The sequence below is a fragment of the Sander lucioperca genome, chromosome 5 (genome assembly GCF_008315115.2).
Source record: "Sander lucioperca isolate FBNREF2018 chromosome 5, SLUC_FBN_1.2, whole genome shotgun sequence".
NCBI lineage: Eukaryota > Metazoa > Chordata > Actinopteri > Perciformes > Percidae > Sander > Sander lucioperca.
The window spans coordinates 35429966-35502054 of NC_050177.1; the positions used below are offsets into that span (position 1 = coordinate 35429966).

The 72089-nt window shown below is 38.9% G+C and overlaps 4 protein-coding genes and 1 long non-coding RNA gene across 5 annotated transcripts; 2 read left to right on the forward strand and 3 right to left on the reverse strand.

The window, feature by feature from the left end:
• The first annotated feature begins 12401 nt into the window (after positions 1–12401).
• Positions 12402–26442, forward strand: si:ch211-213d14.1 (uncharacterized protein C11orf53 homolog). The gene is made up of 5 exons (XM_031283645.2): positions 12402–12626; positions 13704–13804; positions 20930–20969; positions 21241–21545; positions 24452–26442. Exons 1-5 carry the CDS (start codon positions 12617–12619, stop codon positions 24887–24889), a joined length of 894 nt encoding a protein of 297 aa, XP_031139505.1. The 5' UTR covers positions 12402–12616; the 3' UTR covers positions 24890–26442.
• Positions 26443–27333: 891 nt separating this feature from the next.
• Positions 27334–30281, reverse strand: LOC116038931. Its single transcript, XR_004102203.2, has 2 exons — positions 29678–30281; positions 27334–28482 (listed from the first exon to the last, which is right to left on the reverse strand). It is a non-coding gene; the product is annotated as an uncharacterized LOC116038931 (long non-coding RNA).
• Positions 28242–33248, forward strand: colca2 (colorectal cancer associated 2). Its single transcript, XM_031283647.1, has 5 exons — positions 28242–28431; positions 30268–30365; positions 30781–30841; positions 31711–32024; positions 32673–33248. Exons 1-5 carry the CDS (start codon positions 28425–28427, stop codon positions 33021–33023), a joined length of 831 nt encoding a protein of 276 aa, XP_031139507.1. The 5' UTR covers positions 28242–28424; the 3' UTR covers positions 33024–33248.
• Positions 33249–37292: 4044 nt separating this feature from the next.
• On the reverse strand, positions 37293–39153 carry LOC116038898. The gene is made up of 2 exons (XM_031283596.2): positions 38402–39153; positions 37293–38316 (listed from the first exon to the last, which is right to left on the reverse strand). Exons 1-2 carry the CDS (start codon positions 38752–38754, stop codon positions 37293–37295), a joined length of 1377 nt encoding a protein of 458 aa, XP_031139456.2. The 5' UTR covers positions 38755–39153.
• A 5366-nt stretch (positions 39154–44519) lies between these two features.
• Positions 44520–59948, reverse strand: LOC116038928 (POU domain class 2-associating factor 1). Its single transcript, XM_031283644.2, has 5 exons — positions 59678–59948; positions 53248–53375; positions 47265–47304; positions 46861–47150; positions 44520–46109 (listed from the first exon to the last, which is right to left on the reverse strand). The coding sequence occupies exons 1-5, from the start codon at positions 59691–59693 to the stop codon at positions 45678–45680; spliced, it is 906 nt and encodes a 301-aa protein (XP_031139504.1). The 5' UTR covers positions 59694–59948; the 3' UTR covers positions 44520–45677.
• Positions 59949–72089: the final 12141 nt, after the last annotated feature.

Genomic DNA, 72089 nt, shown 5'->3' on the forward strand with positions numbered 1-72089 from the left:
CATCTTTCACTTTATACATAGTCAATTGTTCCATTGTTACTGTAATATAAAATATGGATCAGTGTAGCTTTAAAGCCACTATGTAGAATTCAAAAACTTCAGATTTTGGAACCGGTCGATTGCTAGACTGCATCAACTTGGTGGATTTCACCAGGGCTTTTTTTCTACAAATGAAGCCTAAAGCCATCAGATTAATTTGAAAGACCCTGTAAAAAATTGCACAGGGCTTTAAATAGTCATAAATACACAGAGCTATTTTGCTTCTGAGTATTCCAGTCTGACAAAAACCTTGTGATCAGCTCATTAGTACTGTAAGGCTTCTTCAGTAATGCTTCAGTTTGTTTCTGAGTCTGAGTAGAAATTAGCCCCGGTTAACAGATCAGGGTTGGCTTTGTTTTCAGGATCTACTAAAACAGTGATTCCCAACCAGGGTACGTGTACCCCAGGGGGTACTTCTGTAGTCACCAGGGGGTAAATGGAAAGATTCTATCCAACTACTGCAATTTGAAAATTTTGAAATTATGATTTAAAAAAACAAACAATATATCCACATATTAACATTAAATCAACTGTAACACCTCAACACCACATGTTGCAGTTATGTAAGAGAAAACTAGTTAGCAAGCGAGCACAGAAGTTTTAACAGGTAGCTAAAAGTAATGGCTAAACAGTTCAAATGATTAATTATAAGTACTGGATAAATGGTTGTAATTGTTGTTTACAGTAAAAGTAACATTAGTGGATAAAATTGTCAAATATTCAGCTTTATTCTAAGTAGTAGCAACCTATTAGGCTAGTAGTACGATTGCTGACCAAACCAACCGTAATACAGATAGTTGTATGAGAAACAATATCCACTTTTATATGAATAGTGTCATACATTTGAAAAATAGATTGGGAATCGATGAAAGGGTACGTGAGTTCATCTGACAGGGCTGTGGGGGTACCGCAGACCTAAAAGGTTGGGAACCACTGGACACTGGGTGGCCTGACGGATTAATGCACCCACTATTCATGCTACTGTCCGACCTCACAGCACTGTGTGTATGTGTGTGCGTGTGTATGTGTGTGTGTGTGTGTGTGTGTGTGTGTGTGTGTGTGTGTGTGTGTGTGTGTGTGTGTGTGTGTGTGTGTGTGAATCAGAACTGCAAAGGCCTTTGCCAAGGTTGTGTAGTTCCATTCAAGGAAACTGAAGCTTGCCACAGAAACTGGGTGAAAGAGGCACATATTCACACATCAAGTGAAAAGGCAATATTTATGGTGTGTCAGACCACACCTTATTGCCCTTTCTCTTATTGCACTTTCTCCCTCTCTGTGCTTCCCTCCCGCCCTTGTCCTCTTTCTTACGCACACAAGCACACACACCCATCACAATACACACAACCTCTCGCCCTTAAACACATTCCTACAGTTGTTACAATAATTCTGCGTGTGTTTTTTCTGCTGAACCTGCAGCATCTGCTGACGTCTAGCCACACCACCTGACGACCTCTGGGGCCAGCAGCAAATTGGCCTGTCTGTGAACTGAGGGTAGCTTCTGTCTTTGAGCTGGGCCCGGCTGGTACTGTCATGGGGTGAATGTAAACATTTGCTTCAGCTCTTAATCCCCTAATCACACCAAATTGAGTGTATGACAATCTGCCTGGCCACAGGAATTTTCATAAGTTGAGCAAAGTGTTGAAACTCACAAGTGAGAAATGGATTGTGGGTGGACAAAATAACATAAATACGAGAAGTCATTTTTCTTTATAGGCTATAAATTAAACCCAGAGTAGTTTTTAATCCTGGTTTAAAGAGAGATCTGGAAAATGCACTATTTTTTTGTCACTAGCGGGCAAAAAAAAGCAGACAGACACACAGCCCTGACATACTTTAACCTTATCATGTTGTTATGGCTAACGTGTTTGCACAAAATAGCCTTGTCATACATCCAGTTCACCAGCTAGTTGGTTACTGTGTATCTCTTGGTGTTGGGCAGTTAGTGTACAGCTTGTCCGGCTTGTCTGAGCTTGTGCATAAATGGCTGCCTATGTTTATTTATAGAGGATTGATGACAGCAGTAAGGTCTTAGCAACCCAGTATATAAAACCGCTGGTGGGATTGCTCAGACTCACCCATACAGTATATGTGCAGACCAGAACCAAAAGAATTAACTAAAAGAGGCTAAACGTTGCATAGAGCTGTGGATATGGGAAAAAGCCAATTGGTTCAACAGTAGGTGTGACTCCTTTCACATTGCCTGATTTCATTAAATAGTATTGTCAAAAACACTGCTGCTGAGTGAAGCAATATAAGTTTATAACAACAGTTGAGCACTTCACATGCCTGAGGATGCCTATAGAAGCTGGAGAAGAAAACAAAAATCCCATATATTGGTGAAATTAGACCTTAACGTCACTCACCATGATTCGTAATTATTTTATCCAGCTGTTAATTATTTAAACCATCTGCTCGCAGTCCGCCATTGGACAGTCTAAGGAGCCGCAATGCATTTTGGGGTGATTAAGTAGGTCTGGTAAGGTGACGTTGCATACTCAGAAATTTTTGTTACATCTGGACATATTTAGGGTACACAAAATTCACATACTATGCAGTTGGAACACACTACATACTCAATTTTACGTCATACTGGGATCATTATGTTAGTATGCAATTTCGAACAGATTCCAAGTTTTGTTTTTACAAGAAAGAAAGCTTCAATGATAAAGACTAAGTGGTTTAACTGGTTGGTTTGGCAAATGCACGACTGGTTAACGTTCCCACTTCCGCTAAAGAGCAGTAGCCTACACAGCTGCTTCCCTAAGTTTTTTAATGGGAAGCAAATAGGACGAGGCTTTACCCATGTCTGGGAAAACACCAGAGGATTTTAACTTTGTGGAACATATTAGATTGAATGACATGCAGTTTGTCTATGGTGTGCTCTAGACTCTTCCTCTTGACGTATGAAAGTATCCAATGCAAGTATGCAATTTCTTATTCTTTTTTTGTTTGGCCAATGCACCTGCACTTGGAGCACTGAAGATTTGGGCTCATTGGACTTCTGTTCACTGCCTCAACCAGCTGCTTTGCTGTTAAAATGCTTTGGAGCTTTGGAAACACAATATTAAATATCTTTTCATCACTTGTCTCCATCATAATCTTACTAAGTGTAATGGTAGTGTGCAGGATTATCTGTATTGTCAGTATTACAATGGGATGATACCATGTTGATAAGGACAGTGTTTATCTTCAGCAGTATGGTTTACCTCATATTTCCATCTCTTGCCTCATCCACAAAGGTCTCTGCCCAAATAATGTGCCCTGCTCACTCTCACTCCTGCACATTCAAAAAGAGAAATTGTTTATAAAGTGCTGAAGAAAAGGATTAGATTCCCTTCAACTTAATATGTTTCCATGTGCTTATCCAAGAACTGGGTACTGTAATATATCACTACTTTTATGTAAGAGTACGCCAGCTGTCTTTTGTTGCTCAAATTCATTGGTTTTGTGACGAGCACATTTCCGTTTTACTGTAATGTGATAAAATGTGTTATTGATTGAGAAGTGTGACTTCAGCTAATTACGGCTCGCTGAGTCGTGTCTGTGGAGGTCAGTGGCTCAACATGTCTACACTTTTTATGCATTTTGGTGGATTCTTTCTCTTATCCATATTTAGCGAAACTGGCCCTTTTGGCAGCCATGAGTTTAAATAAATAATGCAGAGATGGAATATGATGTAGATCTTCATGGTCTCCCCCAGTGATTGAGCGTGGAAATACTAACGTGCACTAAGATTGAGTATTTCTGCGAGGGACAGATTCATGTGAGTTGTCCTCCTTGTGCCAAAGTGATGCGAATATCTGTGCAGGCAGGGCTTAAATAAACATTTATATTACCCCACTCAGCAAAACACATCTTCCAGACTCTCTGAAGAATTTAAAGTATTTCTCTCGAGTGTGACGAGGCACTATCATTTCCAAGAAAGAGCAAGTGGCCGGGGCTCAGAGACATACCAAATCTTTACAAGCTGGAATTTAGCTTTATGAGAATAATCCCTATATGTGCATGCTACGCACAGGATCCCACGAAGAATCCTCTCCAATACAGCTTCCTCCTCTGTCCGTGACAAAATACTCTGTCCTCTGGAAAATTCCACTCAGCGGTCCAAGACCATGTCCTGTGATAAGAAACATGTTATTCCTGATGGTGACAGAGAAAATAACAATTTGGGATCTTTTTAAGAGGCTGAAAATCCAAAATGAGTTATAAAGTTTAACAAGGTTCTGTTGGCTTTGTTATAAAATGTGACGGTCCAGCTGTAAATGACAGATATTTCTTAGTCACAGACTCCAAACAGACACACGTTAAACTGACAGAAACCATCAGGTCAGGTTTCATCTCGTTTGTTGCCTTAATAAGTGGTCAAAGAAACAAAAGAACGTACACATATTCAAACTGGTAGATTGCATAATAGCAAAAATATTATTTTTCAGAAAGGAAGAGTCATACTTTTGGAGACAGAAGGCAGGACTGCTGTTTCTCAACATCAACTAATTCTTATGTAACAAGTAGCAGTGGAGAAGGGAGGACACTCTTGGAGCATCTCTTTCTAACAAGCGACTTAAGAATATACTGTAGACGGTCAAGGATTGGAATGATATGAATTTGTGAAGGTGATATGGATATTTTATATCAATGGTTATGTTCCAGGGGAGGAAGAAGTACTCAGAACGTTAATTTAAGTAAAAGTAGCGATTCCACAATGTGTAAATACTCTGTTACAAGTACAAGTTCTGCATTAAAATTTTCAGTTGAAGCAGCAATAACCAATATTTTTCTATTAACAATTGATCATGTGTATAGTATGTGAAAAGTATCAGTCATTGTGACAAACCCACAGAGAATTACTTTGCATTTGCCCTCAGCCCTACAGAGCATTTGAGCTCCTTTCAGCTCATTGTTTTGGTTTTCCTGCTTGCAACTTAACTGTTTTAGTTTACACTCACCGGCCTCATAATGTTTTTTTCCAGCCGCAGCAGGCACTGTACACTACCTGCTCAGCACCAAACAGCAGACTAACTAACTGGTAAACATAGTGGAGCATTAAGCAGCTAAAGAGCCAAATATTTCCCTCAGGAGGTGGTGGAAAACAAAAACAGAGCTAAAAGAGAGTGAATATTAGACTATTCATCATCATATTCATCAGGCGGCCGCAAACACGACTCCAAATGAATGCTAATGTTGTTCCTTGTCTGCTGGATGTATACTGTAGCCCACCATATCAACACAAAAGGTGATAATGTCAATGTTGTGTTCACAACTTGTTTCTGCTGCCCCTGAGTGGCCATACAATTAACTATTGCAGTTTTATAGTACAGTACAAATACCTGAAGTATACTTAAGCACAGTACTTGTGCAAATGTTCTTTGTTACTTTCCACCACTGTTGTATTCAAGTATTGTTGCTGATTTATTACCTTCAAAAATCCTCATGTGCGGACCATCATTAGACATTATCATGATCATTATTGGTATGATTATTAGTAGCAGAGGCATTTGGAATATCATGATGGTGACAGTAGCAGTAGAAGCAGGTGTTGTATAAGTAGATAGTGGCTGGCTGAGATCTAGTTTCCAATAAAAAGCTTGGCCTGATATGTCAGCCTGACCTGAGCACAGTCTGTACTTTTTTGACAGTGGAGACTAAAAGCAGCAGAGGAGATGTGTGATCAGACCCAGCCTGTGGTAAATCATGACTCAGCAGTGTAGCATGATAAGCAAAATCTGTTTGAACAAGCCCAGATGACATAGAGATGAGAGAAACTCCTCCTATCTGTCTGACTCTTTCTATTGTTTGTCTGATCTAATGTGTGTGTTTACTTCATGTATCCATGGACGTCTATCATTCCATGTATCTGACCATTTTGTTATTGATTTGATCTTTCCTGTGTTTTTTTTATTTTTTATTTCCAGTCCATCCATTCACCTGACTGTCACTGCTGTCGCCGTTAGACTCTCTTCTATATTGAGTTGTCTCTTACTGCCCTCTAGTGGATAAACTGCATAGTGTGTCAGCTGTTATGACGAAAGGATTCCACTAGAGGTCAGCTTAGAAACACACAAGTCATTATTTTAGTGAACACTCATACATGCCAATGACTGTAAAATAACATAACGTACTGTAGATCCAGTTCTAACTTTACACTTAAATTAGTCGTCTGTGATATTTCAATTTCTAAAACTTCAATAATATAGTTCTATTCTCTTTTTACAGCTAAACAGTACAATAAATATGCTTATGAAAACATTTGAGGCGAGGATATAGGGACACTTATTTTTTATAAAAGTGACCAACTGCGGCATTACCAATATAAAATATACGTTTGCATATGTATTTACGTCCTTTAATAGGACACACCTAATCATCACGGGTGGTTTTAGAAGTCACATAATTAGTTAAACGTAGACCACCTGTATGCAGTCAAGCAGAAGATTCAAAGTCTGCACTTGTGTTAAATCTTGGCAAACCATGTTTTCTATGTAAAAGCAGAGTAAAATTAAAACTGTGTTAAAAGAGTTCAGGCAATGCATTCAAAGTTGTTATCACCGCATCCCTGCATGTACAGTCCTAGAACACAGTTGGCAGAACTGCATCAAATCCAGTGTTGGGAGTAACGCGTTACAAAAGTAACGCAATTACAGTAATGTATTCCTTTTTGCTGTAACGCAGTAATATAACGCATTACTAATTCAATTTCGGTAATATTATACTCGTTACAGTCTCAGTAACGCGAGTTACAACGCATTTTAACGCAACATTTAGTGGTGCGTTTTTTTTAAGAATTCACCAACACCGCGACACATTTCTTCACAGGAAAAAAAAAAGCCGTATTATTTTCCTGTCGCTGTATTCGATGGTTGAGATGACTGCAGAGACAAATACATTTGCGAGATGGATATTATTTTCAGGAGTTATTACACTGCGTTGAAGTGAGCTGTCCTGTTTCTGTTCCCGTGGTCAGAACCAGAACCAGAGACGGTACGGACAGCATGTATGTCCCAACAGGTAACGGTACGTCAGCGGCTGACAGATATAAACATGTCGGGAATTAATGCTGAGGCTTGCTACACGTAAATATCATTGCATTTTATCAGCCGTGGAGAGTAACTCTGCCTGTAGTGGAATGGCTTCTAATGACGACCAAAAGCGCTTGTCTTTTACTGTGACCATTTACTGTTCAATATGTTGCAGTTTTACAAACAAGAAAGTGAACAACTTGAGTCTGACGGACATGTTGCATCTCAGTAAGCTAGCAAGAGTAGGCTACACAACAGACAACTTCCGTGTAGCCTACTTCAAAATAAAAAGCACTTCCTGTGAAAGTTCGCAGTAAAACTAAATTACTGTTAAATAAGGTTGTGTAGGCTACTTTTTCACAAATCAGCTGTAAATCAAGTACTGTAAATAATGTAAATAGTGAGTTTTAATCACACTATAATTGAACATTTCCTTTAGAGTGTTTTAAACTAAACAACATGAATTTCTTATTCAAGTGCTATAAACAAACATTTTACAACAATGCTGTACTTTTAATTGAGTATTTTCATTTTCTCCTAATTGCCTATTATACGTTTTACTTATCTATTTTTTATAGCTTTAGTTACTTTGCATATTTATATTAATTATACAAAATATGAATAATCTATGATGTATTAAAGTGGATTCACAAGCTAGCTGCCAAATCAAACTCCCCCTGTTATTTTGGTAAAAGTAACTCAAAAGTAATGCAAAAGTAGTGTAACGCATTACAATTCAGAGACAGTAATATTGTAATATAACTAATTACTCTCAAATGACAGTAACTAGTAATCTATAATGTATTACATTTTGGAAGTAACTTGCCCAACACTGATCAAATCAATAGAGAAAAACTGTAATTAATATAAAATATTATGATGAAAAAGATCAAAATGTCATGGAAGTGCATGCCACATATTACTTCTGATCTTTGGTTTTAGTAGGTAAGTTGAAAACTTCCAAGTGTAAACCACATTGGTGCTTTTAACGCATGTGAATCCACATTGGGTATTCATGTCTTTTATTTCATTGAGTAAAACCTACTATAGTAGTGAGCCTCTTTGATGCACATTACTTTTGCCATATTTTCCATATAATGCCTACAACACAGTCTGTTGCCTTTGCATTAGACTGTAAACAGAAGAAAAATCACTTACTGTTCACCAAAGACATTTCCCAGGAAAAAGCTAGCTAAGAAAATTGAACATTGTTTACAAGATCAAATGGAAATGTTTTATTGAAAAAACCAACTGTTGTGTTTTATGGAATATTTGACACTGTAGAGTGTAGGCACTGGGCAGTCATAATTTGGCAGACTGAGACACTGTACAGTGCGGAACAGTTGGATCTTTTTCTGCCTCTTCTGTCCGTTGCAGAGGAGAGCTGTGCATTCCTCTTATCTCTGAGTCATTAACTGATAAAAACACCACACAGCAGTCAGCACACATTACAAAAGTACAGTACTGCTATTGACGAGGAAGTCAGCTCTTGAATTCCACAGCAAACACCAGGCCTGACTAAAAAGCTGTGAAAATCCCCTAAATGTTCCCCATTGTAAAATGTAACTGAAATTCAGAATTATTTACAGCATAAAATGCTGAAAATAATATGCCAATTCTTCTAATCTAATCTGTAATGTTTGTGTTTATTGCCTATAAAATGATACAGCTGTACAATGCATAGGTGTGTTATAGTAAGCCATTCATTAAAATGAATACCACAATTTTATGTTTGACACCTGAGTAGTTTTTTATTGTGTATAGGAAGTGTGTGGAAGGGGTTTAGACAGCTTGTTTTCATCTCCAGTGAGGATTAAACAACAAAGTTCCGGTTCAGTTTTGTGTGCTTTTATATGTCTAGGGCTGCAGAAATTTTCATTAATAATTTTTTTTTAGATTCATTGTTTAGTCAATAATATGTCAAAGAAAAAAAATCAGCTTCCCATTATGAAATTCAAGAGACCAAATTTTCCTGACCAACATTCCAAACCCCAAACATAAGACATGTACAATATCAAACACAAAAACACAGCAAATCCTTACATCTGGGAAGCTGAAACTAGAGAATGTGTGGCATCATTTCTGCTTGATAAATTCTTTAAATTATAATTTTTAATTGAAAAAAAAAAAAAAATGCTTTCGCATTAATTAAAAATAGGTTCTCCTGCACAGAGCCTGTCCCACTTTGCATACATGTACTAGCATGCATTTTGTGTGTGCCTTGCAAAGGCAAACTCTAAAGACCTGCCAAGTCTGAGAATTGACTTCTTTTCCTGGCTGTTAGATGAACAATGTATGTATGCAGAATCAGGTGAAACAATGGACATCCTCGTAGCCACTATTAGCAGCTAAGCTTGACATTTTTAGCAAAACAACCATAGCGATTGTAATGTTTTTTTAAATTACTGGTAGTGATTGGCAGAAATACTACTGTAAAACGAATTACATAGTTACTGTTGAACAGTATTAACTAATGTTTGCCAGCTAACATGCTTAACTAAGATAGTGACCATGGTAAACATACATGCAAAACATCGGCATGTTATCATTGCCATTGTAACCATGTTAGCATTTAGCTCAGAGCACCTCTGTGCCTTATAGAGCCTCACAGAGCTGCTGGCTGTATGTAGACTTATTAAAAACTTTTAGTCTTCCTAAAATGTGAAGGAATACAAAATAGACAGATTGTGTGTGTTGTGTGTACATATTGGGAAGTCATTTAGCCCGGCCTATCATATTGCTTGGGGTGATGGCGCAGTGGATATGACACATGCCTTTGGTGTGGGAGACCTGGGTTCAATTCCCACTGCGATACATCAACCAATGTGTCCCTGATCAAGACACTTAACCCCTAGTTGCTCCAGAGGTGTGCGACCTCTGACATATATAGCAATTGTAAGTCGCTTTGGATAAAAGTGTCAGCTAAATGACATGTAATGTAATGCACAAAAGCATTATTACTTCTGTCATGCTGTGGGTTGTATTCATATTAACAGTCTATTATTGTATTGGCCAAATTACATATGCATTGCATGCATAAACTAAGAAAATCACATTGCATCAAAACATTGGGCATCTTGCATAAGGATCATGTTTTAACAGCCAATCCCAAAAGTAAATTAAAGGGATAGTTCAGATCTTTTATAATATATTTCCCCTGCTTTACCTTGCCGTCAGACAGCCCTTTCCTACGGGAAACTGAAGCTGTTATATCCATCTATGCTCTCTTCAAAGCCACCAGACTCCTGGGACAAAAACAGTAGTTTTTCCTCGCTTAACATGGGAGTTGCTGCTGCCTTGCGTGGTTAGTTTGTTTGTGTTATTGTGTTTTTGGTGTTAAAGGGTTAGTTTGGATTTACCAAAGTCACACAATAAAAGAAACCAACTAACCAATCGTACCCATCTACTATAAGTACCTCATACAACCCCACTTCAAAATATCCAAACTATCTATTTAACTTAATCCTTTCCTGCCTGAATTCCACTCAATAGTATAAAATAAAATATATGAAATATCGACGATATTAACATTATTTCCCATCATCACTTTTAATGATTAATGAGTGCTTACGGCACTAATAACGCTAAAGGACTGATTTAGCCTGATGAAACGCTGGTTAATACTGCAGCACCCTGAGCTGCTAAAACTGCTTGTAGTTTCTTCAGCATCCACTGGTGGAGTTAGTTCACGTAGCAACGACAGCACACAGAGAAAACATTGCATGGGAAACACTGTGACACATCATTCCATGGAAATAAGGGTGTGAATTGGAGACTGTTCCTCTCTGTCTGCATAACTCGGTTGATAGAGAAGACCAAGGGTGTCAACAAGTGAAGCATCTACTTAGCCTAGGGAGTGAAATAACCTAAACATACTATAAATACCGAGGTATGGCAGATTTAATCTTGCCTTCAGTTAAAATGACCATTTGGAGGCACTGTATGGATAGTTGTAAATTCAAATTCAAACAGCTCTATGGCTCTCATAGTTGCTGAAGTTCTGAGACCTGGTCCAACATTTTTTACTCAATGTATAACATTCTGACTCTTTTATAAGCAGAACAAACTACTTTTCCAATGCTTCATTTCTCCAATTATATTTAAAAAAAAAGACTAGTACAGGCTTTATTAATGTTTGCTCATTATTATTTATTATTTATTTACCAGTGAACGCGTCGGCTACCACCAAACTGGCATACCAGCTACGTTCGTACATACAAATCAGCAATATCTCAAGTCTGTCAGTGGAGCTGAATGTACTCAACATAGTGACAGTATTTCTGCACCAGGTGGTCTAGGTGACCGTCACTGTGATTCAGATCATACAGTCAGCATGTGACATTTGCAGGCTTCTAACTGGGACTGCGTTAAGCACTCATCATCAGAGTAGCATTTGCAATAAGTATTTGGATCTCTGATCGAAAATATTACACCCAACTGCATGCAAATTCAAGTAGGCATAAATGGTGCCACTTTAATGTTTTGCCAGTTTATCTCACTGGTTTCACTGTCGTTTGGCAATGGAGTGTATCAAGATGTAACCAGGTTCAATCTTTATTATGTCATCACCACACAGTATGCTCGTGTACATTTCCATTGACACTATTCACATTTTAACAAACTACCTGAGTCACAATCGAAAGGCAAAACATTGTGAGGTTCAGACAAGAAACAATTAACGAGTCAGATGGGAGTTTCGTTATAAAGCCAGACAGAATTTTTTTAGCAAAGCGTGCCTCCAGCAATTCTCCCCTCTCCTTTAATCACAAAGTTGAGATGATTAATTTGTTTTTAGTTCGCTCAATGTCTTTTATACAAATGTCATAACATCAATTTGAGTAGAAAATTGCACAATAATGTCCTTTTATGCAAAAAATGTCTCATTTAAAAAAATCATTGGCAGGAGGCATCAAAGTCTGTTATCAACTGTCTGACCTGAGATGCCATCACTCAACCTGCAAATGCAAAAAAAAAAAATTACATTACATTACATTACAAAAGTACATTCTAAGCTGTTACTTCTTTTCTGCTTGGTAAAGGTTTTATTTATTCCAGAGATGCCAACGCTTAAACTGAAACAAAACCAGAACCTATCCCACAAATCAGCAGCAATACGCCAAAACTCCTGCAGCTACAAATCACAATGTGGAAACAATATATCCTTTTGAATTTGGATGATGAGTGGGGGCTCAGGAAGGAGTGACATGCTGCTTCCCAGTCTCTCTTCCATGCCCCTGATGCTTCCAAACCCTAATCTTGACTGCAGATGCAAATAGTCTAAAAAACGTCCCTACCAAACATTTGCATTTAAACAAATAGATAAAGGTCATTTTGAAAAGCTGCCTCCTCATGACTGCAGTGTGAGGTGGCATGTTCCATGTGTCCCTGCCCTCCTGACAACATAGTTAAAGCTCCCATCGTGGCACGCCACACAGTATGGTGCTGCACACTGGGATTCAGCTACTGTAGGCAAATACAGCAAAGGGAGAACAGAGAGGCCTCTGTGTGTGTGTGTGTGTGTGTGTGTGTGTGTGTGTGGGGGGTCAGACTGGAACAGCATCATGGACACAGGTAAGACACACTCATTCATATACAGGCTGACAGCTGCTCCTGCTGTCATTCCTATGCTTATAAATGTTCTATGTGTAATGTCTTATATGACGTCTGCTGCAAAAATAGATTTTTTAAAACCTGTTAAACATTTTATTTTTCATTTTCATTTGGCCTTTATTTTGGAGAGAAATTTACTAGGATATTTTTTTGACAATGCAATTGGTATTATGTCTCTTATTCGATGATGTGTGCTTATTAAATCAATAGTTTCCTTTCCTAATTTCGATTTCCCATAAGACAGGGATGTATTAACAAGAACAAAGTAAGATGTCAGTAAATCTCTTCTCCATACACTTCACATAAATCAGTGTATGATTTGAAAGATGCTTTCATATTAAACATGTGTAGGTTAAAATATGCTAATTGATAAGCTTCATATTGTAAGATATATTTAAATATGGCCTATAATACCTGAAAGGAAGATGTGTAGTTTGCGCAAAGTGCAACATATATATAGAACATTTAATATTTTCGAGAATCTCCTTGGCAAAGTTGGGGCTTATCTAAAATATCCATTCAAAAAGCTGGGATCTTTTACATACGTTTTTTTGCATGCAATTTCCGTTTGCATAATAAAGTTTGCATTTTCATTGAGTTTATGCTTCTGCTTCCCAGGAATGTCCCCAAATCACACCAGCACACATTAGAGATTTGTAAAGACCAATTTAACAGCAAGTGAGCTGCTTCTATGATGCACGAATCTTGAATTTCTAATCTTTATTTAACTTTATGTAATATTTTAGTTACCCCTCCAGTCTTCCTTCACTGTGAGGTTTCAGCCAGTGTTTGTAGTAAATTGTCTCTTTTTGTCAGTCCATTTGCATTGACCAAACCCACGGCAATTTCCATGATATTTACACACCAATCCCAAAGAGTAATTCGCCTATATGAATAAAACTGTGAAACATTCAAATGAACACACAATTGTGGGGATGGATGAAAATTTGTATGAATTTGTGTTACCAGCTACAAGTCAAACTGTCTCTGGATTTGTATCAAATGTGGATTCTCAAAGTGTTTTTCTGTTCCGTCTAGAATATTCTAAGAGAGTGTACCAAGGCGTTAGAGTCAAGCACACAGTCAAAGACCTTCTGGCCGAGAAGCGATCCCGACAGACAAATGGGCCCAGATACAACGTAAGCACAATCTCCTTTAAACCGCTCTGCCTTTGTCCCATCCTGTCTCTCCCCACTTCATTTTTCTCCCAAACCAAACAGTGCAGCCACAGTTGACATTCTGTTGGTGGCACAATTAAGAGGTCGCTTTTCAAAAATCTGCTCTCCTTGTTTACATTTTGGCTTGTTTTGTGGACTAAGGATCCATTGACCACCTGTACCTCCCCCTTCTGTCTTTGCTCTCTTCGAGCGCTTGCAAAGCCAATCTGTAAATAGCTGTGCACGATGTGTGTAGAGAGAGACACAATGCGCGGAGTCCCATCCTGACCTCACAAAAGAACACTGACACAATGCATGCAATGGTGACGGCCATGATCTCCTAAAAAATCCCCCGAGGTGGAGGCGGGGACGGTTGAGGTGGACAGGTATAGCATAGAGAGACAGAAAAAGGGCAGTGAAGGAGGCTGCCTATGCAAAGTTTGATCTATGCACACCTGCCAGCTGACATTGTCCTCTGCCATGCATAGGCCGCAGACAAGCCTTCTATTGTTGTCTCAGAAACACACTCTCACACACAGTCAGAGAAATCAGGCTCTGCTTTAGACACCTGCATGCACGAGCAAGACTGGCTTTTCATTTTCCACAAACTGCCTGTCAAAAGGCTTTACAATACAGTATCCACTGTTTGTTTTCTATTTAGCATCGGCATGTCCACTCTATAGATATGCAGGCTGCTATGGCTCGCATAATGAGGGGATTGTGTGAGAGACAAAGGAGAAGATACCATCAGATGCAACAGACAGGTCTAAAAATCAATCACCTTTCTCCAATGAAATTTCCAGCCCTGACTTTTATTTAGAGTTTTGTAAATTTAACTTTGTGTAACAAAGATGGCCCAACCATGAGGTCTGGAGTTCTGAGTTGGTGGACAGCAGCTGTGTTGGTGACAGATTGAAGTTTTATCTAAACACAAATTTTGCTCTGAGAGATGAAATACACATGTGGAGTTCTGCATCAGTTGGCAAAGCTAAACAAACACAGTTCAGCTAACTAGCAACTTTGAGCTAGCAATGCAGCCAGCCTTATTACCATATATCATGATTTTACTGCCTTTTATATCTCTTATTTAGAGTTTAAGCCCAGTTTAGCTAACTGTCATCAAATTCCTTGAAAAGACCAAAATAAATGATAAATTGACCCTACGAACAAGTGTTTGTGTGTGTATCTAAAGTAAAGCCTGATATATCGTATTCCTCTATTCCTCTTCCACTGTTGTCCAAAAGCTAAAAGTACAGAAATTGCTCCTGTACAATCACCGGTTTCAACTTTGACAAATAGCGTGGTGTTTAGGACCCCATCACTCGTAGTGAGAAGCTGAATGAGAAAATTGGTTTTCAGGGCCTTTAAACACATCATTGAGCCACAGCTTTGCATTGGGTAACATGTTCTTTCATTATCATGAACACACACACACACACACACACTGCAGTTTATTTTGAGTCAATCTCAAATTCAATGTCTTCCTGTCTTAATTACTCACTAGCACCCCAAATCCACAGCTGAAAACAGTCCCCAACAAATGCACTAGTTACTTCTCATGTTTCCTAAAAGATTCAGTGTCCAGCTGTTATTGAGCTCTTTGGAAAATTAAACTATGTTTTTTTTGTGTTGCCATGTGGGCTTGTGGCTGAGAGATACAAACAGGGTAGAGAAGTCAGAAAGTATTGATAAGAATTAATGTTTTTGGTCTTTTCATGGGACTTGTTGACAATAAGAAACAATTGGAATAATGCAAGACTTATTTAAATCTGCATCCACAGCTCTGCATCTAAAAAAATATTTATCTCAGCAAAACTACAAGTTGCATTGTTGTGTGGGACTGCACTACATTTCTAAGTTTTTTGCAAAGTTATGAGTACTGACATCATTTAATGAAGCCAGGACTGACTGGTGTAAAAGCAGAACAAATTGTCCAAACCTGACTTTAAACCATGACTTACTACATGTGGAGGCAGCAGTGTCTTGAAGAGGAGAAACGTGTCGCTGTCAGGGGTTAGTGAGTGCACAGATGAGACAATAAAAAGGTTTCTGCTTTTGTTACTCTTTGAAAACAGCAACTGTTGTAATGAATTTTACAGCTGATCAGCCTTTTCTTATAGAGACAAAAATAACATTTGGCTTTGTATTTATGCTGTTAAAAGTGTCATTTTAATTTTAAACCGTTAAAATATTTTCAAAATAAAGTAACATTTTTAGAACAAAATAAAGAATATAGCATTGAAGCGAGACTACATTATATAACCTTTGAAAGAAGAAATCTCACATTCTCACTCTTACAAATAAAAAATGTAATGGATAAGCAATAAAACACACACCTTTGCTCACTTCAATACACTCAGTGGTTTTGCTGCTACAGTCATATTTTGTGTGCTATGACCAGTAGCTTATGGTTAGCTGTTAGAAAACTTAGATTAAAAATATGAAATAGATAGATATAGTCAGTGTTGGGGAAGTTACTTTTTAAAAGTAGTGTTTACTGATTGACTATGAACGAGTCGAGCGCAGGATGAATGCACATCAGCAGGTCATTGGCGTTACACAGTGTTAAGTGTAATGTCTGTTTCAACTTGTACCGGTCGCGCAGCCACGATGGTCCGTGCATTGTCGTAGACACATGCAGCCTCTTTTCTGGAAATCCTTGCGTGTCCGTGCAACCGACACAAGTCCACAGCGGTCCGCTGCGTGTATGTATGAGGCCATCTCCACACCATCCATCTGTGAGGTTGTCAGCTTTGTGTCTGCCTGGCTCAGAGCGCCGTTCAGCAAAAAAACACAAAGCTTAAAACGCTCTCAAAAGTTAGCTTTGGCTGCTTCTCGCTTGCCATGATTACTCTGCTACCAGCCTCTGTCACGTCCCGAGTGGAGCTTGTGAGCGCGCAGCTGAGAAGGCAGTGTTGCTGTCAAATGTTCCTGGGAAAGTAACGTTGCGTGCCTTGAAAAAGGAACTTAGTTTCGTTACCAAATTTTCAGTAGTAGCGCGTTACAGTACTTTTTACCCGAAAAAAATAGTTACGTTACTGTAACGCGTTACTCCCAACACTGGATATAGTGATGTATCTGACATTGCTGATTCAGTTCATTGACTTTTTCTACTTATGCTACTGTTACACTATATTTTAGCATTTATCATTACCCAATGTAGTCACAGTTCAGCCAAAGAACTGTAGTCTAACTTCAAGGCAATTAAACTGTTAGGTTTTCTATGAATAACAACCAATATTAAAGTAATAACCTGGTGCTGTGTTCTTATGGTTACCCATATAAAGTAGTTTCATTATAAAGTAATTTCAAGTGTCCTATATCAAGTCAAGCCGGCCATACTTCCATCACACTGGGTTGCATATACAGGTAATTCAGCACCTTTTCAATGTAAGCTTTATACATGACACATGAAGTCCTACTGATGCACAGAGACACACAGTAACTAAAGCCATCCACATCCTAATGTTAGCTAATGCCGCCTTTTATCTCGGGGAATAAAAGGCTATTTAGAGTGAAGCAAAAACTCTGACCACAGAGTCAGTCGCCTCGTGTTGGAACACGGAGTCGAAGTATAAAGATCTGACATCATTTCACTTTGTCTGCTTCTCTTTTCTGAGGACATTTCTATTGTCTATTGCTGTGCCCAAACATGCTGCTATTACCGTACATAAACGATTTGGGACTGTGAAAAGTGGCGTGTGATGCAGAAAACTCAAGTCAGTGACATTTATAAGGCTGCAGATACTTTGTGTGAAATGTCTCTTTAATGATCCTCGTAGGGAAATTGTGGTGCCTTAACAGCAAATTGTGATCAGTCACAAAAAAGTCCTGAAAGCAATGGACCAAGAAGGAAAAATTAAACTGTATATGTAATATGGGAATATTCTCAAACAAAATGTGTGTGCATGTTCACTTATTATAATATGAAATACTGTAGGTGTGACTATTTTAGTGGGGAAATAAGATAAGAAGGAAGAGCTTTTTTTTCTGTGAAATAATGTTAATAAGTCCGTCATCATTAGCCTCCACCCCCTCCATCCAAACACACAAACACACACACACACACACACACACACACACACACACACACACACACACACACACACACACACAGTCTGAGCTTGAGGTAGATGATTTCCATACACAGCCTTCAGAGATGCACTGAGCCGTACCTGGGCCACATGAGGAAGTCTTGGCACTGGCAAATCACATTCAAATTTAACCCTCAAAATTTGCTTGCCTCCCAGCCAACACAGGCTTAATATCAACTCTTTGATGTTAGCACTATGCAAACAAGAGAGCCTGTCAAACGCTGCCTGTGTGTCCCTGCACTCTGCACCAATCTGTATCTGCTTTTAGAATAGAAACAGATGCACACATTATTATTGTTGTTGGTTAACAACATTATAACATTAATAATAAGGATTAAATCTAATATTAATCATATATCAAATAGTATTTATCAAATATGAGTACATGAACCCGCTAACTATAACAAGATGCAGCACAGAAAAATAGACAATAAGGGAATACAAACTTTTCAATATTGCACAAAACATTGTTCTAATGGAGTTTCCACAGATACCAAATATTAAAAGCAGGAACTGTTTCAAGAACTTCAAACACACAATTTAAAATTTCTGATGGAGGTCCTAGAATCTGGAATTCAATTCCCAGTCTTTTTGTTAACTTATTTCCAGATGTTAAAAAAAACAATATATATATATATGTGTGTGTGTATATATATATATATGTATATATATATATATATATATATATATATATATATATATATATATGTTTTAAGAAATTCACAATTGTCAATTCTTAGTACTGCAGATTCTGGTTTGCACAGCTTGCTCCTGAAACATGTTGTTGTTGTTGTTGTTGTTGTCATGATGATGACATTTGATGCTCTACTAGGGTAACCACACAACAACTCTGCCTGCACATCTCTTGATGTGTATGAATGTATGCATATTTCCTTGTGTTTTAACCTGTTTTAATTTGAATCTTCCCCTTGATATGGTGCAAATAAGATAAACAAATGTTAGGTTAAAAATGTGTTTAAAATGACAGACAAGACATCCAAAATATTTCTATTTGATGGAATGGTCTCGGGTTTAAATATACAACATGAACGTCATATAGCTTGTAACAAGAGCTGGACCAAACTGACATTCAATATATATTAGATGTAATCATGCTGTGGAAAAGGAAATAAGAAAGTGAGAGAAAAATATGTAGGCTATCATAACAGTTTCTCAACGTCTTCTGGATTTCCATGTTTTTTCCAGCAGTAGGTGAATCATCACATTGTCATGTGAATTTGAGCATTTATTTTGAAGAGCACAGAGTGAGATTTAGATCGTTAATAACATTCAGTCAAGTACCGAACTTAAGTACAATTTTGAGTACTGCTGAATTTCTATTTTACAGTACCACCATTTACTTCTACTCCACTACATTTGTCTGACAGCTGTGGTTACTGTCAATGTGTCCGGTGTAGTTGGGGCTTCTGGTGACAGGTTTCTATCGGTTGTAACTGTTTCACCAAAGACGCAATTCCCCTCTAAACTTCACAGATGGTTTCATTTCAATAACAGTTTGAGGCCCAAATAGGAATTATCCAATATTTGACAAGAAAAATAATAAATCATAGATAAGTCCAAAACAAAAATTCATGCAAATTTGTGCAGCAGATTTTTCTTCTTCTCATCCCTACTCCATTAATCATCTCACGGCCCCTCAGATTTATCTTGTGACCCTTTGGAGGGGCCCAACCCATACGTTAGAAGCCACAGGACTAAACTAATTGTATATAAAGTAGTTAAAAATAGCTCCTTAAGTAGCTGACAGTACAATGCTGCTTGCAGCCCCTCATCACCATGTATTATGTCAGTGAGGTATGAGCAGTTTAATCAAGAGCGACTTTTTTCTTTCTTTTATTTGAATATTTTTCAGAGAGGTAAAATGATCCAGTAACCACAAGAAAAGATTGCAAAGATCGAAGGAAAGTTTAAGGGGGGGGGGTGAAAACCTTGTGTGGGAGTGGCACTGGTTGCCAATTTCTTTTAGAATCCATTGTAAAATATTACTTGTTACATGGTGGCTTTATGAAACTCTGAAATCTGAAGGACATACATGTGGATTCATATATTTACAGCCTGTGAAATTAAATGTGTTGTACTAAGACTCTGTAGCCAGATATGCATGCTATATGAACACAAAATATAGGTATATAATTGTGAAATCTATGTGAGATTCATTTACATTTATGAGGAAGAAAATCTGTGATGTAAATCTCCCCAAAAAGGGCCATGAGCTAAAACGCGTATACAAGCTCCTGCACTTCATTGACAGAAAAACATATATCTCATTTCAAATGTGTTTGCAGCTCTGTTGCTTTAATGTGATGGCCTGTTTGCTCATGACTAAAACCAGCACAGAGTGTGCTTCAAGTGAATTTGACTAAAACAAATGGTCAGTGTTGAGGTCGAGACCACCTAAACCTAGACCAAGTCATTACCAAGACCTGAGTGTATTGAGACCGAGACTTTGAGGGGTTGAGACCGAGTCAAGACCAAGACCAGATTTGTGTTAGACAGCCAGAGATTCTTCCCGTGTCTCCTACATTCACTTTCTTGGGAGTGCGTGTAAAGGGGGCAGGGACAAGGGGGTTTACGGTAACAAATTTCAAATTAGAAATAAGTCAAGTAATTGGTTGCATTTGCAAGTTTTAACACATAGGCATAAATCAGACAATGCACAGGCAATTTAGCAAAATCCCTGCAGTTGTGGTCTTGACCGGTCTTGAGATAACATCCCGAATCCTATTTAGCCGAGACCGAGACAAGGCCGAGTAAAAATGCGGTCGATTCTGAGATGAGACCGAGACCTTCAAAGATTGGTCGTATGACCGGTCTTAAGACCAAGACCGATCTTGAGTACTACAACATTGCAAATGGTCAATACAGAATCTGGCATGTGAAAGAAATAATTCTTACAGTATTCCTGTCACTCTCCAAAATCTTCACTTTTACGTGTAATTAACGTGTCATCCAGTTTGCACGCCTTATTTCAAGTCTTATTTCTCTGTCACAGGGAGGATCGACCTCTCCGCCTTCATTTGTCCAGATGCCAGGTGAGACTCTGCAAATCAAATGTAACATCAAAAATCTTCACCACTCGCTCTTTACTGCCTGCAAGACACGCTCAATCAGCACTCTCATTAACACCATAATGAATACTTAGAGGATTCCTATTTGCATATTGACTCCGTTCTCAGTGTCTGCGAATTTCAAGAATTTGAGGTGTGTCAACACTGTGGTCACAGAGCGGTCTTCTACTGCTGTCATGATGAAGATGAGGATTTTATTTCTCTCAGTCTAAAAGCTTCATATTGTTCTCTGCAGGGTCTCACATGCTGCCCGGCTACTACAGCATGAGGCGTCCCTTCATCTCAGAGTCAGACTTCTGCCAGTCCACCAAGCAGTTCTCCCCTGACGTGTATTCGCCCACACTGGGTGGCAAACCTCTGGGCTGCGATCCCTCCACCATGACCAGCTACCCCTCCTTCATTGACAGCTACTACCCAGAGACCTTCGGAGATTACCGCAGCGCTGCTACCTTCTCCAGCTCTGGAGGATCCTTCCTGCCTTCATCGGCCCTCTCATCCCTGCTGCCTCCATTTGGTGGAGAGTCCTCGCATTTATTTCTGGTAGGATGGCGTCCCTTTGTGTACAAGTCTGTGACAAAGAAGAGTGAAGAGGGGAGGGAGGTTCATAATCATCAGTGTGGATTTAGTCAATCGTAAATCTACCTAAAATTAGAAAAAGGAAACGGTTTCAATGTTCTTCTAGGCATCTGACTATTGCTATTATACTATTACTATCTGCTTTTTGAATGCTTTTATATAGGCCTTAGTGGTCCCCTAATACTGTATCTGAAGTCTCTTTCCCGAAATTCAACCTTGGTGCAGTATTACAGCCACTAGAGCCAGTCCCACAATAAGCTTTTTTTAGTATGTGCCATTTCTGTGTCTGGGGTTGGTGATGGTGCAGTGGATATGACACATACCTTTGGTGTGGGAGACTTGGGTTCAAATCCCACTGTGATACATCAACCAATGTGTCCCTGAGCAAGACACTTAACCCCTAGTTGCTCCAGAGGAGTGTGACCTCTGACATATAGCAATTGTAAGTTGCTTTGGATAAAAGCGTCAGCTAAATGACATGTCATGTGATGTGTCTGTAGCTATTGAGGAGGAGAGAGGGGGGGCAAGGTGGAGAGTGGGGGTGTGGCCTTGACCAACTGCCATTCTTCGCTCATTTGCAAGCTGTGATGTCTCTCTCTTTCTCATCGGGGGGCGGGCAAAGCAGAGAAAGGGGAGGTAACCTTTCCCTTATGATGTCATATAGGGAAGATTCCAGATTGGCCCATCTGAGTTTTCATTTTCTCAAAGGCAGAGCAGGATACCCAGGGCTCAGTTTACACCTATCACCATTTCTAGCCACTGGGGGACCATAGGCAGGCTGGGGGAACTCACATTAATGTTAAAAAACCTCATAAAGAGAAATTTTCATGCCATGGGACCTTTAAGATAAACTTGAAACATTGTGAACCTATCTTTCAAACCTAGTGCATGCTGGGAAACGCTCCACAGGTTTTAAACAACACCAGCTTGTGAAGAAAAACAATAAAACTCCACACTGTACCTCCAGTATTTTCAGACAGTTCAAATATGAAACCTCAGATATTTTACTTCTGAAATGCTACTCTATCTAGTGTTAAACCTAACCACCATACAGTGGTGGAATGTAACTAAGTACATTCACTCAAGTACTGTACTTAAGTACAAATTTGAGGTACTTGTACTTTACTTGAGTCTTTTCTTTTCATGCTACTTCTACTCCACTACATTTCAGAGAGAAATATTCTACTTTTTACTCCACCACATGAATCTGACAGCTTTAGTTACTAGTTACTTTACAGTATAAGATTTTTGCACACAAAACACACATAGTTTATGAAATACAATGTTTTATTATAAATTAAACAGCCCAACAATATATAGGCCTAGAGTACAGCTCAAATGATAAGCCGATTAAACACTTAGTTGATTGACAGAACAGTTTTTATCGTTTCCAGTTTCTAAAATGTGAGGATTTTTCTGCATTGAGTACTTTTACTTTGAATACGTTAAGTACATTTTCCTCATGATACTTACATACTTTTACTTAAGTTACATTTTCAATGCAGGAACTTTACTAGTAACTGAGTATTTTTAAAGTGTGGTATTAGTACTTTTAGTTAAGTGTAGAATCTGAATACTTCTTCCACCACTGCCACCGTAGCCTTTTAACTGTCAAAAACTGCTGTGTGTGTTGTATTACTTCACATTCTCTGAGATGGTGACAATATAGATACAAACAGGGACTGTGGGGAGAAAGAGAGAGGGGAATGACATGCAACAAAGATCCCTGGTCATAATCAAACAAGGGACGTTGCTGTTATATGGCATCTTAACCAATACTCCTGTTGTTGGTTTTTGTGGACAACTGGACAAGCGTACGGTAAATGTTGTATTTAGCATCAATAGACTACAACACTTTAGTGTTCCCCGAATAGTTTGTTTGTTATTGTCTATGCCCATCCTCCTGACTTTGGTAAAGTGCTGCATTTGTGTGAAAAGCAAAAGTAAATTGTGAAATGTTGAACCCAACTAACGTCTGTGAGTTTGAGCTAACAAGGGGGAAAAACTTGGACAGGCACAGTGAAATGTCTGCTTATTTGCCTTCCTACAGGCACCAGACACATATGCAGTTAGACACATCTGTGCTCTAACCCTTCATGCTGTACTGAAAATCTCTGTGATCCGTTGCAAATCTGTTTTCGTTTTGTACCGATTTCGAGATATCTGTCTTTGAGATTTCTTCTTCAACCTTAATGTAATGGAGGTTAATGTAATTTCATTGTAGCAAAGAAAAACATTTTAAAAATGACGGAGGTTTGTATTGTCTAGCTTTTTTATGTTTTTGTCATCAGTGTTGGCTGATTAGGATTATTTATTTATTATTTTATGAATAAAAACATTAAAATGTACACATTTGGACACATTGGATTTACCATGGTGGATTATTGAGAGTAACAGGGACAGGATTTCTAAAAAGAGATGTTGCCGTTGTCACCACTAACAGAATTCCATTCACGTCCATTATATCGTTATGTTGAGGAAGAAATCATAGAGACGTGTATCTATCGCTATAAAACCTGGACAAAATACAATCAAAACTGTCTACATGGATAGATATCACATAGATACCACTAGGTGTCATTGAGGAAATACGTTGTTTTTTAATTAGTGTCAACCAACCCTTTAAAATCCTGCAACATAATTAACTGCAGCATGGATGCCTTTAACCTTCCTCTAGGCATTCTGGGAAACAGGAAATCAGGAGTACAAGAGTTGAGGCAAAATATAAATGACATCATGTCATCACAAAAGCACTCCTGTTCTGATATGAACAGGCTGTCTGACAGTATCTGATGGCGGGTGCTTCCTTTAGTCGTTAGAGGGAATGAATGAATGATTTGTCTTCTCCTCCTTTTGTCTTCCTGCCTCAGAGAGACTCATGGGAGCAGTCAGTTCCAGAGCCAGTATCCCAGGTGGAGGCTCTGTGTCCGGACAGCCTCGCTTCCGTCAGCGTCCCGCCCTCCATGCCCAGCCCAGAACCCCCGGGGAGCCCCTCCCAGTACCGCTCCCCCAGCCGAGGCTCCTCCATGGGCCCCGGCTCCAGCAGCCAGCCCTACATCCTGCACTCCATGGAGGAAGCCCACTACCACCCCTTAACCACCAGCAGCTCTTACCAGGTCCCCTCCACCTCCTTCCCTTGCCCTTCCTACATGAGCACTCCTATCAGCGACCTGGTGTCCAAGATGGTGACAGAGGAGGAGGCCGACAGCCACACCAGCCTCCCCCCCAACAGTGAGGCTCACTCCTCCTGGGCCAAGGAAGATGGAGTGAGCTCCTGGTCGCCCTACGAGATCAGGAGGGCCTACTGACTAGAGGACGGGCCTGAGGGTCAATATTTATAAGAAGATGGAGGTTTCACAGACAATTAAACTCAACAAGCACTTGACACGCCTCCCACAGACCTTAGTTAGCTGGAACACTTTAACGCCACGTGCTGTGCTTGAGATTATGAAAAACTAGTTTGCATATGACCTGAGAAGCTAAGATACATGGCTGCAAATAATGGATAAATGGTTGAAATTTCCAGTTTCTTGTCATCTACGTGGAAGTAGTGAAGACAAACTTGACCAAATCTACTGAAGAAAAGTAGCCCAGCCCAAACATAGACAGCTCCAGGATCACTATGTCTTGTGTGTGAAAACATTTTTGCAACAGCATCCACAGTGTAACAGAATACATGATGTAAGTTAAAATCCTGTTTAATATCAGTTCAGATAGGATGAAATTAAACCTTTCTGATCTTGGGAAGCCAAAGCTGGTAACACTTTACCTAAACCCCACTATAGCATTTAAAATATCCATATAAACAATTAATAGTTTATAACACACTGTTAATCACTATACTGTAGTTGTAAATAGATTTAAGGGCTTTTGTCAGTGTTTCATAATGTTTTTGTTGACAACTTAGACTTAGCTAACAAAAAAGACAGTAAAGCTGCCATTCAAGATCTATAAAGTTCAAAAAGACAAAAGAACAATCAGTAAGACCAAAAGGCTCCTTTAATAATTCCTCTCATCCAATTTGACAAACATTCTTTCACAAATTTTATAAGCTTTGCTCTTCTGAAAAAATGTTTGATGAAGTGAGTCTGCACTGTTCAATGTAGTCAAAGATACTTTTCACTTAAGTTTTTTTATGACTCCATAGTGTGTTGGAAATCATTTAAGATGTTAATGCATCATTTACTCATGCGTTTTGGGGATTAATACATATTAATATTAAATTAAATGTGTGTTAAGCATTACGTGGAATTAAAAATTATTTAAAATGTTGTGGTAAACTGTTGGTTTATAGGGTTTTTTTTTAAAATAAATTTCTTTACAAAATGTAGACACTGGGTGGTGACAATTTACTATTACAACCAATTACTTGTGTATACATTCAACAGTAAGTTAAACTGTATAAAAACACATTTAAATCTAGTGATGACATACAATTGTTTATGATAATATATGTTATAAGTTGTATATATTATACACTAGTTATGAATGCTTCATGGGAGGAGTTATAGATGTCAACAAAGACATTATTGAACTATTACAAAAATCCTTATATCTGCTTAAACCTGCACTATATACGCCATTTAATAATTGCTTACTATATAGCCTACTGTTTGTAAATGCTACATTTAGGGGTTAAAATAAAGTATTATCCAAAAGGATTTTAGACACAATGGGGTTTTTTGTACATCAAGCTTTTTTAGTCAAGCAACTGACAATAACATTAGTTTGGATTCATTGTCTGGAAAGTAACACTTTATTATGTTCAGCACATGAGGAACTGTGATTTTCAATAAGCTCCATGTTTTCAAAAAAATGTTTGTATACCATCTAATAAATGACACGCCTTTGTTTAAATTGAGAAACTCATCCCAGTAATGCTCTTTTGGAGGGACTATGTGTGCAAATACTGGTGGAATATCATCACACTGTATCCTTGTATGTGTGTGTGTAGTCTAAGTGATACGCATGTATACGCAGTATACCCACTAAGAAAGCTCCAGGATTTCCATATACCCACTTAAAAATGCCCAATGACACGCAACAACATACTTTCCATTATAGTTTTGATATATTTTGAATTGTCATCTGTGTTTTACTTTCTTCACATAGGCTAAATAAAGGTATTTCCACCATAAAAAGTGTATCTCAAAAGGCAGATTCGGGCCAATATATACAGTACAGTATACCCAATACAATACATTAGATTACACCACTGGTAAACGCATACACTGCTACTACACACGGACGTGCAGACAGTGCAGCTGGGAAGAGGTTCTGATTTCTGACCACTAGGTGGAGCTCCAACACCACTGCTGCAGCGGGAGAAGGGAGACGAGGAGACGAGGAGCCGCTGCGCTGCAGACATGGACAAAAGCCATGCATGTGATGGGAGAGCAGAGCAATGGGAAGAAGGAGTTTTATGTGTGCACTAATGTGAAGAGGGAACTTTACGAACAGTGCTTTAGATGACTAACGATGGCTTTTAAATGGGCGAATATTAAATATGAACATGTAATATTGATCAAAATCTTTAATTTTCTTTATAGAGTGGGGATAGGCTACTGCAACTACTAGCCTACTGCAACTAATAATAGCAATAATTATAATAGTCATGATAACTACTAGAGTAGTATTAATAATAATAATAATAATAATAATAGCCTACTAATAAAAATTCCGGAATTTAATGGATAACGTTTGACCAATCTGAGAGACAACATTGCTCTCAGGACATAATTAGTGTAAACTATTTAATTTTGCTGTAATTTTTGATAATTGTGTTACTTATCATGTGTCTCCCAATTAAAAAAAAGAAGAAAAAAAAGTGTATTGCAACATTTTATACCGGCTGATGTGAATATATTGCTGCTGTCTGGTGCACGAAGCTGCCAAAGTTCTCAACGCAACCTTCTATAAAGGATTCGAAAATAAATGCATTTAAGCTTTAATGAAATTTATATGGAAGTGATTTAGTGTTTGAATTAAGAAGGTATATTTAAATGTGAAACGATTCCCTGTCAAACTGTGGATCCTCACTGGGAAATTTTCTTTCTTTTTTTTTCTTTATTTTTTTATAATGTAAAGTGTCTAAAAGGTAAAATTATAAACGCAAAGAGCTGCTGAGTCTCCCCCCTGCATCCTTCAGCAGGTGGGTGTACTCAGAGCACTTGATAGAGGAGCTGAAGGCCTGCGATGGCAAAGATGGCTACTGTCATTTGCCACGCCCACTTCTTTGCCACTTTCACATGTTTTTCTATGAAATAAAGCTTAAAGATATGTTTGAATATATTGTGGGCATGTAGACTGGCCGCAGTGAATGCGTGATCGCAGATATAAGGTGAACTGCTGTGTTAAAGTTGTGTGCAAAAAGCATATAGGCCTGTAGTGCTTAATGAGGGGGTGTGATGCTCTGATATTGCAAAAGGAAGATAAAATTAATAAAACTATGGTTTATTTTTGGTCAAAGTGTGAAATACTACTATATTACATTATAGTGAACCGTATACAATGTTAATGTGGAGTGTTTTTTATTGAAAAATCGATAAAACTCTGTTGCCTCTGAATATTCAAATTGAAAGTAACGCGCAATCAAATCATTGTCAAATCATTGAGTTCTAGGGGTTTTAAATAGTAGGCATGGTGGGAGAAAATCTCAAACTAATATGTCCCCAGCTATATTACAATATTGTTCTATGCTCTGGCTCTGCTGTAGGACATTTGTGTTGAGATTTTTTAATACTTTTGCGCAAATTTCATTCTTGGCCATTTTGCTGAGGCAGAAAAGGACGTTGTGGAGTCCCACAGGTCTTCTCCAGGGAGCCTCTCTTCATCTCCACCATCATGTCTGGTGAGTTTCACATCGAGTTTTCGTCTGGAAATCATTTTGTGGCATTTTTTCCTGTTAGACAGAAAAGAAAAAAGAGAAAAAGGGAATGTTTAGTATTGAAGTTAAAAGCACACGTACAAAGGGAGGAGGTTTTTCCTGTAGATGCACATTTTAATCACACTTTTAAATAATATATAAGATGGCCAAAATTTTAAAATAAACTTCAAGTGATTAATCTTTGTACTTTAATGCCACCTGTTTCCAGTTGATGGGTGGAACAGGGGGCCTTTTCCATTCAAACAGTCCTATACAGCTTTACCGACTTTTATGGATTTATTGTGTTCAATTCCTATGAGCTATGTCTGTTTACACACGCTAGGGCATGTATATTTGTACTTCCAAGACATTTTATGAAAGATTAATAACTACTAACTACTAACATTTCAAGCGTAGCCTCTCTGTCCGCGCTGCTTGTGCGTAAGAGGACGTTATGAATAACCGTGTTAGAGTGGGATGTGTCTGCCGTGTAATTTTGGCCCACTGTTTGCCACATTTAAGACAAATCATGAAGTAGCATTAACTGTATGAATATTTATCAGATGATGTTTCGCTGCCGAGGCTTCGTCTCTTTATCAAATCGTCTTTTTGCAAATGGTTCGCCACTCCTGGGTGCTTTAAATTACGCCTTTAGGCATAAATTACGTGCACCTATGCCAGGCGTTATTTCTGGGTTACCAATCAAGCCTCACCTATAGGAAAAAATACTGCCAATTACTCTCGGTAAAAGCGCCATAGATTTTCACTTTTAACATACGTACATATCCAAGTTGGAGTAGAGCTTCGGTTTGAATTATAAACAGCATGAGGCTGAAATCGCTCTTAAACAACAATCTGATTAAACTGAAGCCCAAACAGAACTTTCACTGGATAGCCGGACACCGGTAACATGGAGCTGAACTGCGTAAAGAGTAGAGATTACTTTCCTGGATAGTTGTGGCGCTGCTCTAACCGATACAAACTTTACATTGGTATCGACTGTTATACACAGTTGTATAAAGCTGTATATAGCTGTAAGTTTGATTTACCGATCGATTCACAGATTATTTTCAGCTCTCTGTGGGTTTTACGCGATCGCCCAGAGTGCCTTTATCCAACTTTACCAAACGATCATACACGTCATACAACATCTAGATTGATCCATGTTTACCATTTCAACATTAATTCAGTCTTATATACGTTAATGGTCATAAATATATAGGCTACTTACGGTAGCGCATTTTGTGCAGCTTTCCTTTGTTCCTGGTCTGGGCGGGGTGGCTGTGGAGAGGGGATCACAAACATGCTGCAGTAAAAGCGTCTGCTCGCGGCGTAAGAGGAAACGCTGAGCCTTGGGTTGCCGTAAAAAGGGAGCCCTGGCCGGGAGCACTGGGGGCTCTTGGGTCGGCACAAGCGGGCGAAAATACACGGAGCCATAGCGCGCACTGATCGATGATAATAATGCAATTTTACGCAACACGGATTCGGACAAAACTTTGACTTTCACAGTTAAAACTACAGTTTGACATGTAATATACTATCTTATATATGTTGCTACCACAAAGTATTACATCCAACATTGTATTAGGGTGTAGGACAATATAGCGACATAATTGTTTCATGGAGAGATTGCAGTTTATTAGGGGGAAACACAATGTATGACATTCATTTTTTATTTAAGGGAAGACAACATTTTGTGTGCTTAAACTGACGGATGAGCTGGGGGGGGGGGGGGGGGCTGACTATTGTGGAGTGGAGAGGAGTCTGCCATTGTCTACTCCAAAGGAGAGTGTTTAGTGACATGTTGTTGTCTTCATGCAGATAAGAGGGTGTACCAGGGCGTACGAGTGAAGACCACAGTCAAAGAGCTGCTGCAGAGACACAGAGCCCGGGAGGCCAACGGCAAAAAAGTTAAAACGGTAACCATTCCGCCCTCTCTCTCTCTCTCTCTCTCTCTCTCTCTCTCTCTCTCTCTCTCTCTCTCTCTCCCAACCCTTACAGTCACTCTGCCTTTCTCACTTCCTGGCAAAGTAGAAGAAAAAGAACACTCATTGAGCAAAGCACAAACAGTCCCTGTAAATGATTGACTACCCTTCAGGTAGAAAAGATCCCAATGTTTTTTTTTTATTTTTATAAACAAAGCCATTCATCACGCACATACGCACAAACACAGATACACACACACACACACACACACACATTTGCAAGGAAAAAAAACCCTAAATATCGGAACAACGATATCTCTGTCAAAGTCAAATATCTAATAATGTTGTCTTTCTCACCCCTCCTCCCCCTTCTCCTCCTCCCGTCTTTCTTCTTCTTCCTGTTGAACAGATATCACAGATATCACAGGCATGCTTGGATCTTCAGGATCTTTGCGCGTCCACTTTTCCAAGTAAGTTTACCAGCAGCAATATCCACATACAGTGTCAAATATTAAATCAACCAATGAAAGCTGTCAGATAAAGCCCACTGCAGCATTTGAATCCAACCTGACTTAAAACAATTACAGGCTACACCTACATTGGCGATGTACACATTGCAAATTTAGGTCAAAAGTTGCTCGCAGTTTGCAGTGATCCTAATTTAAAAAAAAAAAAAAAAAAAAAAAAAAACAGCCATAACCACAACTACGAATCCCATTGTTTAGTAAGCTGTTGGAAAATCCGCACTGGTTGCAGTAAGACAACTGAAGCAGGAACTGTAGTTTGATTGATCTGAAAGAAGCAAAGTCAAAAACATACAGCATTCCTTGACGACAGACAGCAACCTGCCATGACCCCTCAGAACCAGGAACAACATACTCACATGAAAGCCTCAGTCACTCAGGAAAGTCAACTTGTAATGCAATTCTAGTCAAGTACTGTAAGCTCAATTCCAGAAGTGCAGCGTTTCGTCTTATAAGGCTACATTCAAAACTGTTGGCTGATGGTGTCATGACAATACACTCTGAACTTATATGCCTATTTAAATGTCTTCCTGTTGCCATGCAGATATTAGCATGCAACTTTTTTTTTTCACTCCCCCATTCACTCTATATGTCGGTAGATTGGGTCTAGGCTACTTATATTCATTTATTCTAATACTGACAAATTTTATTTAAAAATGCAGCAAAAGTGGGCGGATCTATTTTCTAAACTTTGGTGTGCAGCCGAGATTTATATGTTATATATTACAGACATGTGATGCTTATAGCCTGTGAAACGAGTTTCCCTTTGTTATAGGCTACTTGTTGAATATTTTGTATTTATTTAATTCCGTTAGGTCGCTATGTGGACCCTCCTCCTGCCATCCCCTCAGCGGACGCGAGCAGCTGTGGAGCGCGAGCCTTCCAGCTGCGCGCCGCTTCGTTCCCCGTCCCTGACAGCTCGTGCAACACCCAGATGCCGGAGAGCACCTTTAACGACATCCAGCAACAGTTCGGGGACATTATGTCGCACAGCAACGGCTACAGTAGCAATAACACCAACAACTACACCGGCAGCAGCTACAACGCCTCCCTGCCTCCCCCTCCCACCTTCCCGCTGCCCTGGTGCCATGGACTCTCCTCTGATGCGGACTACTATGACCATGGGATGGTAGGTTTCTCCCACTGACACTACCAAACTCCATTTAAAAAAAACAGCGTTTTATTGCAACAACAATGTATTGCAATTCTGTATTTAAAACTGATGTGTCTATTTCTAAAAAATAAATAAATAAATACATTTAAAAAAAAAAAAAAAAAGACTGTTTGATAATTTGGAGTGTTTTCAGTGAAGAATTATGGTCTTACAGTAATGAACGCTCACTAATGCTTCAGGAAACATACAATTGTATAGTTTTGGAATCTAGGTTTGGCATGGCTGTATCTGCTTTGCAGAGACCTGTGTTGGGGCTTGAAATCAGCATGTAGTAATTATATTTGTGTGGCCTGTGGGTACAGTTGGAGTGACTCATTTTGTTTTGTTGGTAATCAGATCAGTTTGTTTTTGCTTGGTAAAATAATCCAATCCTAAACAAAGTCAAATTGAGTGAATATCCTTAGTACAATTACACATCACCAGAGGAACATTATTATTACAGTAGTATAGAAAAGGAATAATTAGCTTATTTACACTGAAAACTAAAACACCACTCACAGGCGTCCGGGGTGAGCCTGTGGCCTACATTTCAATGACATGACACATTTGCCAACTCCTGCTCAAAATAATCCTCACCATCCACCATGTCTTCTTCCCATTCAGGCTCCCTGCTCCTCACCGGAGTCGCTTAAGCTCTGCAACCCCATGGATCACAACAGCTACTCGCCGCAGGACTCTTTCTCCTCCTCTTCCTCCTGCTACGCCTCACCCACCAGGATGGAGTCCAGCTTCCATGGCTTCACCTCAGAGCACTTCCACTATCAGCACTGCAACCTCCAGGACTGTTACTGCCTGTCCCACTGTTGGCCAGGCCAGCAGGAGAGCATCTCTGCCCCTGAATATCCACCTTACTACAACCCCACAGACTATCCATACACCTGTCCCGTGGAAGAGAACTATTGTATTAAGAGGGATTTGCAGATGAGCTCAGAAATGTGTTATAATACGTTATGATTGGACCTTCAGCAGTATTGTTTTGTCTTTTGACTGTAAATATTCTTTTGTTCAAGCACTCAGCAAAGCAGTTTGATTGGATGGTCCACTTTGCATTTCCCTGTGTGCTCTGATGAATGCAGAATGAATGGAAAGCCCGATATATTTGTATCAATGACCCTTTTTTACTACTAAGATTTATTTTCGTACAAATAACTTGTTGCTAAATAAAAACGTGTTAAACAATGTGCATACAAATCATTTTTCCTTTATAGGCTGATGTAGCATTCACATTTTAAAAAGTCATAAAACAGACACAGATAGTGTTATTTGGACACACAGGTGCTGCGCGCCTGCGTCAGTGTCAGTTCTTCTGTTAAATCAAGAACTTAGTCAATTTCATCAGGATCTGGTCCAGTAGGCTCACAGTTTACTCCCTGAGCATGCCACCACAGTTCTCTTCCATGTTGCTCAACATCAGGTCTCCTTCATTTACCATACACCTATCATAGGAAACTACAAAAATGTGGGAGGAGAGTAAAAATCAACAACACAGACTGATAACGTGTTGGGGCTGAACTGTGCTGTATTACAACACTTTGCACTGAAGTGAAGGAATCCTGAAAGATTTCACCTAACCTGCAGAGATAAAGTTGACTAAAAGGCACACACAGAAAAAAAAGTGCACAGATAACAGGTTTTTGATGCATATTTATTGAGAGGTTGAATTTGAATCATGCTGACATGATGAACCGAGTAACATATGTGCATCTCAGACCATTTTGGATAAATACTTGAGCAATTTTACTTCATGTCCAAACCAATAACTTTAACAGGCACCAGAGGTTAGGGGTTTCATAAATAACCATAAAGCGGCGCATGAAAACAATAGCAAACATACAATACTTAGGAAATGTACCAAGGGAAGTTGTATCACTTCTCCTCAGCTTATGTAATGACCACATGTCTGTCTTGTTCTTTGAGCTACTTGAGGTTCTTGACTTACTTAACTATCTCAACTGTGATAGCTTCCTAGGAAACTTGACATAAAACATAACTTAATGAGCAAAGTGATGAAGGCTCTCTTAGTTCTGCCTTTAGTACAATGTTCTCATTATTTTCAATGGTTGCATTATCATAAATATTACAGCAGCACAAATGTAGGCTGCAGTGATATTTGTGGAAATCTGGTGGGTTTCACAACAGTTACATTTTATTATTACACATATTTAAGGTTGATTCTGGCTAACTAAATATACAAAAAATGTGTTTATAGGCAACAACAAAAAACTAAATTCCCACCAGCATTACATGCATGTAAAAAGGGTACGGAAAGCTTTGAAACAACATTTGAACCATAATGCATTAAACAATACATTTAAAATATAAAACCCATTTTGATAGTTGAATTAAATGTACAGAGTTTGACATTTCAATGTCATTATGTTAACATGACCTAGATTTACAAGACCACAGAGGCAGCATAGGAAGCAAGTCTCCATTTGCCTTTTCTGTAAGTTATAGAATGGATCATGGTTTCACAGTGAGTATTACACTGCAGCACTGTTGAGAGGTTTAAACCACCAATCAGAGCGAGCTTGTTTGCTCATTTGTAGGATATTCATTCTTTTATTTACTTATCATCTTTATTGTATTGCATTTGCACATTATAGTGTCACTGCCCACTTTATTTCTGTTTCCTTTTGTTTTTCTCATGTCCATATGAGGGGTCATAGTCAAAGTCTAAATCAAAGACATGACAAAATCCAGGCTACTAGGATCCTTAATGAGAATACTGCCTAAGGCTGTACCAACCCCCCAAAACACACACACATACACACACACACACACATTCTGTTTTATGAGGAATCATGCACAAGATGAAAGAGCTGATGGGATTGCATTTCACTGGAATTGTACCTCGTACGATTTCATATGACAAATACGATTGATCGATTGAACATGTAAATCAGGTCATTCAATGTCGTATTGTTAATTGTTACCATGGCAATGCAGTAAACCATGTATCTCCACAACAATAACTTTTCAAAATATAATAAAAACATAATCAATAATGTTGTATAACATAATCCAGGTTTTCTTTACCCAATAATCAGGATCATTTTCTCAACCGTATAAAGGAAAACGTAATCCTTCAGTTTATCAAAAAAAAATGAAAATCATCAAATTTGGAGGTACATGGTTTGATATTGACTACTATTCACTACAAATGTATCTTCAGAATAATAATGATACTAATTAGAATTGGGGAATGGCGATGTCAGACTGTAAATTCAAAATCAAAATAAAGAACTTTGAAAGAATGTGTCGGACACAAAAGCAGATGAAAGGTATGTTGCCGGCTGCACTCCAGTGCCCCAGGGGGCAGCCAGAGGACGCAGCGACACCACACCTCCCCTCCATCTGCAATGTAGGCTGAAACCAGTGGCCATTGCTGTTGTCAGAGGGCCCCAAACCTGGCAAAAGTTTGCCCCGGGCTAAATCCATTGTTTTGCATGTAAGGAGCATATCAAATCCCATCATTGGCCATTCATGGTCATTCATGTGCATGTTGTGACATGGTGTGTAATTAGTAGATAGCAGAGTTTTGAAATGGAGAGTGAAATGAATACTGCAGATGTATTTATTGTTTTTTTCCCCCACTGCATCCCACGCATATGTGAGAGATTCCATGTGGTTCTGATTCTCCCAGGATGCCAAATTCTGCATAGAAAGTTGCTTCTAGTTTCTTAAATGAGGGCCTAATACTTGGGTGTGAAAACCTAATTCTTACCCTAGTTGAAATGTAATCATGTCTGTCTAAACCTTTGTGATCCCATACCTGCCTTAGGCCTCATAAACTGCTATAAACAGCTTCTTTTAACATTAAATCCCCCACCCCCAAGCCTAACCGAAAGCTGATCGTCAAAGTTGTAATCCCCTGCATGACACACAGTGAGCTGCTGCAGACAGAGACACGGTCAGGGCTCTCAGGCATTAAGGTGAAAGGCCTGGGGAATGTGGGGCTCCTAACTGACAACAGTGTTTGAACAGATCATGATATGATCCACCCTAACCTGATCTGTCTGCAGCTCCTCACTCTGATCTATAACTGTAAACAAGTCCCCACCATTAACCTCCAGGGTCACCGCAGCAGCCCTACACTTGCAAATGGTTTAACAAGGCAGCATGAGAGTGTGTGTGTGCGTGTGTGTGTTTGTGTTTGTGTTTGTGTGTGTGTGTCTGTGTGTGTGTGTGTGTGTGTGTGTGTGTGTGTGTGTGTGTGTGTGTGTGTGTGTGTGTGTTTTGACATGCTTCATCCCTGCAGCTGTGTGATAAGGCTCTCATAGCCTCTGATGAGAAAGTAGAGAATTAGTGGCTCACACCGTCTAGCCTGTTGTGAAGTTTCAGTCAAAATATCACAACACCACGCGTCTCCATTTTGGTTATCTCTCAGAGCTGGGGGCTGCTATCTAAAGGAGAATGAGTAAATTAAACCAATCTGTAAAAACCAAAGTCAGGGTTATCTTGATTGTCAGGGGTTCACAGAAAAGTCCCTGTTTCAGAACCAGAGCTGTGTCTGTATCAAAGTGGTGACTATATTATACTCTGTGAATGAATTGTTTCCCCTTTGATCGATCAAAAGTTATAAGTGTCCGAAATCTTAATTTACTGCTCGCTACACAATTAACTAATGAGTTTTTCGCATATTATGCTGAAAAAATTGATGAACGATTTCAGACACTGCACAGGTTTAGTGAAAGTCTGTCTGTTACTGTAGAATCAGAATCAGAATAAGTAGGTTTACACTTACAACAAATTTGCCTTGGTGGTTGGTGGATATAAACATATTACAGTTTTTTCTGATTGCTTAAGCACATTTTTTGTAACTATTGGCTATTTTTGCAAAACTCTAGACACAAATAAGAAAACCATTCACCCAATTATCAAAACATTGTAGTTCTCTTGCAAAAGCGAACACAGCTAGATTAACTCTTCACACCTTCGTAAAAATGGTGTTTTCGTGTCAAAGAGTAAACACAAGCCATCATCTACTAAGCACACAATGTGGCAACTACACACTGATGGTATGAATACAAAACACATCTGGCTTTTGCTTTCTCTGTGTACAGATGTCAATTTGAGGTCATACTTTTGTCATAGTGTCATGTAAACATACAAGGATCCAAACTTCAAGTATTGGTGTTTATTCACACTCATCAAAACCAAGACAAAGTCAGAACACAAAATAGTAATTTCACGAAAAAAAAAAAAAAGTATAAAAGACAATCAGTCTACATCATGTCGTCTTTCTGGGTCCGGCCACAAAATTTCATCCACATCGCATGCGATATCCTCCAGTCCAAGGCACCGGGGAAAATATCTCCTTGAATGCCATATCCAGGCTTGACATGATGCCTGATCAATATCTCCACATGCCTCCTCCATTGCCTGTAAAAGGGCTACCTGTTGATGAGGATGATGGTCGTACACTTTCCAACGCCAGGCAGAGAAGAACTCCTCGATGGGATTTAAGAATGGAGAGTATGGAGGGAGGTTGAGTGCCATGAAGAATGGGTGGTCCGTAAACCAGTTGCGGACCAAAGCAGCCCTATGGAAACTTACATTGTCCCATATGATGACATATCGGGTATGCTCTGGTCTCTGAACAGTGAGCATGTCATGTAAGGTGTCCAGGAATGCAATAATATGTGCAGTGTTGTATGGGCCTATGGTTGCATGATGGTGAACAACACCATTTAGGCTTATAGCTGCACACATGGTTATGTTACCACCACGTTGTCCTGGGATATTGATGATGGCACGGTGTCCAATAATGTTCCTGCCACGTCTCCTGGTTTTACTGAGGTTAAAACCGGCCTCATCTACAAAAAGTAGCTCATGTCCCATGGCATCTGCTTCTAGTTCCATCACTCTCTGGACAAGACAAAACAAATGCAACACATCAGGCCCATGCACAGCACTACAGTATGCACTTCCAAATTCAGAACCAATGACACTATAGCTTACCTGCACATAGTCATATCGCAGTTGCTTTATACGTTCTGTGTTTCTCTCGAAAGGAACTCTGTAAATTTGCTTCATTCTTATTCTGTGGCGCGCAAGTACACGACTTAGTGCAGAAATGCTTACACTGTGTATATTTTGAAAGATGGTGTCATTATCAATTATGCGCTGCTGTATTTCGCGCAGTCTTATTGCATTATTGGCAATCACCATGTTCACTATATGGGTCTCTTGCTCTGGAGTGAACATTCTTCCTCTGCCCCCAACATCTGGACGTCTAGCAATTCTGTAAAGTAACAATTTCAGTATTTTTGCATGTATGGTACTGTTGTGTTTCTCATTAGAGTATGGCAGTGCTACAAAGTACTTACCGATTCTCATTTCGAAATGTCCTAATGATGCTTGCCACAGTGTAGCGGCTCAAATTAGGCTGAACGCGTTGGCCAGCTTCCCTCAGGGTCATCCCATGGTTGATGACATGGTCCACTACTGTAGCTCTGATGTCATCAGTTATTCTATTTCTTACTCTTCTTACCCTTCCTCTTTCCCCTCCTCGTCCTCTTCTTGCTCCTCCTTGTCCTCTTCCTCTAACTTCCTCTAACCCTCTCGCTTCTTCAAGTCCATGTCCTCTCCCTCCAACTTCTTCAACTCCACGTCCACGTCCTCGTCCTCTTCCTCGGCCTCCTCTGATTCTCACTCTTCTCACTCTTACTGCTCCTTCCATTGTACTCCACACAGACAGCTTACCTGTGGCTTATTTATAGTGCTTAGGCTGATTGCAAAGTGAACTAATTATCTAAAACAGTTTTCACATGTGAATGTGTGCCAGACAGTTGGCAAAATAGTGTTAATGATAGCCATACATGTGTATAATTTTGCTAGTAGTGTGTTGGAAATGTGGTAATTGAGTGTAAGCACAGAGTTGTGTTTAAAGTTCTGCAAAAAGAGTGTTGTGCTGTGAATTGTGCCTACAGTTTTGCAAAGTGTGTGTTACAAAATTGCAAAATGAGTGCAAAGCAGTGTTTGTGCTTTTAGTTTTGCAAACTCAGTGAGTGGTTTTGCTATACGTATTAATAGTTTTAGAAATTGTGCTACAAGATTCACGATTAGCGCTTAAGCAATCAGAAAAAACTGTAACAGGAAATAAAAATAAAGTTCTGCAACAGTCAAGAGCATAAATATAGAATAGAAAATAAACAATAAAAATATGAATAAATTAATAAATTTTGTAAAATATATTTCCGTAATCTCCTGGTGTCTTATATAACTAAAAGGACAAGTTGAATCAAGTTATGAAAACTGAAACGTGATTAGTTTTTTAACTATTTGAAGTGTCAAGTGTTGACTTGTGCCCTGGTGCCAGATAGGCTCATATGTGCCAAACAACAATCAGTATTTAATCCAGGAATACAGCACAGTCTGAACTAAACAAACAAACAGAATATCAGAAATCTAAAGAGGGTTTGTGTTTTCCTTCTATGGTGCAATTTGCATTTAGCAAACATTCCTGAAACTAAATGTAGTGTGCTACTGTAAAGTTAAATACTGAGGGATTGGTGTGCATATTTGTGTGTACAGTGGGTATTCCACATATTCTGTTGGCAAGCTCCCTAATGCTCCTGCTGAACTAGCACTTGTGGAAAATCCCCCTGCAGAGGCTTGGCAACACCTGATCAGTGCAAAGAAACACGCACACTCAGGCTTTAGCAGAGCTCCTCAATCAGCTTTAGTTTACTTGGTATTGATGTTTCAGCATGCAGACAAAGACAAAAAAAATTCTAAGCGCTTTTAGATAAACATATGTAGGAGCTGTGTGTGTAGTGTTTGTGTTTGTGTGTGTGTGTGTGTGTGTGTGTGTGTGTGTGTGTGTGTGTGTGTGTGTGTTAGTAATGTAAAGCAGCGAGTGACGGCCAAACCAGACAACTTGTTGCTAAAACGTAGAAAGCTTCATAAAGCAGAAAAGTGTTAGAAAAGGTCAAGTTTGATGCCTAACTTTTAAACAAACACGGACAAAAACGCCTAAAAGTGCAATGGAGAAAATCAGCAGCAGCTACAGAGCTTGACTCCATCTGCATATGACAATTGAGCAAACTCCGCCTGGCGACGAAGACTATGTGACTATGTGTTGAAAGCTCTAAAAAAACTAGAAAGTAGTCTTTGAGTTTGGATTGTTTTGGCAAACTGTTAGAAAATGCTGCAAAATCACATTTTATAAGAGCCAGCATTTAGTAGCTCATGTAGGCTTAAGTGTTAGGCATGTCGGTGAAGCACTCTCTTGACTCCCTACTGTTACACTCACAACTGTCCCCTGTAAAACACCAGTAAATGGGAATGGGAACTGAGTGCGTGTGTGAATGGGTGAATGAGAGGCAAATTGTAAAGCACTTTGTCCTGTGAGGTAAAAAAAGCGCTATATAAATGCAGTCCATTGACCATTTACAATAACTAAGATGACACTATCATAACATTTTCAAACAAAGTTCATGTTAAAAATTGACCGTTGAAAAATGTGACATTACAAATGTCAAAATCTGTTTGTATAGCAGTCCCACTAAAAGTTGTTTTCATTGCACATTTCGTACAGTTGAGAGGACGATGGCTTATGACAAAGTTCACTATGAGGCTCCAGCTGTATCACTGTACTCACAGAGCACAATACATGTACTATACACTCCGTAAGTTACGCTAATGCTCTTAATCAAACTGGATGTTGTACATAGTACTTTATGAGACTCCTTTGAAGTTTTATGATCCAATTCATTGAATCAAATCCTTTGTGTCTAGTCAAAGTGCTGCCTTTGTCCTTGTTAATATCTAAGCAACAGAATGTCTGACTATTCACCCCCTAAAATGGGTGCCAGGTGAGAACAATCCTCCAATTGATCGGATAGATGTGAAACATTAAACTTTGGCATCCTAAATAAAATGTTATCAGTCGTGAAGAAAAGGTGAATGGTGAATAGTGTAAATAACATCACTCTGAATTTCGCAACAACTGATAAGTGAGTCCGTCACCTGTCTGTATTCCTATCAGAGGGTGTTTCTTTATTTAGTAAATCAAGGGCTGTTTACATTCATTCGTGTTGCCTTCACAAAACCCAAACACACACCCAGGCATGATAACAGAGACTCACTGTGCAGCCGCACTGCGAAAGTGAGAGGAAAGCCCTATTTACACATCAAACACAAGGTAAGTGGATGGTGAACAAACCTGATAGTACTGTACTGAGATAGTACTTTTTCTATTTGTGAAGTAGGTTAGTCAACACTATTAAAGTCATAGTATTCATATAAATAAATTGCAGCAAAAACAACCATGAAGTGATTTAAACTGATTTCAGTTCATCAAAGCTCTTTTGCTTTTTTCTGTTCGGTGTCTGGTAGCTCTTTGCAATTAACAACGCTCTGCAAAGGAAGTGATGCGTTTTATGTGAATGGTTCATTTACCTACTAGTCAGAAAGCGCCACCTATTGACATTTCTATGGAAAGTTTACCTGACATGTATTTCACAATATACATTAATCTAAATAACACCAGTGGGAAATAATCATTAAACCCTTCTTTATCACAACATTCCTGGCATTAACACTCTACCTGCATTGCCCCCTCATTAGATAACTGTATAGATATCTTCTAGGCCGACATGTGAGAACCGTTGAAAAAATGACAAAATGTGAGAAAGCAATAACATGCAGGCTCCTTTAGACCTCCTCACGTTTGTATTTGTGGCCTGCTATCTTGATGTGTGGTGTCGTGGACGGTTTAAGGGATAACCTTCCCTTTTTTTGTTTTCTCTCAGAGCGGAAGAACAGGCCTCGACATGCCTGCACCGGGTCCAGCACCACTTCTGATGTTGATGTTGGGCAAAAGGCAGATGAAGACCAAGATAAATCAAATGTGCAAGTAGCAAATACAATAATGATAGCTGATGATTGGCACTGTTTCTGTATAAGATGACCAGGACGTTGACGCCCTGTGGGCGTTTAGGAAACCCTTTGGAACGCTGTTAAATGTTTTCAAAATTGCTTACCAAAAACACCTGCCTTCGGGCACCTCTCAAGGTCACTTATGTTATTTGTTACGTTATTCATTTGTTTAATTGGGGGATTATGTGCATGTCCCGGCCAAGAAATAGTCCAGCACATAGCACCCTGTAAAACAGTGAATTGCCTTTTTTATGGTTGAGTTTTTATACGTATTGAACAAATGAATAGTAAGTGATCTTAAGAGGACAGCTGTTTCCCCCGTCTTTATGCTAAGCTAAGCTAAATGACTGCTGGCTGTAATATTTAACGGACAGACATGAGAGGGATATTTCCTAAACTCCAAATTATTCTTTTAAATTCTGAAAACCCAAAGTAAAAAAAAAAGATTGCATGCTAAAAGCCAGTTTGGTGGGGTGTCAAATATTGTTGTCTGGGTTTCCCCCCCTCATCCCCTACAACCAGTCAGACAATTTAACATCATCAATAAATTTAAACAAAGCACTACTGCTGCTGGTGCTACGCAACTCGTAAAAGGTACAACATAATATAAGGCTGACATCATAAAATGACATCCTGTAAAGATGAGTGTACTGTATTATGCTGTTAAAGTGCAAACAAAGTGTTTGACATGATTTGATAGTACAGGAGTTAAAATATTAAAAGACCACTTCAGCAACTTAAGAAGGCAAATAAACTCTGCCATTTTAGCGGGGTAGTGTTGACAAGGTGAGTCACAGTGTTTTTCTCCTGAGTCACTGCTATAAATTTGATTTCTATGGCAACCTGACACAGTTCCCAGGTTTCAGACTTTAATTAACTAAGATGCACAGCACAATAACGGCTGGATTACCATTACTGGGCAAAGCAGGCAAAAGCCCCCAAAAGCCCCAAATGCATGGCAATTGGTCATACTTTTGATAAATTGTACGGGATGGGAATATATACTATTTAAACAAAACCAATTTCTTTCCTAGGAGGGAAAAGTCATAATCTGCCCCAATCTGCCTCTGATTGGCAAGTACTCATTGCCTTCGGTGGTTGGGTTGATTAGGTTTAGTCAGAGTAAGACTGGTTAGGGCTAGGGTAAGAATATCATGGTAGGACAATCAAAGGCAGATTAGGGCAGAGCATACCTACGCCATCCTAGGAAAAGAAATATCCACAGACAAAACACAGACGATGGTCCTCACATGTTTAGACCCTTTTTTGAAGAGTGGCCCTTCAGCGTTAAAACTAAATTCATTATTTCAAGTGATATTATACTTACTGTATGGCACATATTTCTAGCTTGTAGTTAAACAATTATCACACAGCAAACCTAATAACTATGATATGACATTCCAGTAAAAAAGAGAGAGAGAGAGAGAGAGAGAGAGAGAGAGAGAGAGAGAGAGAGACAGAGAGAGACAGAGACAGAGACAGAGACAGAGACAGAGACAGAGAGGGAGGAATAGGGGGTTATTAAATTTTATTTATAATTTTCACACAACCTCTATACGGGGTTGGTTGTAACTATAAATGTTAAAGCCCTTTTGTAAGTGACTTATTAACATGCAGTCGTTATAAACCCTGTATAAAAGGTGACTTTACAAAGATTAAGATGTAAGCTTGTAATAGCAGCAATGAATATGAAAGGACTCTAAATTGGGGCGTATTGTGAAATGTGTATTCTCAGCCTCCATGGGCTGCCAGTTTTCTGAGACCCTGGGGCACAACCTTTCCATGAGAAGCCCTGGCGAGGGCTCCATGTGTCCCACCCCTGCATGCTATCAAAGGTGCTGTACAGGCATGTTTCTGCAACGCCTCTTGGCCCAAAGTTGAAGTGCTTTAAAGGGACTCTCTGTCAGACACTGCAGCTCTGACTCTGCATTTGAGATGAAATACATGTAAATTATTAGTCTGATGCGCTGAAAGACTGGACTGAGAAGTGTCACACATGACATTACCTTTCCACACCGTTTATCTTCCATGTAGCTGCTGAAAACAGTGGTGGAATGTAACTAAGTGCTCAATTACTGTACTTAAGTACAAATTTGAGGTACTTGTACTTTACTTGAGTCTTTTCTTTTCATGCCACTTTCTACTTCTACTCTTTTACTTGAGTAACTTTTTTAATGCAGGACATTTACTTGTAACAGAGTATTTTTAAAGTGTGGTATTAGAACTTTTACTTAAGTAAAGGATCTGAATACCTCTTCCACCACTGGCTGGAACGCCCTAGGGCATGTGAACATGAGCCCTGTCAGCGAAGCAGCAGAGAACCAACTGCCCCTTCTTTAATCCACTTTAAAAACAACACATGCTGACTTCATGAGTCATCAGATAAATCATTTCCCAAGAATCAAAGAGAGTGGATAAATGATAAAGGTTGCATTTGAAAAAGTGTACATGAGCAACACAGAGGATTGATTTAAAGACACATACTGCCATTAAACTTCTACGTTGTCACATTCATACAAACATACAGTGTTCAAAACAAACATGATCTTGTCAGCCGAAACCTCTGAAAGCCTTCATGTTTAGTTTATTTAGGTTCTTGAGTTACAGTTATTCATGCTAATATAAAAAGAAATAACAAGAAATAATAATAATAAGAAACTTTAACTGTTGGAATTATGCAACCCTCTTACACATGAAAATTATATACTGTAATTTTGGTTCATTATCTCTTTTGTTTATTTTTTATTTGTTTTACCTGTTGGTGCCCATTTGGAGTGTCAACTACACTCTGAGCATTCATTTTGTTTTCACATTTATGAATTCTGCATGAAAAAACAGAGCCAAAGCTAACTTCTCTTAATATGTTCCCAGCACGTGATATCCCCTGTGATACGATCTTTGGTGTTTTTTAGGAATGAGATTCAACAAAAGAGTTGCAGCCCCTTTCACAATGACAGTTTCCCCTTGGGAAAACCCCTGGGACTCAGAGGCCTTCCGTGCCAAGTGCAAGCACAAGTATTGGGACAAAATCTTCATCCTACAGTACAGTGTAAGATGGTACAATGCACTCTAAATATATTTAAAATCTAAACATTTGAAACCATAATTCAGTTTGAACAACAATCTGAAATAAAGGTTAATTTGGCCAGAAACAGTTCCTGAAGTTTAAAGTTGCATCAGGCACGTTAGCGTATTGGCGTTGTTAGCTTTGTTTTCTCATTATTTATTTGTCTTAAGTAACTTTTCTTTCTTGTATCAGCAGTAGCATGAATTTACAGTCTTAGTTATCATTTGACATAAAGATCTTGCCTGATGCAGTTTGAGTTTGAATGAAGTTAGTTTAAAGTGGCTCCAGACTCTTGTTAACTGACAGCATTAATTGCAGATTGTATCACTTTGAGAGACACCTCAGGAGGTGGACAACACTGAAGGCTAACTGTTTTTCAGAAAACTGCGACTGTCTCGGACATAATTTCTATTGACAGAGACAGTGTCTTTTTTATCCTGTTTTTCAATGCCAGACTTTGCTGCAAAAAGGAAACAGCTGCATGAACATACGTCAATTACAGCTCAAGAAAAGCATTACACAGAACATTAATACAAATTATAGCCACAGTAACAAAATGAAGTTGTAATTAGGCCAAATTATCCTTTAATGGTTCCCCTGAGAAACAAACAGAAGAAATGCTACTCTCTATGAACAGAAAAAAACTCATATTTTCAGACATTTGGAATGAAGAGCGGGCTGCTGTACGAGTCTTTGTCCTCGTCTTCGCTATCACCCTTTTGATCCTCCAGAAGTTTATCCAGGAGGTTCGGTGACTCTGCCTCTAGACTCGAGCTTCGAGACTGGCCTTGTGGCTCAGGGTCCAGTTGATGTTCCGAATGCTGCGGGAGATCCAGTATCTGCGGATGAGGATGACCTCCACCCTGAGCCTCCAGCTGAGGAATCATGGTGGTCAAAGACATGGACAAGGGCATGTGGACCACAGGTGACCCGGGCAGGGCTGCAGAGCCGGGGGCAAACTGGACTCCCGGGTTTGGCATGGTAGATATGGTGGTGATGGGCTGGGCCCAAGGGAGGTAGGTCAACCCTGAGTCTGGGAGCTCCATCTGAGGGAGGGAGCCTGGTGCTGGGGCCACAGGTATGTTCTGAAACAACAACACATGACTAAAATGTTAATGGTGATTCCAAAGGAATTTAAACTAGCAAAGACACAAATATTTGCTCAAAACTGTAATTGCCTGTCTTGTTTAGATTGACACTGTTTTAGAGACTGAGGTTTTTGAATTGAAATATGCTCTCAACAGGCTCTGCCAATCAGATCCTTTAGGTCAGTGACCCGGTACCGGTCCATGCAATGTTGATTACCGGAGCACAAAGATGTGATCTGACAGGAACCGACTGATCATCCTGGTCTAAACCCACACCCATACTACTGGTCTGTGTGACCCCTGCAATAGATGGTTAAAGATGGTCAGTGGGTTTGGAGAAGTGAAACTCAACCTCCACCCCATATGTATCTTGTTATATATTAAGAAGAAGAAGAAGAAAAAGAAGAAGAAGAAGAAGAAGAAGAAGAAGAAGAAGAAGACATACTTTAATTCCACAGGGATAAATTACATTTACCCACTTAGTGTAGGTTTGAAAGGTGGGTGTTTAAAACTGAGAACAGCAGCTGTTGTATTCATGTCAGTATCCAATGCACTGCAATGATGACAATGACCGGTCAATATTTAAAGTTTCATCACTTCCTGTGGATTAAGACATGATGATGCTGGACCCCAGGATTCTTTCTCTTTCTTATCCCTCTAGAGATTTAGTCAGTGCATTTTTACAAAGTCTCACCAGGTAAAACTTTAAGCAAACGTTTGTTCACATGCAGAGGTTTATCCTACTCACCCCAAAGTTAGTGAGCAATGGTGTGTGTGTGTAGGTCAGCATGGTGTAGCTGGGACAAAGAGTCTGCATGAATACATCAGCAGTGAGGGTGGGGGTGGCTGGGTAAGCCAGAGTCTGAGCTGAAAGGTCCTGCTGGTAGTCAGATGAGGACCAGGGTGTTACTGCAGGCTGCTGGCCAGCGCTGGTGGCAGCTGGGACAGATCTCCATCCTGCACACTGCAGCCCTCCATCACTGACTTCAGTCAACGGCTCGGCTGGGGAGCCGCCAGCAACATCAGAGCCAAACATGCCTGATTTTGGACGAGAAGTTTGAGTGTGAATCTTCAAAGACAGGAAGAGACACATGCTTTACTTCCAAGAATCAATTTGTGTCAGGTAACTCTCAGATCCAGCTGAACATGTACCTTGTGTGTATAATGACTGGTTGTTATGCGTGACCACATCCTAAAAACAAACAAAGATAAAGAAAAGGGAGTTGAGCATGTCATTAATTTGCAGTAGAACCATAACCACATGTTGCTGCTATAGAACTAGTCTACACTCTGATGTTGACATATAAATATGCAGTATTTACACTTGTACCGATCAAGTCCAGGTGTGAGCAGCTGCTGAATTGAGCATACAGGTAACGTCTTGAAGGGTTTGTCTTGTGCAAAATGTCCAACCTATTTAGCGCTACTGCATCAACATTCATTTTTCCCATTGAAAATTGATATTTTGAATTACATATCTGTGGTCCACAAGATTATACATATGGACTTTTACAGGCAGAAAACAATGGATAAATGTCGTCCACAAACCCATCATTTACTGGAAACCTCCAAACTGCAATTTAATAATTGATCCAGATTGCGTAAGTGGATATGATATTCCCTGAAGGCACAACAGAAACCGTTGTCTTATATTTAATAAAGAGAGAGGGTGGAGTCCAGCTGCAACCACAGATGGAGGTAGATTAGGAAGGCTATTAACAATTCTCAGAATGTACAAAGATCTTACAAGTAGTTTTTATTTCTAAAAAATAAAACTGTCAAAACCTCTTGAAGAATAGGTTTACATTTTTTAAGTCTTAAAGGAGCAGTGTGTAGGATCTAGGGGGATGTATTGGCAAAAATGGAATATAGTTTCCATAATTATGTTTTCATTAGTGTATAATCACCTGAAACTAAGAATCATGTTTTCATCATGTTGTTTCTACAGTAGCCCAGAACGGACAAACCACTGACTTTAGAGAGGGCTATTTTTTATGTTACCTGAAGGCACTGTAAACCCGGATTTAGTTGTATTAAACTTTTAAGTAGTCACTATAAAACAAAAAAATATAAACATATTGATTACTAAATCACATTAGTTGTTTGTAATAATCATCTTAAGTATGCAGTGCACAGATCATATTAAGCAGAGATAACTAAGGGTGTCAAGTTTCTGTATGGGAGGGGCGGGGTCATTTGAACTGTTCTGCACTGAAGCGATGCAAATGCTCATTAAAAAAAAATGATATGTTCTGAATGGTTTCTGTCCTAGTTAAAGTGTGTTTTAATGATATTCTGTTAATGTTTTGGGTGTGAATTTATGTTATCTGGGTTTTAGTTTTGTATGGTTGATTAAGTGTTCATGTTTATCTACATTTATTGTTGCACCATGACCGAGACCCAGGTGGGGACTGATGGTGTCTGGGCATTGAGATAATGTTCAGTATAGAGTTCACAGATTGGAAACCACAAACTTTGTTTCCTGAGAGAAATTCTTCATGCAGCACAATACACTGTAGAATTACAATGTTTTGAGTCTGTTGTCTTCATTTTGGTATATATTTTAAGAAAGTGTATTGAATGCATTGTTCTTAAACTCATGCTGTCATAAAGTAAATAAAATAATCTTAATATAAACAAATATTTTTGTTAGTAGTGAGAAGAAGCCAAATGTTTCATATTTGTTATGCTTCTTTGCATGTTTGAAGCTATAGTGTGTAGTTTCTGTCTCCCCCATGAGGAATTCTAAGTTATGACAACAAAACTGTTGGCGCGTCCACATGATACAAGCCATCCGTGATCGTGCACCACCCCCACCCCTCCCCCAGACAGTTGCTAGTAGCCAAGGAGGACACGGAGGATTAAAAAAAAAAGATGGACTCTTCAGAAAAGGTCATTATCGTGACTTGATTTTCTGTGCGTGAAAGTCGCCGGATGACACTAGTTTCTGAACATAGCCATACTAAGAACTACAGAGAGAGTTGTATGGAGCTGATAGTCTTAATTAGCTTTGTATCAACTCATTTGGCAATGTTTGAATGTAACGGTCGTTCATTAATATAAATAAGTTACGCACTAAAGCTTTAACTTAACACGCTTATTTTAGACAACATGACTTCAGAAATACATAATTTATGTTACTAATGATTTTTAGCAATGACGACTAATGTAAACTTGATTCGTCTACTGCATGAAGTTACGGCTCTGTGTCATTACAACTTCACCTGTTTCATCTTGTGTAAAAACAGTCGGGTTTCCACGGGAATTTCTAGTAAAGTCAACTAATTAGGGATAACAGTATAGGTTCTCCTACAAGCTTTGAAAGAGAGTGGTGAGCAGAGGGGTATTCAGTTGGTTGCAATCTGCAACCTCACTGCTAGATGCCACTAAATCCTACACACTGCTCCTTTAACACAATGCTGCCATGCCCATATAAACATTGAAAGTGTTATTGGTCGTTATTGGTTATGAGGCCTCAGCAGTTCTTTAGTTCTTCATCCTAGTATTCTTGTGGGCCCTTCTCAAATGAGGGCCCTGTACATTCAGTCCCCCCCCCCATATAAATGCCTTAATAACTCTAGGTTAACCTTATATTTATACATTTTACAGAAATGAATGTCCAGCTGTAAACAAAGGACTCTAATGAGCCAAGCAACTGCAAGATGTTTTATGGTTTTGTCTTGATGCTTTTATGATTTGTCTGACATACTGTCTGTCTTTACAGCCTGGTGCTGAAGAAGAAAAAGAAAATCAACTGAAGGTTCAATGATTCTACCCAATCATCTCCTTTCTGCTTCCAGTGTTACCTCTCTATGTGTTGAATGTGCACACCCAGTGTGTGCAGTGCAGAACCATCTGTGTTTAATCTTGAACGACATGTGTATGCATGTATTTGCTCTGTATGGTCTCTATAAGGGTGAGTGGGTAATAAGCAGCGGTACAGTACAGAATCTGTAGTGAGAAAACAGTAAGACGGAATGAGAGAGGCAGCAGCAGCGGCAGCAGTGACAGTCCTGACAGCTCGTGTCAATTTTTGGGTGCTGCTTGAGGCGAGCAACAGTGAAATAGTGCATCCACCTGCAAGCAGCCAGCCGGCAGGGCATGCTCACAGGCAGCAGGGCATGTGCTGTCAGGTGCCTGAAAGACTGCAGAGGTGCTGAGGTTATAGTGTTACAGCTTTGACAGCAGGTGCAGAGTTACAACGTCATTACACCAAACTCCTCTAATGACACATTTTACTTTAGAGCTGAGGGTGCTCGATGGTGTTTTAAGCCCCCAACTTCTCTTCTCTTCTTCTCCTTCCAGGCTGCGCTGCAACCGTCGACTTTAAGGCACCTAACCCTAACCTTAACCCTAACCATAACCATAACCATAACCATAACCATTGCCTAATCGACTTCAAGGCAGTGCTGCGACCGTTGCCTTCAAGGCACTTAACCCTAACCATAACCATAACCGTAACCGTAACCATAACCATAACCATAACCATAACCATTGCCTAATCCTATTGATGAGATGTTGGGGGCTTAAAACACAGATAAACGCTGAGGGTTTATAGGACTTGAAAAATCAATTAAGAAACATTAACAAGCAGAACATAAACAACCTATTTGGTCCTTGAAAAAGGACTAGGGTAGGATCAGTTTTGACATCAATAAATCTAATTCCATTTTTGGTAAGGTATTTGCTGACTGGGTGTGTTCGACTGTAAACTGAGTGAGGCACTATGACAAATACAAGGATCTCAAACCAAAGCTCTGTCTCTAAACCAGGGATCTTCAACAGGGGGTCCGGGACCCCTAGGGGGTCCTCAGAGTCAATGCAGGGGGGCCCCCAAATTATTGATAATTTTTGAACGTTTTTTCAGAAATTAAAAAGTCTTAAAATTAATCCAACGTATTATTAGCAAATATAAATCCCCCACTGCTTACTGGTCTATAGGTAAGGTGGTCACTAAGGCCATCCACGGATACATTCATCCTAAGGATTCACTGTGTCACATGTATGTTTTTATTTAAAACATGGTTTATAAAACCATGGCAACAATTATTAGGCCATCTCTGTTTCAGTTAGGAGTCCTGTGCTTAAAAAACGTTGAAGACCCCTGTTCTAAACAATAATCCCTTGTACATTATGTCAGCCTGCTGCCATTTACATCAGGCTCATCTGCAAACAAAATAAAATAGCCTGCCCTTTGATTTAAAGTGGTAAACTGTCAGACGTTAAAGGGGCAGTTCACCCCTGACAGTGGTATGGCCATGGAGATTATTTTGAGATATGTATTCCTGAGATTACTGTTTACGGATACAATGACAGTAAATGGAATTTTGTTTGTGGTGCTCACAGTAATATAAAAGTTACATTTAAAACATTCATCAGTAACATCTTTTTGTCCCCATTACAACAATATTTCCTTTATTAGCTATACCTAACAGCACTGTAGCCTACTGGAGATAGCTCTGCCGTATAACGACATGCTGCGAGCTAATCTCATCTGGATGTTTTTTTATTGTATGGAAATGCACTAGTGGCATTTTAATGCATGTATGACAAAACATTTCTTGAATCATGGAATCCTAATAGCTTAAGTGTAATGTATTGATTATTACTTTAATTATTTTTAAAGATAGGTCAACATTTTTGGAAATATGATTATTTGCTTTCTTGCCAAGAGTTAGAAGAGAACAGTGACAGAGTGTTGGATAAATATGAAGCTGCTGGTTAGCTTAGCATAGCATATAGACAAAAAACAGAGGGAAATAGCTTGTCTCTGTCCAAAGATAGAAAGAAATGTGTCTGCCAGCACTTTCAAGGATCACTAATTAACTTGTTACATGGTGTTTTGTTATCTGTACAAAACCTGAAGTGATAAAACAACAAGCTGTATTGTTATGTTTTTTCTTCACTGTGAGGTTGCAAGGCCACCAGCAGAAACTCCTGGAAGTCACTGTGCCCTGTCAAGAAATAGCTTCAGCACGTAAAACCCTGTAAGACCGCCACGTTTTTTACATGTTTGTTTTTCAGGGTACACATCATCTAGTTCTTGACAAAAAAGTGGACAGACGGAGCTCCAAAATGTATCTACTGTATGTGGCAGGATGAACGTGAAACGCAGTATTACAGTGGTTGACAACATCGGATTGATTGATTTAAAATTGGAGTAAACTGAGGTTAAAGCACCCTTGAATGATATAAAATGTGAGTTTGAAAAGCATTTTTCACGTTACCGTGAAAGATGAGTATTACACTTAGTAACAAGAGATGCGTCATGTTTTTTTCTGTGTGTGTGTGTGTGTGTGTGTGTGTGTGTGTGTGTGTGTGTGCGTGTGCGTGCGTGTGTGCGTGTGCGTGTGCGTGTGTGTGTGTGTGTGTGTGTGTGTGTGTGTGTCTGTGTCTGTGTGTCTGTGTCTGTGTGTCTGTGTGCCTTCTTCCTCTCTGGAAGGCGTAATAAATAGCAAGTGGGAGGGCTTTTGGCAAGGCTGCAAGTAATTTTGCATAGGGCTGTGTGCCCAGCCCTGTAGCCATGCAGGGAATGGCTGTAACTGTCATGGAAAAACACCTTTTCTTTCAGCTCTTGAGAATTCCATCTGTAATTTGTTCAATAATGTTCCAGTTGGAAAACATACCCCCCACAGAACAAACCAGATATGTTGTGTTGCAGCTTCTGCTCCAGAAGCTCCCATTATTACAATCAGCATTATGCATCTGGATGTTCAGCCCATGTGCATTTCTTTTGATCTCTGCAGCGGCCTCCCTGCTGCAGATACATAAAGATCCTCAACTCCATTCATCAACATGACAGTTTTACTGAGTGAAGATGGTCAGCCTGGAGACTAATGATGACAGATCATCACAATGCAATAAAGCAAGCGTTGTTAGAAATGCAACATGTTATTTAGAAATGATTCAGTACATCAAAAAGTAGCATAAATGCTCATGTGTTTGTCATGGAAACTATTCTAAGAAGAGTTCACGAACTTGAGTTCAGTTAAAAACCTAGCTGTCACTGTCAGAGCTGACAATAAATGTTTGTGGGTTTTTTTTTAAGACATCCATCTAAAAGTAATTCTGCTCCTTTTTGATTTCATCATGTACAGTAAATGCATGTTATTGTCATGTGTCATGGTGTTCTCACCGCAGAAGAGGGCGCTGTCTTGATGCTGAGCGGCTCCAGACTTCTCTTCCTCCTCAGCAGCTCCTTGACCGGGTCTCTGACGCGAACACCTTGGTACGGTCTGGACCTGGCCAGTGCTGATGGTGACGCTAGAGACATTAAAGAGACATTTACTGCTAATGATCTGCTCTATATTGGCCTGCACATTAAAACAGACACTGACAACATGTTAAATAACACAGGCCTCTCATTTTAAGTTAGGCGATTAACTGATTAACATATATAATTGCTAGGTCTATATGAGCTGCTATCCTTTTTAAGATCTGTCATTACAATAAGAAGAAAAACTATGTTGTTTATCAACAGACTGAGAAACGATATTCTGATATGTTTGTGTTATATTGTGCTGTCATGATGTCATTTACAATGTTTCAAATGCATCACGAAAGTCTAAGCTCAGTAAATTACAAATGCATTGCATGCATACATTAAGAAAGTCACACTGCATCCAAAAAAATATTGATAATCTTGCATAATGATCATGATGCAACAGCCACCCATACTAGTTATTGAAAGCATGGGTGAAATGATTAGGGGCAATTGTGATACTTCTAAATGATGTTTTTGCAAAGTATCATAATATATTATGAGAGCTTATAGCAACTCTGCATGTGTTATAATGTTTTATGTAAATCATCTTTTCTAGGTAACAACACAATCATAAAGATTTTCTGTACATATACCAGAGAAGGTTTAGCAACTCCTGTGTCACGAATATCATCTGAACATTCAGGCACTAAAATGGCAAAATAAAACTTACAAACGAGGCTGCGCCCACTTAGGAGACAGGGAGTGCGTACCGTTTCATACAATTGGTGCAGCGTGTAATGCGTTATCTTTAGTAATGGAGAATCTTTGCTTATACACTTGAATTCATTTGAATATTCATATAATATATAAACATCTGATTTCAGCTGCCAGTAGGTCCAAATGTTTACACCATTGATTCCCTGCAAGTATAAGCATGAGAAGAAATGAGATCTGACAGAGAGGGCCTCTTTAAAATAAATGTAAAAGAAACAGTACTGTGAAACGTCAGACAAGGGCATCAGTCAGTACGGCCCGAGGTTACAAAGTCACTGAGAGTTATGGCATTTTCCTCCGCTGCGCTGCAGCAGTGTGAGCTCTCTGCAATGGAGGCTGATCTTCGTACATGCACCACATCATGGCTCTTGAATTCCGAATAGACAAAAAGGCTACAGGTCCCTATTTGAGTGGGGAGGGGAAGTATTTGTGGTACAATATCTAATTATAGTCACATGCTTTATATTTGAATATGGACTGTACTATATAGCTTCAAATTGGTTCAAAATCCCATCCATTCTATTCATCTGACACCAGAATGCAGTGGTCTGGACAGAATTTGACCTGAGCATCCATCTGCCCAATCTGCCTGTACCTGCCTCAGATACACAACCATAAATAAAACCATGAAGTAATCTGAGAAAGGCTGAAAGGTATGTGAAATTACACCCTGTGATCTGCACCATTGTTCTCCATCACACTGACTGTCACCCTCGCCCTTCCATCTTCCTCCACTGTCACTTTTTATCGGTAAACAGAGAGACATGTAGCTCCACAAATTATGTTTAATAGACTTATCTTGTCAGTCGTACATACATCATGTTTGTTTACAGCAGTGTTCCCAGATCTACGACACACTGAATTTGTGCTATAGTTTAGCCCATGTTACGCTGTATTGAACTAGAAAGGTTAAGTCCTAACAACACCTTAACACCTGTGCTTATGTGGCATTAAGAAATGAATTACATGCACTATTATGTCCTCAGACTTACTAAGTCCCATTTGAGCATAACTCAAATTATCTTAATTTATTATTAACTGGCACGGACAGGAAAGTCTTAGTTATGTTGCATACTAGCCTGAAAATGTTGGAACCATGGACCATGGTATTTAGTAGTTGTACTAATGAATTGCATTATGAAATATGTTTTGGAACTAATGTTTTAATTTGATCATGTACAGCTATTATATGTCAATAAACTACCCTAAGTAACGAACTATGACCAATAATTCTAAAACCCCCAAATTTAACTACTTTTTTGAGTATTGAGAATAAGCATTTATTAGCATGCTAATGGTAAAAAACAGGGCTCTATGCTTAGACCATTAGCATGCTAATACATGCTTATTTGCACTAAACACAAAGTACAGCTGAGGCTGTGGGGGATGCCATTAGTTTTACAGGTATTTGACCTGAGGATTTTCATGGCAATCCACCCAACAGTTGTCATGGTATGCCACTAAAAAACAAAAATGTCAACCTGCTGGTAGCGCTAGAGGAAAAGTCGCTGGACATTGCTATTCATAGAGCCAGGCCGCTAGAATGGCTTAAAATGCATAGTGTAATAGGATGCATAATGTATGTGTTAATATATTATGAACTGTGATACAGTTCTTTGGCACATATTAGTATAAATTGCAAACTCTTTTTTTGTACATTATTTGGTACCTGCTAATACTAATTCACAATTTTGTAAAAATTTTAGGCCTTTAGTATTGTTAAAAGTATCTTGGTTTCAACATTAACATCTTATTTGAGTTAATTAAAGGAAGGATAAACAGTCTGCGCATGTGTTGCCAAAGGACTATTACTGTATATGCGTACTGTTGTGGGCTCTGACTATAATTGCAGAGACGCAAGCAGCTCCTCCAATGTTGAAATGAAAATGACACACATCACTTGAAGTGACAGATTAATAAAGGGTCAAAAAGTCAGTAGTTTGACAGCTATCTGCTAACAAGCCATCTGCAGGTATGAAGGCCCTCTGGCACTTTAGTTTTTGAAAAATGAACTCTTGTCCTGTTAGGTCAAATCCCTAAGTCTGACTGCCATGGAGAGGAGTATCACATATGGCCTAATTTAAATGTGCCTGGTGTTTGTGATTACCTATGGGAAATCTCTGCCAATAGCAACTGACATAAACAAAATATAGACGTAAAAAAGATTTCTCTTTTGTTGGATTTGGCAACATCCAGTGGCGATTACGTCAAGTGTGATTTAATACTTATCACAAGAGCTGCTTTTGACACAAAGTGTGCATTGCTGAATGTTTGTAAGTTTATTTGATTAGGACAATGCACATTAATCAACATTTCTGTAAATGCGCCAGTGTTAGCCAATCGGCTAATTTTCAACTGTAGTCCTAATTACCTAGCATGCATGTCTTTATGGTGGGAAGAAACCGGAGCACCTGGAGGAAACCCACGCAAACACAGGGAGAACATGCAAACTCCACACAGAAAGGCCCGGAACGACCTGGATTCGAACCCAGAACCTTCTAGCTGTGAGGCAGAAGTGAGTGCTAACCACTGAGCCACCGTGCTGCCATATAATGTAAAAAAGAGATTCTCTTTTGTTGGATTTGGCAACATCCAGTGGCGATTATGTCAAGTGTGATTTAATACTTATCACAAGAGCTGCTTTTGACACAAAGTGTGCATTGCTGAAGGTTAGGGATGGGTGGCCGGGGTACAGTTAAGCCAGTGGTTAACCAGTACTGGTGTACAGTTAAGCTGGTACTTGAAATGATGTGTTCACACAGGCAATATGGTGGTTTTACGACTAGTTCAGCACCCCCAACTTTTTGTTGTGAGTTTTAATGTGTTGACTGCCCTCACAGTGAATCAGCACAGTCAGTTTACTGCTACTGGCAAGAGCTTACTTAGCTGGGCTTGATTTAGTAACTGACAAGTAGAGCTACAGCTTCACTGCTTAAGAAAGCCCAAATTAAACACTCAATGCACAGTTGGCCGTCAATCCTTAAGATTTCTATTTTGTTGAATTTGGCAACATAGTGGTGATTACGTCAAGTGTGATTTAATAATTATCACAATAACTTCTTTTGACGCAAAGTGTGCATGCTGAATGTTAGGGAGGGATGGCTGGGATAAAGTTAAGCCAGTTGTAAACCTGTACTGGTGTACAGTTAAGCTGGTACTTGGAATGGTGCTTACTTAGCTGGGTTGATTTAGTAAGTGACAAGTAGAGCAACAGCCTCACTGCTTAAGAAAGCCCAAATTGAACATTCAATGCACAGTTGGCTTAGCTAGCACAAAACCTGCACTGTTTCTTTAAACCTCAAGTAAAAATGGTGCTTGACTGATAAGTTGAATTTACTACCCAACAGTTTCTGTTCAAAGCTCTCTAGACAAACAGCGCGGGTTAGACAAGTCGCTAAGACCCCTCCCCCCCTTAGTTACTGTTGCTGTGAATGTAAAGCTTTCTGTTCTCGCACAGCACATATGTATTTTACAATAACGGTAGCAGATTTATTGCTCAAAATTTTCAGCAGTTTATAGAACAATGGTTCCCTGATTTTAGACTGAGGTTGACATAAGCAGTTTCTCGCCAGCTGAAAATGACAACTGTGGCTAGCAGATTTAATCAACTGTAGCTAGCTAGCTAATTGAGCAGCATTAGCTCCATGACTTTGAATGTAAAAATTATCCTAAATATACTCTACATGATATTGTGCTAAAAGACTAAAGAAAAGCTAAAGCTAACTGGTTCCAGGTACAATGTCAGCATCCACACCAGGTGATGACCCATGTAGAAGACGTGGAAATAAAGAAAAATTGAAGCACTGATCTTGTATTGCAGTATAGAACTAGTCAGTCCTATAGTAATATAAGTATGATAAGAAAAAAACATCAAAAATAAGATGATATCAGTCTCGTTTGGCTGCTTAGCTCATATACTTGACAAGGCGATACAGAGGTTGGGTTTGTGCTTTATAGTTTGCATTTTCAAACAGTTTCACTTTTAACGTTACAAAAAAATGACGACAAACCAATGTTCTTTGCGAACAAAAGGATTCTCCAATGTTTTCTCATTTAGCCTTTTAAAATGATATCAGATTAGTAAACAGAATGTGCCTTTGGAACATTGGATGAATGGTTGCTGATAATGGGCAATGTAGATATTGCATTAAAGATCAACCACTTCTGTCTACAACAGTCGAGAACCCTTTTGCAATTATGTAAACACATAATGTAATCTGAAAACTGCTGCCCTTATTAAAAAAACAATGCAACTGATCTCAGCTGGTATTCTGTCTGTAATGGAGTGGAATTGAAATTTCTAAGTGACCCCAAACTTTTGACCAGTAGTGTACGTTATAAAACATTATTTAAACTGAAGAGCTCAGTGGAAATGTTATCAAGTAACTCTATATTTTGTTCATCCTGGTTATCCATTTGGACAAAGCCTGGGGTTGAGAAAGAGGACTTTTCTGTAAGTGTAAGATAGCTCTAGAATTTCTTTCCCTTGTCACTCAGAAGGTGTTTTATAAAGATTGATAGCTACTACTGGAGATATTTGAAGATATTTATAGAAAAATATCATAATCTAGCACCTTCCATTTGTTTATATTTATTTTTTAAGGAACTTTTATTCTGAAAAATGTGTTTCCGATATACAGGAAGCTCCATTTCAAAAAGCACAAGGAAATGGATGTTACAGTATAAATCTTGAACTGAAACTTAAATGAACAGAGGATGTTGTTATCTTTCATCTCTCTCTGTTTTTAACAATTACACATGAACACACACAGACAGACAAACAATCACCATGGCACATACATGGGGACTCAACTAACAAAAAAGAGGAAGCTCCACAGCTGCGTTTGGAAGCCTGCTGCCATTTTGCATTTTATCAAGATTACAGCCCAATAGCAACACACAGCCAACATCCAAATGACCACCTTCCTCTTTCCAAAAGAGTCCGACACAACAGCTTCAATATTGTTACTGACACAGTTTACAACATGAAAAGTTGGCATATAGCTACTGTTCTTTCCACACAAAAACAAACTTCCAGACTTGAACGTCTAAGTAAATGTTCTAAATAAATAAATAACTTTACGTTTTACATTTCTGATCAGCGAACAGTCAAATTAATTATTACAATTGGCCCAAAATACAACAGCGGAAAAGTTGACCTTAATCAAATTTTATCTCCTAACAACAACCTCAGATCTTCAATAATGGACATGGATGAAAAGAAAGATCAATTGTGCTAGACAAAGGTTGCATGTATTGCAAGGCTATCGTACTGACTTGCATATTATTATACATAATATTGTGTTCATAGTATTGTGTTTACCTCATCTAAGTGACAGGAAATGTAATGTACACACAGGTGAAACCCCTATTTGAACAATTCAGTACTTGTTTTAAATTTTAGAAAATGTTCTGCTGCTCTTTTACCACCTTCAATGAAATCGAAGCAGATTTAAAATAATTGTTCAAATCAATAGATTAGTTTTATATAAGATCATGGCAATCTGCATCAAGGAGCAAGTATTCTCAAGATTTTACAGTTACTGTGTATCATATAGAGAAAACAGCAATGATGTGTTGTACTTACATTTCTCCCAGTGCATACTGCTTATCTGGATTATGTCATATAGTTAAACTGAAGAAAATCAAAGTGGCGGGTGACTGACGTGCTTTATAGCAGCCTGAAGCTGGCTAACTATCCCCCTGGGATGTCAGCTCTCACCACAAATCTCCCTCATGCATATAGTTTCAGTGTTGATGCTATTTAAGTTGAATCATAACTACAAGAGATAAAACCTTTTAAAAAGAGAAACAAAAAGGCCACAGTATGCCAAGATGAAACAGAAGGAGGGTAGCATTTTAATGCATCACAGACAAATTAAGGACAATCCATTTAAAAAATCGCTGATGCAAATAATGTTTTTGTATGTGTATGACCGACTTCCTTTCCGGCCTTCCTTATCAAACTAAGTTACACAGAATTGTAGACATTAGAAAAAGCTCTTGATTTCTTTCATAAACAACAGAGTTAAAGTTGATACATATAGATGTACTTTAATCAAATTATTTGTTTTATGTTGTGTTATGATCTTGCCATGTGCACATTGTGTGCAACTTCCCCAAGTCTTGTTGTCGCAGTGAGGCTGCTAGATTCAGGATCATTGTGCTAACCTAAACCACTCCCTGTGCACATTTAACTGGCAACCTGTTCTTCAAAGTCGGACATGCTGCACCAAACTGCTGTGTGGAAGGATAAACTGTTGTTCCTCAAGAAATAGCTCTCCCTCAAAACATTTCCTTTTGAGTGCAGGTTAAAAAGTTGGGCTAACTACAGTATGTCCTGGACCTACCTCTGCCATTAATACTGACATGAGAACCATATGAAATAGTTCAATACATTGCTAATGTGTTGTAACACGAAGATGACCTGATACTGCTGCTGGAAATGAGAAGAAATAAACTTGCAGTTGGGGCATGGGGAGTGATATGAGCCCTACAGCCGGATCTTACTGGCTGCCATATCTGGCTGTGGTATTTTGAAAATGAGAGTTTTGCAGATGCTGGCCTGTTTAGGCATGTGAGTAGAGAATTAGTCCAGCTTGCAGTGTATGTACTACATTATGAGAAGATCTTGATAAGACACAGCAGGTTTGGTTTCAGTCAAATGTCTCAGCTGAAAAAATAAGGTTAGTCAACAACTTGTTCAAGTTAATGTGCTGGTCAATCACACCAGGTCACACCTGGTCAAGTGTCTACAGCATAATCAAACATTTCAAAACATATTCTTTCCACTGTCCTCTGATTGAATGATCAGAGACAAGTGTTTTCTGGCTGGCTGGGATTAGGGATCAGGTTCAGGTTAAGGTTAAGGTTAAGGTAAGGGGGGAGGCGTATCAACAATGACAGACTGACACAACACCTGCTCCCGCTTCATTGGTTCTTAAGCCGGGGAATCGACTGGAGTTCTAGTGCACTTGCCCTAGTACAGTACTACAAGCTCCAAACAACTGCAAAGCTAAGAGCAGAGAGACCCTGCTGTGGTTGATGGTAATTTGACCATGGTTTGAACACAAACACAGCATTACAGCCTGTGCTGAATGCAAGTATTTAGCCAGCTTGCATTTAACCACAGTTGGTTTCGTGCTCAGCCATAGCTAAAATACACTGTAAAACAAGATGCATGCAAGTTATATAAGTTGGGGTAAGATTTTACAGTACCATGTGTTGTAAAAACTCATATTTACATGTAGAGTGGATGGCTGTAAAGAGATATCTCACATTTAATTAAAACATATGTAGTCGGTTGTTCACTTCAAGTTCACTGTTTTAGACAGGTGCAAACTAAATGTAAAAAAAGTGTGCTTAGATGGAGTATGGTTCCGATACAGCAGGCAGTTGTGCTGTTTCCAGTCATTTCATTGTCATTTCATTGTGCTTCCTCATTTCGAGACTCGAAAGAGGTTTGTAAGACAGCCAAGCTAAGATGAAAGGTTTTACTAAAACATAAATACATTGAATTTTACTTCAAAGACTTATTTAAGATGTATATCACATACTAAAATTATATTAGGGGTCAACAAGAATGAGATATGGAAGACTAACAGCTGACATTATTTGTTAATACTAGGGATCTCTACATTTGAGAGAATTGTCAAATCTCTTTTTCAAACAAAACAGAAACAACAGTTTGATGTTCCACTTGGCTGCATTTTCCTTCTTTCTGAGGATGTTTACTCCTCATTTAAAGATTGCAAATAAGTTGATTTTAACATTATTGTCAATGCATATTTCTACATCATTACTCAAGACAAAAAAAAAATGCAATTCAATCTTGGGCTAATGCTGAGCCTGAAACTGGCCTGAGTTGTCTATGGAGCAGGCATGAGGGAAACACCTGCATGTACTTCAAGGTTCACTGACCAGCAACGCATAAAAAAACCACAAGCAGAAACTCAGACACGGCTGCATGTTTCAGTGCCTAAATAAACAATGACTTATTTTTTTAAAATATTTACATGTCTTTTATTTTGTAGGAATTAAAAATATAATACATTACATTTACTTTGTCAGTGATAAACTGTTGAAATTAGTTGCCTATCTGTTGTTAATTGCCATCCACAGTCAATGATGATAAGAAAGCAAACAACTGCCATTACAGGAAAAAAATGCATATCATAAGTTTGATGCACATTTAAATCATAAAAGTATGTGTGAGCCTTAAATACATTTTAACTAGGGCTGTCAATCAATTAAAAAATGTAATCTAATTAATTACATACTCTGTGATTAATTAATCGAAATTAATCGCATACATACTTAACGGTGTCTGAACCGATACTTTTTAAGAAAGTAAAAAAAGAAAAGAAAACAAAGGGTACTAAACAACAGTTGGTGACATTAAAGAACGGCTTGTTTATTGCTAAGGCCATATGGTCAAAATGAAATTATTTAATAATAATGTATAACAATAACAATAACTTATTTCACTAGTAAATTGCTGTTGAACGACAAAAACAACCACCAGATGGGAAAAGGACATTTACAATAACTTAAAATGCACCATGAAGCTGTAGTTTACCAGCTTCATTGAACGCACCGTCTGTGTTGTTTCTCCGACGGCAGCTGCAGATTGTTACATACCGGTGTTGAACCCTCTACAGTAAAACACAGTCAAACTTTACACCATTTAGCGTTAGCTGTCAGCATTTTAACCGTGTTTAATCCAGCTACTAGCTAGCGGTAGGCTAACGTTAGCTGCTGTCAAGTATAGTGTTAACTAGCTAGCGGTAGGCTAACGTTAGCTGCTGTCAAGTATAGTGTTAACTAGCTAGCGGTAGGCTAACGTTAGCTGCTGCCAAGTATAGTGTTAACTAGCGTCCCGTGCAACTGTGTTTGTGTTGCCTGTTTCAGAGCATCAGAGAGAAGTGCAGACATATCAGTGGCACCAGATTTCGGTAGCCAGGGTTGGCAGGAAGAAGATTTTTACAAGTAAATGTTCCAATCAATGATCCAGGCAGCACATTCTCGTCTCCCTCCTTCATTTTACAATCCAATGGTGGCTGAACGCTCCGGCTCAAACGTCAATATGGAATGGAATAATCTACGTTATTTTTTTTAACGCGTTGTTTTTTCTCAGATTAATTAATCGAAATTAACGCGTTATTTTGACAGCCCTAATTTTAACCTTTTCACTGCAAATGAAAGGTGGGTTAACGACATTCCTAACACTGCCCCTCATGCTGTTCTGAGCATCATGCTAAGATGCTAAGCAATGTAAGACACAGAGCAGAGAAAAAGCCCAGACTTACATCTTCACACCAGGTGTCATGACAGTTCCAACACGTCCATTACTTCACTATGTGACTTGACTTCTGTGTGCTGCTGGATTTTGAATGTGTGCAGTGAGTGATGCAAAGTGTGGTGTAATGTAGATAGCTGATGCAAAGAGGGGAGAGCTCGGGCTTGTGTTCGTTCATAATGAGATATTTACTCAGACACAATGGTGTTCAAATAAGTGTAGTCTGGATTTGCTTCAGCATTATGTCAGTCAGAGTGGAGATAGCTGGTCTCCAAAGAGAATAAAAAAAGAGGAAAAGCTGAGAGAGATAGAGCCATCTGACCATAAAAGCAACAGTCATTTCTCACTGTAAGCTGCAGTTTAGCCTGGGGGCTGGCTTTCAGCATTAATAGTATCGCCACTGCTTACAATACACGTTAACGGCCTGGGCTGGTATCTCCATCAGTAGCTTTACTACTGACGCAGACAGTAGATTCCTATCTGAGCTTCATGTGAAGTGCCCTCGAAACACTGAGGATCCTAAACCCAGTTAATTCTACTACCTGACTTTAAAAAAAAAAAAAGTAAGGTGTCTCACCTGTGGATCCCTTTAGATCTATTAATTAATGTTCAACACATCTGTATTTCACAATAGACTGACTTTCCATACCTAATTATGTAATGACTTGTTTTAAAGAATTTCCACAAGATAAAAGACAAAAGGCAGTGCTTAGTACTTAAAAAGAGCACATATGTCAAGTTAGATAACATCTTATTGTATACATAAGGAGAGAAGGGACCTGAGGACACTACAGTATACACAGATTCCTTCAGAAGGTCCCCAAGGGCAAAGTCTTGTAAGACTATATGTTTATGCAGGTAGAATAGGTGGGTGGGAGAGGATGGGTTGCACTTGAAAAGAGAAATTGCTAAACAAGGCAGAAGGAGACGAGGCAGACTCAGTTAACAAACATAGTCAATTAAAACAATTTTAATAGGAAAAAAACTCCAGGAAAGCACAGACGGATGATTGCTAAAATGTAAATGTTCAAAGGTGGAATTTTCCTTGAAGCAATATGTTTCATCGCTCAGGGTTTTCCAACCAGTTTACCTTTGGCAAAGCCCCAAAACTTACAAACACTCATTATTTTCTTTAGACCCTAATTCCTGTCAGAGTGGAGAAGCTTACAAAGCCATGGAAAACGAAAGTGCTGCATTCAAACCAGGAATCTTGATAATACCACTAATAATATAATATAAAATAATATAGCTACAAGCAGCGACGTACTTGTCTAAACTTGGAACCAATAAACTAATTAAAGTAAATTTATTGCTGCACTAATAAATGTTTTTATATTAATAGTGGATCAAATGACTACTGTATTTGTAAGGTGAAAGGGGTCAATCATAGTGACAGACTTGGAGAGAATCATCACCAACTCTACAGTTCTACAGAGCATTTGAGCATCTTTCAGCTCATTGTTTAGATTTTCATGGAGCACAACTTTACCGTTTTATTTCAGTCTCATTGCTTTAATCCACAGCAGACAGATACAGTAAGAGACTAGCTGGTGAACATAGTGGAGCATTAGCAGCTAGACAGATATTTTTAGATTGCTTAAACATGCTGTATAGCAGCTAGCATACATTTAGCATATTGTTATCACATTTGACCTGCAGGGTTGTAGCTACAGTTGAGGACACTGAGGTCATGGCCTCTCTCTGTGTGTGTGTGTGTGTGTGTGTGTGAGAGCATGCCAGGCTCCAGCTGCTTGGTCTTGACCTGTGTGTACATGCCAAGCCTTAAAGGGCCTGAAACACGCCTCAACCTGCAGAGCAAATAAATCTGCTCTGGGGGCTGTGGCTTCACTTTCACCTTTCTTTTAAACTCTCTCACTCTCTAAGTCATGCTCACTTCTCTCTCACACACACACACACACACACACAAACACACACACACGTGTCATGTATGTTGCACGCAGTCCATAAAGTGGGTGGACAGTGTTGGTTGTCCCTTCACCTGAGCATGATCTTAGCTCAGAGCCCTGAAACAAACACTTTGAGAGGAAAGAAACTGCAGTGCTTGCACAGCTGCTCTTGTTGAATAAATAGCCAAACAGTGAGAGGGGATGAAAGAATATCCAGCTAGTGTTAGTATTCTGTCATCACACAAGTTCGTAAGTTCATATGACTAAGTTAGGACAGGCAGTCACTGCAGTGGAAAGACTATATCAGGTCAAAGAAAAAATATGAAACACACCTGGAAAGTCCCTTGAGTTGACTGAATTAGGTTAATAATTACCTTCTACGCAGTGGAATTACTTGTATAGTCAGATATTAAAATCTGGTCACTTATTTTTGATTAAAGGCCGGTCAATCATTCATGGACTGTGTGTTTTTTTCTGTTGTTTCTGCAGCATGACAAAGAGCAGCATATAATAACCGAGCAATGAAGCAAAAAATAATGAAATAAAATGTAGATTCTGCTTTGAGCAGATGCAGTTTAAGAGAATCAAATCAAATATAGCAATGTTATCTCATCTGAAACAAAACTTGTTAACAATTATACTGGTGACTCTTTTCATGAACTAAAAAAGAACAAAAAGAAAATGCATGTACCAATAACAATAATTGACATAATTTGAATTGTCCCCCAAAAAAAACATCAACCCATCTATCCATTTTCTCCCTGCTTACCAGGCCAATGTCATGGTGGAGATATACTATATTGTGCATGTCCTGTGGACTGTATCTAAGTACATTCGCTCAAATACTCTAAGTACAATTTTGATGTAGTTGAATGTGAGTATTTCCATTTCCTGCCACTTTATACTTCTATTCCACCACATTTTAAAGGGAAATATTGTATGTTTTACTCCATTACATTTATTTGACAGCAGGAGTTGCTAGTTAAGATTTTACCTTAAAAGCATCAGATATCATAAAATGTGACATATAGTTAAAGTTTAAACTGCAAGAATATATCAAACTAGCAAAATTAGCTCGACAACACTAAACTGCTACTTACACATTCATTCATTCATTAGCAATAATAATATAATGATATTAAATGTAATAGTATAACCCTCACAGGAGCCATGAAATGGTAGTACATTTACTAAGTACAAAGTACATTTCACTGATAATACTTAGATACTTAAGTCACATTTTGATTTCAGGATTTTTACTAGTAATGGGGTATATTAACTCTGTAGCATTGCTCCTTTTACATAAGTAAAGGATCGGAATACTTCCTCCACCACTAGTCCTAGTCCAGGCTCAAACTACTGAACTCCCATCATGCAGGGTGAAGCCAGCCATCCTAATGCAGAGTAAGCACAAAATACTGTAAATACTTCAGAAAAAACACCTACAATAATACCAAGCATACATAAAACATAGGGAAAATGATGTGACATTTAATCGAAAGAAAAGGGCTTCTTATGATGTAGATTTCTTTGAAAAATAAAATGAAATAAAAAATGTATATTAATATTTGCCAAATTTGATGATCTTTTGAAGACATCCGTCAGCATGGCAGCCATTTTCAGGAAGTTATGGAACTTCCCTTTGCAGTTTCTAAGCAAGGGGCACGGGTAACTGCGCCAGGTGTTTTTACAATTTATCTTAGTTAAACATTAGCTTCCCTCAGAACTGCTCTGCCCAAGTCACCAGTCACATGCATGTGGCAGACAGACAGGTTGCCGTCACACTGCACAGCCTTGTCCCATTATCTTATTATTAAAGAGAAAAAACTGAAACTGGCGGACAACTGACTTTTGATGACATTTGAGCACTCATAACCATCATATAAAAAGAAGATGATTTGCAGGTTAGATTCAGGTGACGAGGCAGCACAGCTTTGAATTCAAAGAGACTAAGACTAACTAATGGATCAAAAATGTATCTGGTTTCAGTTATGCATAAAATAATAAATTGTCATTTCATAGGAGTAACTCATAGTTCAATCGTGGGTGGTTTCTCATTAATTTAGTGGGATGGAGAAGCTTGGGCATGCACTCATATTAATTTGACCAATCCACATCCAAAAAGCTGTGTTTAATATAAGCCAGTCTTCATATTATTACTGATGTAACACCAACACAGACTTACATGTAACTACAAGGAGGTGACTGAACTATGTTACTGCATGCTTGTGTGGTGTTATTTTTCTTTAGAGAAAGTGTCCAGGTTAAATATTTTAAGATTAGAAATTGCTTAACAGCTTTGGCAACTGTTATCTCAGAACTAAAGAATGTGAGAATGATGTTTTGCGATAATAATCGACATGAGCCCATTATTAGGAATCTATCCAGTGACTAAGGGTACAGCACTGTGTGGGTTCTCCTCAGTCATAGAGTAGGAAGGTTCCTCACAATTGCATGTGACTCAAAAGCATTGCCATGAGCTGCAGTGAAAGTATTCACCGGCTCTACAGAAACTCATAATGAGCACTACCTGCACATCTACACAAGTGAGGGCTTGTACAGTTTCTACAGTAGGAAACAAAGTAAACCCTGAAACCTAATACACACACACACACACACACACACACACAGTGTCCTGTAGTTCATATTATTTGAGGGCACAATGGTGCACACTGTGCACCATTTTTCTTTTTTTCTTTTTACCATGGAGGCATTTTATCACATTTGTTTGACTAATATCAATCATAACTTGTGTTTCATTGTGTGGCGGGGATGTCTGCAGAGGCAAACTCACTATTTAACTGTTTCTTTCTATTTTCACCGATGGAAAGACAGACAGGAACAGCTCTTTGTTGCCCTGCAAAAGTAATAGCAAACGGATTCAGAATAAGAAATAAATAAAAGAATATCAGCATAATTTGCAGGAGCCCAAACAATGTATCCAAAAAGTCCAGGAACAAACTCTCAGAGGGGCCAGTCCACGCTGAAAAGAGTTACATTCTTATACACTACTGCCACCTGGTGGTAAACCCCAATAGCTACACATCATGCAAACAAACACCTTGTGAGAATATCCTAAAGCACTAGATGGCATTAGAGGGCTGGACACAAACTCTAAAGCTCCAAGACACCATACACACGTCACTTAAACTGGAGCTTGATAAGAAAGATGATGCAAGAGAGGTAGAAAGTTTGGTTGCAGCAGCCAGTGGAGACATCATTTCATAGTGGGTAATACATGAGCAGTCAAACAGACCATACTCAATCACAACCAGTCCAGAAGAACATAATGGTTTGGAATATTAAAATAATGACTTCTAAACTGATTTTTGAGAGCTGGAGGATCCTTTTGTTAGGTGCTAAGACTATCATCCTGCTGTCAGTTTTGCAGCTCATTTTAAATCTAGTGTAGGTTTTATACAATGGACAGTGCTCTTCAACGCAAGGTGTAAAATGCCACAGGCGGAGCTTTATATAATAGTAGGCCTACAGTTCATATCTGGGGGAAACATCAGTGTGCTTTACGTGAAGATTAGTACAAAAATAATAAGAGAAAAAGAAAGATAATAACAATAATGTTAACAATAACAACAGCAACAATAATCAGATGGTGTGTACTGGATGTGGTCAGGGCATTCCTGCAAAAGAGAGGCTTCCTCTCAGTGAAGAGAGTATGAATGTATCCAACGGCTTCAGTTCCCCGTCGTAAGTCGTAAAGGGCTGTCTGATGGCAAGGCAAAGAGGTGAAAATATTCTAAATATCCACGTCCACAGCAGTACATTGCTTTTCTTCCATGTTGGTTCTCCTGTCTGCGTCTCCAAACTGGAGGCGTGCCAACCGCCAGCTACTGTAGGTAATACTCTGACTATAGATAAGTACCTCATACAACCACACTTCAAAAAATCTGAACTATCCCTTTAATCATCACATGACCCCGTAGATTGATCCTGTGAGCCTTAAGAGGGGGCATGACTAAATTACCTGGCTAGTAGCCTAGTTAAACAAGGTCCTCCTTGAGCAGCTACAACAGTAAAATTATGCTTACACATTGATACATCAGTATTTCCAATCTAATAATCTAATAATATATTAGTCACAGTGGCCTTTTTTCTGCAGAATGATTACTTTCGCTTTTGATACTTTAAGTACATGTTTAGGATATTAAATGCATTTTTGCATTGTGGAATTGGTATTTTTACTAAAGTAAAGGATCCGAATGCTTCCATGATAAGATAAGGCCTGACCACCTCATGAAATCTTACTGAATGATTTTTGAAAACATGCAGAATAAAAAGAAAGCCTCTGAAAATCCACAATGATGTTTCCAGTTATTCTGGCTGATAACACCTCCGCTCAGGGTAAAGATGGGCCGGAGCTTTGATGACATTTTATTAGGTCAGATCTTCATCCATCAATAAGGAATGATAAATGTGTAATTTGTCCCACCCTAGGTATAACAAAGCTAACAGGAGACTCAGGAAGATGTCAATCAATCAATCAATCAAAGTCTATACACACCTACACAGTCCTGGGAAGAGGTTTATGCAGCCAGATTAACTGAAAACACCTGTGTACTAGTGTTCAGAGCCTATAAGAAGAACAGCTGCCTCAAGATGTATCTATCCCCAACTGGAACAGAGAGTTCCATGAGTCTGTAACCTTTTCAACTTAATTGTCCTTCACCAGTCAGTGTTGCAACACCACTTCCAGTCATGTCTCCCTCTCTGAGGGATTTCACTGTTACGCTCATCATGCTGTCAAATGAAAAGGCTTTTAAATCTGCAGATGAAGTCAGAAGTGCATAATATAATTATTTTTCTTTGTCAGACTGTCAGTTACTGCAGGCAGAATACTGAGTATGTTAAGTGCTCTGCTTTTGTCAACGCAACTCGTCGAACAAAGGAAGTATCTCTCTGTAAGCAATTATTCTACATATTTTGAGTCTTGCATTGAATACAGCCATTACTGGTGTCAGTAAAAAAACGTATTTATGTGATCCTTGCAAATGCATTTTTCTTATCTATAACATGTTTATTTATTTTGGCTCTTCACCTATATTTTTATTTTTCTCCATTGCTATATGTGTGTATGCACCATCAGGATTGGTACTTACTACTTGTTTTACTTCATTGAGCAATGACAATAAAATGAATTATATTCAGTTCTACTAATGATTGATGATTCCTCACAAAGAAATAGCTAAGTTTAATCAGAAATAATACTTGTCATATGCATGATGCTCGCTAGGTATTAATACTCATTTATGCATTTCATTAATGTCAAGATGTATTGTGGTGCACTGTCTTCAGTAACACTATGATGGGACCCAAACACTGAAACTAAACACACGGTTTTACACGTTTATTTCACACGTCATCAATGTATCATTAAACATAATTTCATAAGGTACAATGATCATGTATGAGCCGTGTGAAATGGGGAACCCCAAATAAGCTACTAAAAGCTTTTCAGAGGGGGCCTGATAACAATAAACAACAACAGATAATATACAAACCAAAACTCAATTTACCATAGACACAAAAATAAACAATACAAAATACAACAAAATACAGATACTTAGACCAGACTTAGACATACTTAGACTAACATAGACAAATACTACAAACAGACAGACGGTCTAGACAAACTATAGCATTTAAAAAATAATCAACAATCATATGTTACGAGCAATTTTTCCTTGAGACTTTTCTTTAAGATGGAGACAGAATACGACAAGTTTTCCTCAAGCTCGTTCCAAATCTGCGGTCCCCTACAAACTATACTCAAGCTCGTACACTTCAACCGTCGTTTTTTGCCAGTGATTAGGTGTTTTTTCCTTGTGTCATAAGTGTGCAGTGGATGACTGATTGGAATAAGCACACACAAACGGTAGTTTAACCTATGTATAACCTGGAATATCATGCAGGCATTCTGAAAGACATTATTTTCGGTAAGCCTTAATAAACCCAGACAACAAAATAAAGGACGAGTGGGGATATTGGGCTCAGACCACGTTAATGCCCGTATGATTTTTTCTGTAGAATCTGTAGTTTTTTCAAGTGGCTGGGAAAAGTGTTACACCATATGACATTACAATAGTTTGAATGGGGCTCAAACAAAGTTTTGTATAAGGTGAGAAGTGCTGAGTGTGGGAGAAAATGTCTTAACTTAAAAAATAGCCCAACATATTTAGATATTTTTTTGTTAGATGATCAATATGGCATTTGAAGTTTAAACATTCATCAATATATATATACACAGTAGTGGTGGTGATGGTAAACACTGATGATACTGCTCATTTTGGGACGTGATATACTTAGAGCTTTAATTGACTATTATATGGTTGATGGTTATGACAGCCTGCAAACTGTGTTCTCATCTGGTTTTTGCAAGATACACTGTTGCAGATTAAAGCTTGTCTGTTGGTAAGGCTACTTGATTAGAACTTTGGTGTAAATTAGTTTCTAGGTAACTTCCATTGATTGCTCTCTCAAATTATAAATACATAGTGGAATAAATGTATAGCTACAAACTGGAAAAAAAAAAAAAGATCTGCCAGCAGTGTGATTGCACTGATTGCCACCAACGGAATTTCGTTGTGTTCATACAATGACAATAAAGCAATAAAGTATCTTGAATCTTGAATGTTTTAGCCTGTAGGCTACAAATTAGGCCTACATACAAGTTAAAGGTGCAATATGTAATACTGACAGCTAGTGTTCAAAATAGTTACTGCAGTACAAATTCAAAATACTGGAGAGAGTCGTCTCCCCCGCCCCCGTCCTCCCCAGAC

Coding starts and splice junctions, on each gene's coding strand:
- si:ch211-213d14.1 (XM_031283645.2), top strand. Junction 20,970..21,240: donor TTCATTTGTCCAGATGCCAG/GTGAGACTCTGC, acceptor TGTTCTCTGCAG/GGTCTCACATGCTGCCCGGC. Junction 21,546..24,451: donor AGTCCTCGCATTTATTTCTG/GTAGGATGGCGT, acceptor TTCCTGCCTCAG/AGAGACTCATGGGAGCAGTC.
- colca2 (XM_031283647.1), top strand. Junction 30,366..30,780: donor ACGGCAAAAAAGTTAAAACG/GTAACCATTCCG, acceptor CCTGTTGAACAG/ATATCACAGATATCACAGGC. Junction 30,842..31,710: donor TTGCGCGTCCACTTTTCCAA/GTAAGTTTACCA, acceptor TAATTCCGTTAG/GTCGCTATGTGGACCCTCCT.
- LOC116038898 (XM_031283596.2), bottom strand. CDS start 38,754: ATGGAAGGAGCAGTAAGAGTGAGAAGAGTGAGAATCAGAGGAGGCCGA. Junction 38,317..38,401: donor ACATTTCGAAATGAGAATCG/GTAAGTACTTTG, acceptor GTTACTTTACAG/AATTGCTAGACGTCCAGATG.
- LOC116038928 (XM_031283644.2), bottom strand. Junction 47,305..53,247: donor AGACAGCGCCCTCTTCTGCG/GTGAGAACACCA, acceptor GTTTGTTTTTAG/GATGTGGTCACGCATAACAA. Junction 46,110..46,860: donor CATTGCTCACTAACTTTGGG/GTGAGTAGGATA, acceptor TTGTTGTTTCAG/AACATACCTGTGGCCCCAGC.